Below are 72,089 nucleotides of genomic sequence, written 5' to 3'. Positions count from 1 at the left end.
CCATTACATGTTTAACGACAATATACAAAATTTTAACCTCTTGCTTGACAGATATAATACATACTCATTTAAATGAAAAAAATATGTTATCTGAACAACAAAAAGGTTGTCGCAGAAAACATATGGGATGTTAAGAACAATTAGTTATTGATTCTGTAATTCTAAAACAGATTCAAACTCGAAAACGTAATTTACATACTTGCTATATAGACTACCAAAAGGCTTTCGATCGTGTCCCGCACTCGTGGCTGATCAAATTATTAAATATATATAAAATTAACCCCATTATTATTAGCTTTTTGGAAAATATTATGTCCTTTTGAAATACCAATTTACTTATCAATTTAAAAGGTAAGAAACTAGTATAACCGGACATTTCAATTAAAAGAGGGATTTTTCAAGGAGAGTCATTGAGTCCTCTTTGGTTTTGCTTAACATTGAATCCTCTATCTAAAATGTTAATTAAAAGCAAGTTTGGAATAAAAATTAAGGGTAATACAAGGGAGAGTAGTAGAATTTGGCATTTATTATTTATGGATGATATGAAATTATTTTCGAATTCTGAACAAAATTTAGAGAAAATTATAGAAGTAGTTAAAAACTTTTCAAATGATATCAAAATGACTTTTGGTATAGATAAATGTAGAACTATCCATATAGAGAAAGGCAAAATTGTAGATGGGGACGAGAATATATTTAAAAATTTCCAAATTTCTAGTATGAAAAGTGATGAGGTTTATAAGTAATTAGGATACCCACAATCAAATCGATTAGACCATACTTCTATTAAAAACGATATAAAGATTAAATTTCAAACTAGGATCAGGAAAATTTTAAAATGCAATCTATCTGCTAAAAATTTAGTAAAAGCAATAAATACTTGGGCAATACCTCTATTAACGCACTCATTTGGCATAATTAAATGGCCCAATACAGATTTAGATAAATTACAAATATTAATTAGAAGTACGCTAACAAAGTTTAATTGCCATCATCCAAATTCAGCTATAGAACGAATTAATTTACCTAAAAATTAAGGAGGTAGAGGTATAGTCAAAATAACTTCTTTGAAAAATAATTAGGTAGAAATGCTACGAACTTTTTTCCATAGGAAAGCTCATAGCTCAGAAATGCACAAAATAATTTGCAAGGCAGATAAAAATATTACACCTTTTAATTTATACGATGAGAATGCCAACATTTTTATAAATCCCAACCAGGAATGATTAGATTCATGGTCAAATAAAATTTTACACACAAAACTTACGTTTGGTTGAGTCCCGTTGGCGTCGTGTATCTTTTATCAGGAAATTTTTCAATGTGGATGAGTGTTTCAGGCTAATAATTATTGCTTATAAAAATAATTGTTACCCTTTGTGCTATGCATAAAAAATCTTGTCTTAAACCTTAGTTTACCAAAAAATAATAATTAAAAAGAATTATATTTAATTTTACTTATTATATTTTGGTTATGTTTGGTTTGGAATTATAATATTTTGAATAAAGTGAATATCTTGATTTTTTATCCAGGCTAAGATATGTTTTTTGAGAAAGTTTGTAGATGTGTTTGTAGTCAATAATTGTTTCAAAGTAATGGGCATACTGTTAAAAAGTTTGGTTGCGTAGTATTGAAAGTGTCTTTGTCCGTATGTGGTTATTTATTAACAGTTTTTATTACATTCACTGAAATTGTTGAAGTTAAATAATAGAAAAGAAAATTGATCTTATATTTTTATGTAAAATTATAAATTATTCGTTGGAACCCTGATACATTAATGTTGATTCACTTTCATGTTCCTACCCTTAGATAAAAGTTCCCTAATATGTACTACTTTGACAATCGTACTAGGGTTTCAACCTACAATTATATTATAAATAGATTACACACCACTGATAACTCCCATGCAATGTTAGCTGATGTTTTTATATGCTTTTGTGGAAATATAAATCTGTAACGATTAGACATTTAAGCAGTGCATATATTAATGAATCACTGCACAACAGTTTTTTTTTTTTTGGTTTGTGTTTTCTTCTTCATTTCATTCAATAACTTTGTACTAATGTGTATTTTTTTTCTTGTTAACTTATTTAGTTTTCATTTTTCCTTGCTAATCATTCTACTATGACTGTCAATAACTTTCATATACTTAAATGGCACTTGTCCCTTTAATTCTAAATAAAAATAATATGTTTATGAAATATAACATCATAGGAGTGCAGTCTTTTCCCAACGCCGCCAGTTTTCTTCAGATGCAGTCTCGATCTTGGAGATTTTATTTGATCGAAAGATGGTCTATCTGCCAATACAATATTTGCTCCGAAGCCAAGTTTCTTTTTATTTAGTTCGACGCCGCGCGTTGTTCTGTTTTTTTGTTACTCTTCGATATTTCTTTTGTATTTGTGCTTTCCACTGATTTCGCCGTTCCGCGTATTGTCTTTACTTTAATCAAAACAGAACAAGAGAAAATAAAAACTCATGAGACTAAGTCATTCTTTTAAAAGACAGACCATTGAAAATAGGCCACCTTGTATAATATAGCATTTCCAAATTACCAACATATATTATGAGTAAAGATGAGAAGCAAATAATTTATTTAAATTATAATTTTGATTGCACTGTAGACACTTAAACTAAAGTTTTTTCAAGAAGAAGAGAATACTTATAAATCTAAACGACACATGAAACAGAAAAATACATAAAAAAATAAGAATCGAAGCAAAGACTCAGTCTTACCGGGACAATGCCCCTAACTACTCTTCTATTGGGACCTAATTATTTTACGTCATGATCATGTTTTATTTAAATTTATTAATATCATCTTCTTCGATGATATATCACATTGATACTACCTTCAAAAGGTATTAAAATAAGTCATTCCAATAAAGTTTAATATATTTTTCTTTGGTAGAACGTATTCTTAGATACCGAATACCAACATAGAGGAACACAAGCCACTAGTGCACAGACACAACACACGTTTTAAAGAAAAAGAAACTGGAATTCTTTATACCAATCATTTAAAAAAAAAAAAAAAAAATTTTGCTCGTGATGAAAGTGAGAAACCTAGCATTGAATTGTAAAGATATGGATGGTAAAATATAAATCAAACATCATTCATTTTTTTTTTGTATAATTACATCGTACTTAGTTAGTCTGTAACTGTTAGCTTAATTCCGCTAACAACACAGTACAAATAGTTGTTTTTTTTCTTCTGGCTTTATGTCCGGGTTAAATCTTCCCCACAGGAAAAACTAAACCCATCCACACACTTTTCTACAAATGATCATCTAGTCAGTACACATTATGCAAGTGCATTATATAAGCATAATAAATTCAAAACAATACGAGGACAACACGTCAAATCACCAGAGATAAAATGGGAAAATAAATCACCGACTCCAGATATTTTCATAACAGGGGGTTCGGCTCGGTAGAACTTCTAATTGGGCTTTTAACTTTTCTATTAATGTAATGTGTATAATTATGCTCCTTACACTGAAAAAAATGAGTTAGCTAAAGTGTTAAGCTAATTGAAGTTGTGTAACCATCGCCTAAAGTTCAGCTACTTTACCTAAAATACTTTATGTGCAGATACCGTCGTTGTTTAGTAAAATGTGCTCGAGCTATTACAACTAAACTTTAATAATAGCACACTAAAAGCATACTTACCTAAACAAAATAATCGGTTTGGTTAATCAAGCTAAAGTAATTTACTAAACCTATTTCACTTTAGTAACTTAAGTTTATGTGTTACTTCCCAAAGTATTTAGCTAAATTTAACTAAACATCTAGTTTGGTTAAATATTTTGTTCTTATAGCAAAACTGAGGTTGGAATATCTAAATTTGGTATTTTTACATAACAATTAGTTGCTTTGCACAAACTTAGGCAAAGTGCAACAAAACTTTAGTTAAAATCTCCCGAACTTTGGTAGATCTTTTTATCGTCGCTAACGGTCGACGCGCAGGTGTTCATTTACGACGCAGTTCTCAGATCGCCACAGTTCGCACCATACGTGAATTGACGTTCGTTGCGCGCGTTGCGAATTTATTTTTGAATTGAATTGAATTTATGTTAACCGCTGTTCCTAGTTCCTAGTGATAATGGCAGACAAAACGGTGGAGGATTATTTAATTTCTTGGAATCTGGAGGCTTACATAGAAACATTTAAAGGTGAGTTTTCTTTTTTCATTTTTTTATTGATTTAGAATTTAGATCATGGAACTATGATAATATATATTATGATAATATCCATTCTATTTGATTTAGAAACTGGCACCTTCATTATTCCATGACTCAAGTACCTACGCAATAGATTTAGAAGATTTGTATTTATTATGTACCTAGTTTGAAGAGTGCGTGTTGACGCTACAACCAAGATTGTGTCAGGAGTCATGACACAAGTTACAGAGAGTGGTATATAAAAAAAAATAATTAGATCACTTGTATAGCGCCGTTTTTGTGCAAAATCACCTCAAGGGCGCCTTTATTTCTTTGTTTGTTTCCGCCAGTATTATTTTGTATTGAACGAATGTTGTTTGAAACTGTAGTATTTTCTAAATTACAATTTTACCCTAGCCAGAAACTAGAACCAACCAAACTAGCTTTGAAATCGTACCGATGGATGGTCAATCATAGCAGGTTATATTTAATTTTAATAAATGTGTATTGCAAATTATTAATTCTGACATAACATTTTGAACATTGAATTCTGTTGTTTTTTTTTTGGGAGGGATATTTTTTTTAAATACAGGGTGACCACCCATTGTTAATGTTTACATTTGAAATTTTCATATAAATGAAATAATTCCATTATTAAAACTATTTTATCTCCGCTTGATTCATGATACAGGGTGTTCGGTATCTGCTGTTGTATAAATATACATTTTTTTTAATGAATAATTTTCATTCCTTTGAAAAATAAATTTTTATTTTCTTGTTTTGAAATTTTTTGTATTATCTCGTCGTTTTTTTTCTTTATTTCAGACTCAAGCCATAGAATCGAAAACACTCCTGATAATATCTCAAGATGATATTAAAGAATTGATTCCGACTGTAGGGCACCGGGCACTGCCTACAGCACACATTAATGCGCTCAAGGATGTTATTAATCTACCTGTCATAAGTGTAAGTTTTTAAAAGCAGTAATGATGACATATTGTAAACCTAGGCCTTTTTTGGCTAACCATTTGGAAATAGTTGTACCGGACGCGATTTTGATACAAAAATAATAGTATTTAAAATAATAATTCCTGTAATTAATGAATAAATCGACTGCCGGGGGGGTCAAGCAATTCCAAAGGGATAAAAACAAAGCTTGACCCCTTTACCCTTTCTTTCCCCTTTGTGTACATACCCCCTTTTTGTTTCAGATTGAAGATATACCTTCAACTTCCAAACAAAAAACGCCCATAAATTATCAACACGATGACTTCCTTGTAAATGACATTTCCTTGTTGGAAAATAAAAACAAATCACAAAGAATAACGCAAGAAGCTTTTGAAGAGCAAATTTCGAATGTAAGTTAAATAATTTTAGTAAGTTTCAGATACCTAAGTAACTTAGGTTAATTGTTTTATACATTCCGATACATGTATTTTAGTAGTGGCAGCGTAGAATAGCCATCCTGTGACTGATATTATGATGATTATAGAATTGGTTATTAGTTATGTAATCAATATGCAATTTAATTTTGTTTTTCAGGACTTACGCAATCATCTCCTATCAATCAATGAAGGGCAAGCACTTTTAATGCAGTTTGAGTCAAAGGGTCTGTTGGACAATTCTGCCAGACTGTGCAGTACTATTATAAGTAAGGAATTGCAGGGTAATCCAGATAGATCCATTACAAGCAAGAGATTTTATGAATTTGCTTTTCAAATCACCAAAGTCTTTAATAAAGAAAGCGCAGCTGTATATTTCACCCCATATGTGTGTTTTGGGCCTACCCAAAAAATTGCTGCTAAAGGTAAATTACTAGACACATACAGGCAGCGCCGAAAAGAATTTGCCAAATCAGGACACAAACATCTTTTACTATATTTAAAAAAAATATATAATAAAAAATGATAATATAAATGTGTGTATGATCAAACGTGTTTTCTTTTTTGAGGCTTTGCTGGTAGCTGGAAACAATATTTTGAGAGACGATTCTTAACAAAATAACTTTTATATGAATGAGGTTTTTAATAAGTACTTTCTAGTCTTACAAAACATAATATTTATTTATTTAGGTTTCATCTCTCAAAAGGGTTGTAATAAACTACCTGCAACTCAAAGTATTTAACCCATGATTCTGAATTATGGGTATAATCCTTCGAGTTGATGGTGGTTACATTTACACCCTGTATTGTTTTAAGCTAAACTGCAAAGCTGCACTTCCTATTTAATTTAGATAATCTAACCAAAAAGCTAAGCTACAGTACCTAAAGCTAGCTAGCAGTAGAGAGCTAAAACACCTATATCGGTAGGGCTATTCCAACCGAAGTTTAGTTAATCAACCTAACCATTTTGTAATATTAACTAAATAATAAGGTTACTTCATCAAAACAGTTAAGTTTTTCTAACCGAACACTACAAAATGGTTTAGGTATATAATTTTTAGTTTAGGTAACACAACTAAACACAAAGCTGTCTCAACCGATTAGTTTAGCTAGAATACCTGAATCGTTAAGCTGTCATAAATACAGTTTAGGTAACACAACTAAACACAAAGCTGTCTCAACCGATTAGTTTAGCTAGAATATCTGAATCGTTAAGCTGTCATAAATACAGTTTAGGTAACACAACTAAACACAAAGCTGTCGCAACCGATTAGTTTAGCTAGAATATCTGAATCGTTAAGCTGTCATAAATACAGTTTAGGTAACACAACTAAACACAGAAAGCTGTCTCAACCGATTAGTTTAGCTAGAATATCTGAATCGTTAAGCTGTCATAAATAAACTGCTGTTTAGCAAACAGTAGCTAAAAGTTCGGCAGTCACCACAGCAACTAAACTGTTTAGTAGATAATTACTGAAAATTTGGTAAATCGTACCTAAACATTTCTTTCAGTGTATTCTCTATTAATTACAAAATGTTAAGGTAGGAACTATTTTATTGTTATAATATAATTTATTATGTTTGTATTCAATTTATACATATTTATTCTTTATATCGCCATCAAATTTTGATTTTGTAATCATGATGAAATACAGATTTATGTATGGAAAAATATTTGGATCACAAAACGCTCACAAGCCACTTCTTGCGTTATTCTTTGTTCTATGATTGATTAATCGTAAATTTTACTGTGTGTCGCAGTATGCTTCATCTTAAGTATTACTGTATAACTATAATGTATGTATTATAGGTACCTATACATTATCACCTAAATTTGATTCATCTCAAGTATTACTGTATACCTTGTTGGGTTTCGAGAGCCACGCAGGGGGCCAATGTTGAGTTGCCGGCCGTCAGCTTCAGTGGTAGAATCAGGAGACTCATAGATTAGCTCAGTTGAGGTCGGCAATCATGCCTTTACACGGGGGACAGATTCAAAAATTCAACTCCACTCCCTCGTCAAATGAAACGCTTCAATGGGATGATTCATGAGTGTATTTACAGTTAAACAAGCACATACACAGTATAACAAAAAAGGGGCACATAATATACATCCAAAATAAATTCTGACTGATTGAATTTAACAAATCTATCTCTTACTTTGGTTTCGTCTGGCAGACGTCTGTGACAGGCTTTTAAATAGGCACATAATGAGCAAAGGTTTGGTGTACGCTTACATGAGATGTTCCATGAATGAGGGCCAGCGAGGAGTTACTTCCAGAACATTGTAGAGTGGAAAACAAGGTGATGCTCTTCCACACGCGCAAAATCTCGTGTTAGGCTGGGCGATGCTGTGCGCGCGCGGAGAGCGTAGTGTCAAAGCCGAGTCCAGAGTCGAAGTGAAGATGGCCGACGCGCGCTAAAATGGTGTGCTACAATAATGCATACAGGCAGCTCATGCAACTACTGAGATTCTGCAGTGCCTCCACAATGTTAACTGAAGGGAGGGTGCACTCATTCCCCGCCTTACTTCGCCACTGACTAGCCAGGTTCTGGGGTAGGACTCGGAAGTCTACCCACATCATCGTTGTGGCTGCATCCGAGTGGCTCAGTTCCCCACTCAATGAGCGATGGATGCAGATGATGCGGCGACCTCCCTGATGGACGGTTTAATTTAATTTAATCTAATTGTTTTTATTGTATTACCTATTTATATGACTACTTTAATTTTGATTTATATTTTAATTTTATGTTTAGTATCTGTCTAATATTTTTTTCTCTTTGTTTTATCTTATTTCCATTTTTATAATTTTTACTTTATTTTATTGTTTCCCCGTTTTAATGCGGTTCATGTAATATGGCAGACTGGGATGGCACTATCCTCCCAGTCCTGCTGGATTAAAACTTAAATAAATAAATAATAAAACCGTTGGGGTTCTTGGCGCGGTGCGCAGGAATGCATGCGCACCGTTCTGCGCCGCCTAGTTCTGCGTTGAATATTATTTTGGCGGGGTTTTTTAAATGTGTTTGAGAGATCTGTTAAGTAACAACCTATACTGTATGTATTGTAGGTACCTACACATTATCACCTAAATATGCTACATCTCAAGTATTACTGTATACCTATACTGTAGTATTATAGGTACCTACACATTATTACCTACATATGCTTCAACTCAAGTATTACTGTATGTATCATAGGTACCTACACATTATTACCTACATATTACTCTATACCTATACTGTAAGTACTATAGGTACCTATACATTATCACCCTTTTCCTGTGTAATTCTACAACAAACCTAGATGTCGAAAATATCCGCCACATTCAAATTTCATGAAAATATATATTCCCACCGAATCGCATTACTTGTTGGCAATCGAGGGTTTAGCCGAACTCTCAAAATCCGGATATTGATTGAGAGCTATTGTCGTCCTTTTGAGGTGGCCCTCGCACTCTTCAACTACTCACATCTCCTCATTCCTCTCGAGATCTCTACTAACTCGTGAGGGTCTGGGGAGGAACACGAAGGAAAGGTGGAGAGATGCGGAGAAAAGATCGAAGCTCACTGTTGTCAAGGAAAGATGCATATCGCATCTCGCGAGACTGGAATTTCTGCATGCAGGCAGTGGTACCGTCTGCGATGAAATGCATGTGATTTTATTTTTGTTCAATTGAGTTGAGTGAGTGGTATTGCTTCTTCGAGACTTTTTAGAAGGATATGTCTTCCTTGTTTAGGAATTCTCCGAACAGTGCTTTGTCAAGAGCACTGTTTAGCTTCACGACCTTTTTCTAACACAGTAGGTAAGGGCAAGATTTATTTATTTATATATTTTTTTAATTCTTATAATTAACTCATCAAAAATGCCAAATTTGCGGCTAAAATCCTGTAAATTTAGTTCTTTAATGGCCTCTATATCATAATTTAAAATAAAATAGCACAAATCCGTACTAAATATTTGCTAAACCTTTCGATTGAAAAAATAATTTTGCAGTTTGGTCCGGTATTTTGGCTTCAAATAAAAATTTAAGATTTGTAGGAAAAGACCGCGCAGCTGTTCCTAGTGTGTTTCATAAATAGGTATATGTTATTGAAGTATTATGTATATCCGCTGTATTACCGTAAAGATTATTGAAATTTTTATTCTGACTGAATGTTTAAAAGTAATATCAGATGGGTAAAAGATTGACAGATAAATTTTGGGATATTATGCCGTATTGTTTTTTCTCCTTCTTGCCAACGTTTCGGACTTTTTTTTTTAAATATTAACTCCACACAGGAGGTCCTGAGGAAAATAATTTCCCTCAGGGCCTATGTCATCTTTGGGGATGCTGTGTGGAGGGTCTTTTTGTGAAGAGGAAGGAGTGAACATGGGTTTTGAAGAGTCCCATGTTGTAGGAGGGAGGAAACACAGAGGCCGGCAGTTCGTTCCACAGCCGAGCTGTTGAACTTAAGAACGAATCGTAGAAGTGACCCGTTCTTATGTGACAAGTGTCAACTGTGTACAAATGTTGGGGGCGCGTTTGGCGTGTATCCCGACTACGCACCGGTGCCGAAGGGATCAATGACGCTAGTTCCTCAGAGCATCTTCCATTGTAATACCGATAGAACAAGGACAGCATACTTACCTGACGCCTGTGCTCTAAAGATTGCAGTCCGTTTGTTAAGATTGGGGAATCTATCAAACGGACCGCCCGTTTTTGCACAGAGTCTAGGGTTTTTTCAGGTATTTAGGGGCTCCGGACCAGAGATGGCTGCCAAATTCGACAGTAGGGCGCACTTGCGATTTGTACAGGGTCAGCAGTTGTGTATTATTAAAGTATCTGCGGGCCCTGTACAGTACGCCCAGCTTCTGAGAGGCCAACTTTACTCTGGCTTCGATGGAGCCCCCGTACCTGAGCTGGTCACTTATAGTTATACCAAGCATATCAATGGAAGGCCTGTTCGGAAGATTGCTTCCGTTGAAGGAGACTAGATTATCATTTGGATCCCTTTTAGACATAATCAGACAGGATTGGGTCTTTGAAACATTAAATTCGACGAGATTATTTTTACCCCAGGAGGAAATACTCTCGAGATAACCGTCCATTCTCTGCTTCAAAGCCCTCCGAGCCGTTGGAGTTTGTGTGCCCTTTGGGGGCTTGTCAAACAAAAAGCTATCATGAACTGTACTGTCATCCGCGTAACAATGAATCGGTGCACATGTCAAAAGGTCATTGATGTGCAACAAAAACAAAGTCGGAGACAGAACCGATCCCTGTGGGACGCCAGCATTTATGGAGTGCGAGGAAGAGGTGAAACCGTCAGCAACCGCCTGAATCGACCTATCCCTTAAAAAGTCAGCAATCCACGTACACAGGGATGCGGGAAGTCCGTAAGAATGCAATTTGTTGACAAGTCCTCGGTGCCAGACCCGGTCAAAGGCCTTGGATATGTCTAGTGCGACCGTTTGGGTCTCACCGTGACGTTCCAGGCACCGCTCCCAAACATGCGTCACATACGCGAGAAGATCACCGCACGAGCGGTTCCGCCGGAATCCGTATTGACGGTCGTTGATAATTTTGTTCTTCTCGAGGTATGTGAGCAGTTTGTCGTTGATCACACGTTCCATCACTTTGGACAGAACTGATGTGATCGCTATGGGGCGGTAGTTGGCCGGGTTGGAGCGGTCACCTTTCTTGGGAATAGGGTGAATGACCGCTTTTTTCCAACCAGAGGGCACAGTTCCACACTTCAGGGACATTTTGAAGAGCTTTGTCAAAACTGGAACTATTTCCGCAGCACACCTCTGCAATACCAGGGCAGGTATTCCATCAGGTCCACTAGCTTTGTTAACATCGAGCCCCCGTATGACGTGGAGTACATCCCGATGCCGGATCCTCAGCTTTTTCATATAGAAGCCGCAGTGAGGAACCGATGGCGGAATAGCACCTCCGTCGTCGAGGGTCGAGTTTTCCGCAAACATTTTCCCTAATAGGTTAGCCTTTTCGGTGGCGGTGTTTGCTAGTGAGCCGTCAGGTCTGGTAAGAGGTGGCAAATTGGGTTTGCAAAAATTTCGACCTATTGAGCCCGCAAGCTATATTACTATATTACAGTTTATATGATCTTTAAAAGTAATGCCGTGTTGCAAGGGTTAATCCTATAAAAATTAGTTCAATTAGTCTCAATTGATTGATATTGATTTTTGTGGATTTCAGCCGCCTCTGTAATATTTACTTCTTACATTATTTATATTGAAATAAATTTTTCATTACAAAAAATGTTTGTACCTTACAGGAATCGACCCCAAGACCAACGTCCAAAGGCAAAGTTTCTTTCCGGCGTTGTGTACGATATGTATGTTTTATTTATGGATATGTTTCGGGCGTTCCATATGTCTTTTGTATGAGCCCCTATCTCCTGCTTTGTGGCATTATTTATACGGACATTCTCTCGAGTGTCTTTATGCGAAACCTGAGGATGTATGCGAACAAAGGTTTATGTAACTGCGTGGATGCAGAAATACGATCAATATCAATTGTTAGGTGAAACAACATCTAAAAAGAAATATTTTTTTGAATATTGAAGATAATATTATCTATTTTAAAGAACAATTTGAAACAGAATAATCAAAAAAATCACGGTTACATCTGAGACTTGAACCCAAGTACATTTCCTTGCCGGGGCGCTGCTCTACCACTTGCGCTAATGGGACCATATATCGCGGAGTCATATTTAACTTAATCATACTTCGAATTTGAACTACCAACATTATTTTCATTTTCCTCACCGAACCTGGGTTCAAGTTCCGGTGATCGGATAAATCATCACAATGACAATTCATCACATCTTTAAAAAGTTAAATAAAGTCATGGAAAGTGATGAAACAAAAACTTTATTAGCTGTATTAAGTAGGTTAGGTGAGGTGATTTTTTTTTATTTTCATCGCTTCTAATGACTTTATATCACTTTTTAAAAGTGTGTTGAATTGTCACTGTGTTGAGTTTTCATGGAACCATAATGGATAGCAGTCAACTCAGAACTAGTTGCACAATCTAATACAACAATTGGTACATTTACAGTTTGTTTGACAAGAAGTTTATTGTTGTAAATTACACAAACAAACAATAAGTTATTATTTTAATTTTTGGAATAACTTAATTGGTAAAACCTCATACTTTTAGTATTTAAATATTGAAGATATGCAACTTGAGGTTCCATGATAACTCAACACAGTGAAAATTCAACAAAATTTTAAAAAGTGATATTAAGTCATTAGAAACGATGAAAAAAATTTTTTTTCACCTAACCTAACCTAACCTACTTAACCCAGTTAATAAAGTTTTTGTTTCATCACTTTCCATGACTTTATATACATTTTTAAAGATGTGATGAATTATCATTGTGATGATCTATCTAGTCACCATTCATTATATTTATTATTAATGAGCTGAAGTCCCCGGCGTTACCCGGGCTTTATTCTGTTTTAAGGTGTGAGAAAAAGGAATGCGAGAGGTTTTTGAAATCTCGCGTAGACAGTGACCTATTATTTTGAAAGTCAAGTGTGCGAAATTTCATCAATCTCGGAAATAAACTGTAGATTTGTATAGTTCAGTCACAAGGCTGTCTGATAGTGACAATAAATAATGCAATAATATAATAATAATAATTCCTCATCTTCGCGTTTTAGAAACCATCCTTATGTTTGTCGATTTACTCATCTTCATGTTTGTTGACCGTAGATTTTTGTGTTAGTGTTGTTACTTTATACGTTTTACGTTTCGCATTTTCATGTTTACTTAACTATGGTTCAGATAAATTTTCTTCGAAATAATGTTTCGATTACAATCAACAATGCATATAGATTTATTAAAATTAATTTTAATACTTACTTACTTTTATCGATGATTTTCAGATATATTCTGTTGCTTATTTCTGTTGCTTATATTGTTGCTTATATTTTTGTTGATTTTTCGTTGATTTTTATTGATATTCTGTTTCTATAATTATATGTAATTTTCTTATTCTACAATATTCTGTAGTATTTTACAGTATTTTTGAAAATATTCTTTTTACATTTTTGTAACTATACATATTATTATCTATATATATAAGCACATAGACTAGCTCCCCAGTTTGACCCGAGAATATTTCTCTACAAATTGGGTAAACAAAAAAAAGTGATGTCTGATATGAAATGTAATATATTTTTATCTCTAGTGAATATTTACTTTTTTTTTATAAATAAATAAATAAAAAAAAATAATAATAGTAATATGTATTTAATACTATTCATCTGAAACTCGGTAAAAAACTTAAAAAAATTATTTACACATCACGAATATTTTGTGTTTTTCAACTTAACCTATCCTCCAGAACTAATCTATCATAACGGGGAGAATAAATTTATCCAGTTTCCATACAATATAATATGCCGCGAAAGTGTTGAATACCAAATGGCTACCTGCCTGTTCGACCCATTATTATTTAAATAAAAATAAAGCACATACAAAAAGCTTCGAATGAAACGCACTGGAGTTTCTTTCGTCGTGTTTATTTAACGTTTTCAGAGAATAATATTTTTTTTTTGCTTTATGTAAACTATACACTTAATGACATCCGTAGAAGAATGGTAAAATCCCATACTTCTGGCAAGTATCGCGCTAATGACGTAAGAGATAGTTACAAAAAGGCAATGTCCGTATGTATGTGCCCTGCAGACTCAAAAACTACTAAAACGATTTTGCTAAAATTTTCATTTTTTGTTCTTATTAGTATCAGCAGTATTTAAAGAGTGGTTTGCATATTAGAAAAAGACGGTGATACCAGAGGAAGATTTAATGCATTATCTTTGTACTGGAATGAGATAAAAAAAAATAGTCTCTGAAAAATACCACGTTTCCGGAACATCAGTTCCTATTTTGAAAGGGGCAATAAAAAAATACTCTGTGAAAATACCACATTTCCAGAGCATCACTTCCTATTTTGAAAGTGGCAATAAAAGAATTCTTTTAAAAATATTTTATTATTTATTTATTTATTTTTACATTTATTACATACAAGATATACAAATATAAAAGGAAGCTTTGACTGTCCAACTAGGAAGTTTCCCGTTTTAGGACAGTCAAATTGGCAGGTTGAGTGTACATAATTCCAGGTAGGTACATGTAAAATATAAAAATAAAATTAAAATATAACATATAAATGTAAGAAAGAAAATATTTTTTTTTAGGAAAATACAATTTAGCAGTAATAAACAATAAAATCCAGATAGGTACATGTAAAATATAAAATAAAAATATAATATATCAATGTAAGAAAGAAAAATAAAAAAATATTTTTTAGGTAAATACAAAATACAAAATCGAAGAAATCAACTCAGACTACGTTTTTTAATAGATAGGTAAGTACTTTTTTTGCTTGTTTATATTCTCCAAACAAACAATTTCAAGTTCTAAAGCTCATTAAACTGGAGTTACAGTCAGAGCCACAACCGAAATTGGTATTTTAAACAATTTTATAACGGTTATAAAAACAGCAAAACTTGAGGTTTACATCAAATCTTGAAATCATCTTTAGTAAAAATCTTCTAAAGACGATTTTAGAGGTTGATTAGTTTTAGGGGGAGTAAAACGGCTTTCGTTTTAAGTTTTACTGGTAACCGTGTGGTCCGAAGCGTCGGGATCAATCGTTTGCCATCCCAGTCCTCCATCTATTGCAATTTTGAGAATTGGGAAAAAAAAAAATTATCAAGTTGTTCATAATCTAGGAATGTTTATCTTTCTTTAAAAGAACCTTATTTGAGAATCTGGTTTTCGTTTCACCGGGATAATTTTTTTCTGCAGCTTTCATTCTTAAACTAGGTACAAATTAATATACGTAATATAAAATAAATTAATTGAATGAATACCATAAAGCTACTGCGTCTCTAAAATAAGAATAATCATGTAATTTAAATTTTAATTATGTGTTGTAAATGTAAATTATTGACTTATTGGGATGATTAATTATGTTTCAAAATGTACTGTACTGTCATGTATTGTGCATAAAGAAAAAATTAAAAATACCTTCTGTGGTTATAATGGTCTGCATATGAGTACGTGGTGTCTGGGTTCAGAGCCGAAAGTTTTAACCGATACATATAGAGTCCATCACGCAAACCATGTTTTTTGATTGGCTAATACTGCAGAGTGGTTGGCCTCAGAGAGTGAGGTTGGCCTTGATTTGTTTGTTTGAGTGGGAAGTTTACTTGTCGCGATGTCGTGGAACCTAGAGAATAGTAACTTCGCTCTCCGGAGAAAGAATCCTCGGGAGTTACACGAGTCCCCTCTACACAACCCAAAAGTAACAGTATGGTGTGCAATGGGGAGAAAGGCATTATTGAATCGTCCTTTTTTAGGAATAAAATATTACTGTGAGCCCTACGGTTTCGCTAGAGAGTATAGTTTCAACAAAATGGTGCAACTGCACACACAGCTCGTAATCCAATGGCTGTCTTACGTATTCAGTTTCCAGGATCTCCAGATATGGGAATATTCACTGGCCTCCTCACTCTCCTGATCTAAGCTTATGTCACTTTTGTGGAGATATCTCAAGTCCCGAGTACATGTCGACAAGCCAGATGACGAAAATCCAAGGGGAATTGATCGAATTCAGCTTCAAATTTTAATTGACGCTACTCAAAGTTTTCGGGATCGACTTACAAATGTAAATGGCCAACATCTTAGCGACGGGGACGTGATCTTCAAAATGTAAAATGCAAAAGAACCTATTATTTTTTTTTGAAATCTTGCGATTGCCGGGGCGGACTCTGCACATCGACTATTAATTTGACTCCCAGAATCGTTATATCCTTTTTCTTAAAATAGTCTTCCCAAAAATAATAAATTAGAAATCCTCAGAACATATTTCTCTTTTGTAAGAAGATGACATTTAAAAATAACAAAAAAATCTGGTATTACTATATATGATGTCTTATCATTAATCAAATCCAGATTGAACTTTTAGCCCTAGGTTTATTTTAAGATCAAAGCCTCAAGAGAACATACAACATAAAAAAAACACCGCGGTAAAAAAGGCATGTTTATTTATCCCGGGAGTGATGGCTGTGTTTTTCCCCTCACTTAATATAAATTTACTGGCGTTTTATGTATCGCCTTAAGTGCGGAATATTCCCCATAAAATGTTAACCCAGGTCCTCACTTTTGTATCGCCCCTTGAATATTTGCTTTAGTAAGTGCGAATATCTCCAGATTGCGAGGTGCACGTAAAAATAAAGGTGTCGAGAATTATTTTTAAGACTTTGTAAGAGTTAACTGGTAAAGTTTATCTCACTACTGCGAAGAGATTGAAAATAAAACAAAATGTAGTAATTATTATTTTTTGGTAAACTAATGTTTAAGACAAGATTTTTTTTATGCATAGCACAAAGGGTAACAATTATTTTACAAGCAATAATTATTCGCCTGAAACACTCATCCACATTGAAAAATCTCCTGATAAAAGATACATGACGCTGACGAAGACATATGTCATGTATCTTTTATACATGACATGTGTCTTCGTCAGCGTCATGTATCTTTTATCAGGAGATTTTTCGATGTGGATGAGTGTTTCAGGCGAATAATTATTGCTTGTAAAATAATTGTTACCCTTTGTGCTATGCATAAAAAAAAATCATGTCTTAAACATTAGTTTACCAAAAAATAATAATTAATATTTTACAAGTTCTAGTTTTTCACCTAAAAATGTAGACAATTTGTCTCGACGCCATCTAGTGAGAGAGTTAGCACTTACAATGCCTTTCTCATATAAAATAAAGTTGGTTGTTTTCAGGTGAAAAAATGTAACAAGCAGTAATTGTTGAATGAAACACTAGTATATATTGAATTATTTCGCGGATAAGCCGCCATAGCTCAGTGGTCAGAGCTGTCGACCGGAAATCGAAGGGACACAGGTTCGAGTCCCGTTGGCGTCATGTATCTTTTATCAGGAGATTTTTCAATGTGGATGAGTGTTTCAGGCGAATAATTATTGCTTGTAAAATAAAATGTAGTAGTTGTAGCTGAATATATATATATGTATTGTTAAATGTCTCGAACGGTGAAACGAACGGTTGTCATGAAATTTACATGTATTTATCTCTCTGTTCCACGTTCCGCGTGACATCTTTCTAATCCAAGTTGTATTTTGCAATAATAAAAATGGTTGTAAATGTAATTTTTTTGTTAATACTGTAAGTTCTAACACCAACTCACACAGTGAAGTCGCAGTTTCACGATACCAATAATATCGTGACCTCCAGATTTGTTGCAAAAGATTGTAATCATTTGCATGGTATATTCTTCAGAATCGATGTTCAAAATCTTTTTTCTTTTACCAAAAGCAAAAAAAAAGTTTTTAATTGCTTTTCCAGTTTTTTTTTCATATCACACAACCGCCTTTGTTCCGTAGAAATAATATCACATGGTGAAATTCTGTAAGGACACTTGAATTATCCAAAACGAGGAGGAAACAGAGCGAATAAGGGCTGATAAAATAAAAGGAAAAAAACGCAATTAGTGTGCGGGGCGCCATCGGGGTGACCTACCCTTAAAAGTCGCTCCCTTAATACTAGGAAATTACGTTTTAACAACTCCATTCCATGCACGCCATTATTCTGCCTACAAGTATCAGCGTTTATATTTTAATATTGAAATAATAACCTTTGTTTTATTGCAGAGTTTCAACAAAAGGTAGAAATACATAAATTTAAGGGAGGAAATAATGTGGTTTGTTTCCTTTTAGTGAGCAGTTCGCCGGAACATATTAAGTCATTTGACTGAACAATTTTCTGTAAATACAAAAAATTGGTGGTGTTTTTTAAATTTAAAATTTAATACCGCACTCTGAACCGTCTGGGGCCAGTAAGACTATGGCATCCCCAATGGATTATTTAGTGAGTCTGAAGGTAGTGGGGAGGGGAAGGAGATAAGGAAGATTAAGTAAGAACGATCTTCCATTACGGTCTGGTGATAAGGATCAATAATGACGATAAATCCATTTTATAGCGTTTTTTCTTAAACGAAAATAAGAAGATGTACTTATTTTAATTAGACTGTAGAGCTTTGCCCAAATTTATTTAATGAATTCTTCTGTGTTTTTCGTTTTCATGAAAGACGCGTGGGAAGGAAGATTATTCGTCTTTGACGTACATACGACTTATCTCTAGGACTACTCACAGTTCGAAGCTTTCCATATTATTCAATGTAAAAACCGCACAAGAGTCCCAACTGTATGGCTTACATGGAGTCTATGGCATCTCCGATAGAGATATATTTTTAGGTTGGTGGGAGTGGGGAAAAGTAAACATAGAAGAGGAAGGTCGGTAAGGACCTGGCTACTCAGATCTGGTCAGTAAACACGGTTATTGTCATTTAAAACAACATTTCGATTTTGGTCTTTTTTCATTTTATCGCTTTCACCAGGGCGACACAAAACTAGCAACTTTTTACGGAAATTTCTTGTCGGTAAGAAATTTACGCATTATTCAAGATTGCGTAAGATTGTCGTGTATTGCCTATTTTTGTCGACGTATTGCCCTGTTTTGACGGTAAATTTGTTAGCTTACCGATATTACTTATTTTTTTACATCTATAAATAAAAAACTTATAAATAATGCTAATAAAATCTTATGAGAGATTTTCACATAAACATCGAATTATAACTAAAATTACTGTACCCGTGGGCTAAACTATTTACAAATATTCAAAATTGTACATGTTAGATATAAAATACAATAATATATAAGAACACAAATAAATGAGAGTATAAAAACAAATTATCCTCCCTACACTACCAACAGAAATAATCACTAATATATACCAACAACTAAACTGAACAAATCTTTATAAAATGGATGGTAAACGAGTCGTTCATATTTCGCTGTGCACAAATTTTTATTCTACCATACTATATATACTACATGGAGACGATATCGGGACGGTCCGCCGAAACGGTGACATGAGCGAGACAGATTACGCTCATAGCGGCAAATCATGTGTTGGACCAGTGTAGATATAATAACTCATCCCGTGCATAATCAGCGCATGCGTGAAGCGCCTTGAAGGCAATTGAATTGTGCACCAAGTTGGTTATGGATTCCCCGATGCGTCTGAAGGAATTCGTTGAGGAAAACTAATTGTACTAATTTACAATGTTAGCGCTATAATATTCACACAATGATATGGTAAATTTAAATGGTTTTGTGAGATTTTCGGCGATTATTTGCGCGTTCTTTACTATTGAGACATTCTTGCGAAAGCCGATCATGTTATTTATTAATTTATTTTACATATGTAACTTAGTAGAGTGAATGAATTGCAGCACCCCATTTAATAATTTGCTATTAGAGTATCTACGTACAACTTTGAGCTTTAGGTATAGTTAAAGTTCGGATATAACCTCTTCATTTCACTGCCTTCCCTAACCGTCCGGGATCCATCCTTGTTATAAAGAACCTGTTTCATTACTCAGAAAATTCTATCAATGATTTGGTTTTGCCATTTTCGGACAAAACAAAAAATATGTGGTAAACGCATTTTTAACACCTTTTGCAAGTTTGCGTTTTCACTTAAATATTGCAACTTTTCGGGTTGTCAGGCGAAAGACGAAATCGTGACACGCCTTTAAACACGCGATGCCTTAAGTGATAATGTGATATAAATATGTTTTACGGGCTTAACACATTCGCTGCCAAGAGTATTTGTTACCATTAAAATTACATATAATGATTGGTCTGCCCATGGGCGTGATTGGAACTGGACCGGTTAAGAGATGGTATATCAAATACAAATCATATCAGCTACCCTTGTCGAGTTTTGTTTCCACTTTTTGATCTTAACCTACGCATGGCTATCCTTAGAACATAGACAACAGGTAGAAATTAACCCAATAAATATAAAAGATTATGTTACGTTTTTATTCTAGATTCTGCTTTAAAATTATTCCCCTTGTAACATTTTAACAAACTTATAAAAACTTACGTACAATGTGACCTTAGAACGGGGTATCCTAGTAAGGTCACATTATTTTCGACATTTGTATAAAATTAAAAAAATTTAAATAAATATATTTTTTTATTACAACACGAAAATAACCTTATACAAATTTCATAATCACTAAACAAAGCAGACCTGTTTTCCTAAAATGCCTATCTTTACCGTAAAATTTTAGTCACTGAAAAACAATTACCAATTTTTACAAAAAATAAAATGAGGTAAGAGGGTCGCTAATGGCGCGGGCGTGGAAAAGGTTCCATTTTTTTCATTTGTTAAAAATAAACCTTCGGGGTAGGACCCTTGCATGACACATTTTACATAGCCCTACTATTATACACTGAACTAAGTGACCATGTAATTAGGGCGTGTTAAATATCACTGTCAGCTGATATCACATTAAGTATGAAAACTTCCGCCACGTTTTATTAAAAAATCATTTTCTCGTAGAATGTGATAATTAAAAAAAATGTTCATCGTTTAAAAATTAATTAAATTTCTTGTGATTATTTTTATTACAATGCTTTGTTGAGCGGTTTTTGAATGTCGCTGTGAAGATTTTATTTTTCTGTTTTTCCCACAAAGAGTGTGTATTTTTCTTGGAATTTCTTGTAATTTAATTATTTTTTGATCTGCACTAGATTAGCTTTGTGAATCAAATTGAGTTCTTGATAAAATAAGTACTCTTTTAATTTTGGGGGAGAAAATTTAAAGATCAAATACATGAAACAGCCGAAACAATTCTTAATCTTCCAGGTTTCGTTTTATGAATTTGTAAGACCTTGGGCAAGTACATTTATTATTTTATTTTTATTAATTTTGAATATTCAAATCTTCACTAGGCATTCCTGTTGCGAGGTGGACTATAGATAATTGTATAGGTGTTAAATATATTTTCTTTTTAATTTAAGCCACGAATGTACGCTTATTCGAATTGTTTATATATTTTTTTTTGTTTTTTGCTAATTGACTTCGTTTATAATGTTATGCATATTGTAAGTGCGTTACTAATAAATCTGTTTTAAATTTTGCAAAACTAATAAATAACCGTTTATCGCACTTAAATGGTTGTACAAATAAAAAGGAATCCAAAACAGACGGCCAAATTTTGCCTATAATAGATCCCTGATTATTATTTGCCGATGATTTAAAATTATATAAAAAAATTTCTGATTGCATAATTTTACAAAAAAATTTAAACAACTTGTTTAATTGGTGCATATGAAATAAACTGGCACTTAACATTAGTAAATGTCAAATAATAAGATTTTATAAAATAAAGAAACCGACAATTTATGAATACAATCTTGACAAAATTATATTAAACTCAGTAGAAACAATAAATGATCTAGGTATTATTTTTAACTCAAAACTTACATTTATTAGCCATATAACTAATATTATTAATAGAGCAATGAAGATTTTAGGATTTATTATTAGAATAACCAAACAATTTTGTAACATTGATACTATTCGCATTTTATACATAACGCTAGTGAGAAGCATTTTGGAATATAACTCTACGATTTGGGCTCCACATTACAATATCCATATTCAAGCGATTGAAAAAGTCCAGCATAGATTCCTTAGGTATATTAATTTTAAATTAGGTATTCCAAGAGAATCCGTGGACTATAATTTGTTATTAAACGGGACTAATCTCGTAAATTTATCAGATCGCAGAAAAATCTCTGATCTATTAATATTATATAAAATAATTCACTCGGGATACCCCTGATTTAATAGAACTAATACAATTTCATTGCCCTGGTCGCGCTAACAATAGACTGACTCTACCGTTCTACTATAATAACACACACACATTATCACATTATTACTCACCAATCAGTCGATTACACATTTTGGGAAATGAACATGCTAACATCGGCGACATTTATTTCTTAAAATTAGCGCAATATAAACATGCACTCAAAAATTATTTTTCCATAATGTAACTTTATATACGCAATATGGACATGTTGAAATGAAATGATGATATTTCTCATTGTTCTTTTTTTGTTATTTTTGGTTGTGATACTCAAAATAATTGTATGTTATTTTTAAGTTTAAAACTATTATCATGTAATGATATTATTTTTCTTACTTTTGTACTCTGTTATATGTTTATTTATAAAAGGCAGTATAGCCGTTTATGTATTTAAAATAAAAAATAAAATAAAATCCCTGGATAATTTTTAATAAATTTTACCCGGAAACACTTCAATTTTGGTCCTAACCGACAGGCGTTCGGTGGAGTAAGTAGATTTGTACACACACGCGGTTGTATACGCATTTCTATGAAATCGGATGACATTACAGCAGTTAATATGAGTAATCAATGTCGGTCCTATCCGATTGGAATTTGGCGTGGTTGGTAGAGTTATAAACTCCAGTTTCTGGGTACGAAGGTTCAATCCTCAGTCGAACCAAAAAAATATAATGGTAAGGACATTTAAAAATAGACCTATGACAACAAATGTGAAAGTAACGAAATCTATAAGAAGTCACAATATTATAATATATAAAATAGTTAGTAATAATACATTAAGTGGAATTTATAAAGATCATTAAATGTTGTGATTATCTTCAGAGTAGTACCATCAAAGGGGTCTCCATTCGAGCAGCATTGACAATTATAGTGTTGGTGGATTTAAATACTTCTTTTCTTCCTTCGATGAAAATTTCCGTAGCTCTGCAGTGCAGAGCGGGAAGAGTTGGCAAAAAGCATTTTTAAGGGTTTTTTTTCAGTATTTGCAATTCCGTATTATATTTTATTTATTGAAGTGAAACTTCTTTACGCGCGTCATGCAATTTCGAGGACCGGAGTAAAACCGACTCATGACCGAAACGAAAATGCGGGTACCCCCACCACCGATTAAAGTTCATTTGATCTAGTCAAAGTTTTGAAGTAACATATAAATGCTTCTTAGCTCATCCCGACAACTGGCGTTGGTGGTGTAATGGTCAGCATAGTTGCCTTCCAAGCAGTTGATCCGAGTTCGATTCTCGGCCATCGCACATTATTTTTTTGTTTTTAACGCCTTTTTCATTCAATATCTTATTTTTTAGTAGGTCAGAACATTTTTTAAAAGAAAATAATATTGCAAAATAATAAAAACACTTATCTCACTGTGATAAAACATTACTCCGCTAGAGCGCGCTTTGCGTTATTGTGTTGGATTAAAATTATTATCTAATCCGTATATTATGATAATTGTATTACATTTATTTAATTAATTTATTTATTTTGATAATATGTAATAATTTACAGAAAAAAAAATTAAAACTATCTCCCTCTGATAAAATATCCGTTCGCTAGAGCGCACTACGCGATCTTGTGTGGGATTCTATTTCTGTACATTGTACATTATTTTTAAAAATATATTATATTTTGGGTGTGATGTATGTAACATTATAAAACATAACAAGCTCTCATATTTTCAGAACCTACATAATATAATCAATTTATGCGGCTTTGCTTACAGTTGGTGCTCAGCGTGGTTGGCTTTCAATCAGTTAAGCGAGGTTCGATTCTCGGCTGTGGCATTTTTGAAGTGAAACCTTGTTGAGGTGGGGGAGCCGCTCACGAACGTTCTCTCTCTTCTCTTCTTTCCTCTCTCTCAGACACCAGCGAACTGCGCCACGCCAAGCATCAGCTGAAACTAGAAGTTTCACTTCTGTCTTGCGTAGGCTTGACACACCCACTTTTTTTTTTATTTAGGAAGCAAACAGTCGTACATTAAAAAATTATAACAATAAATATCCATATGTTCTAGACCAATTAAGTTCCATTGAGTTAAATGTTGATTTAGTATTTTTTACCTACACAACATATTAAATGGCAAAAAATAAACATAATATAGAAATACATAAAATTAAAAACAAAAAGAAAAAATACAACTTTTCACATAGCTATACTATTCACTACGGGTGATAATAATGTAATTTAAGTATTTTAATTTATTAAGCTGAATTTTATATGATATTAAGTTATGGTTGAAAATGTCTACATCTCTAGAGGCATTGTGAGTTTCACAGATACGTACTATTACAGAGTTTTGCGTATATTTGGATTTACAATGTGGTATTCTAAATAAATCGTTCGATCTGGTGTTTTGCTTGGGGCAACGAGATGCAATCCTTTCTAACAGATATGATGAATCAACAAGGCAATTCACGATTTTGTGTAAGAATAATGCATCAGAGATTTTTCTGCGTTTATATAAAGTGACAGGGGCAAATCGATGGTCACTAAAACGATACGATAGGTGTTTCATAAATTTGTTCTGAATATTTTCAATGCGATCAATTTATGTTTGATATTGAGGATTCCTATATATTTGTATATGTTTATTCCGATGCTGTAAAGATATTTATATCCGTAATTCAAAAGTACAGAGTGATGAGTGATTGTTTTAACATATGCGTTCGAGGTATCGAAAAAACGCCTCCATAGCATACCAGCTCTAACATATCTCAATATCTTCAATGTTCTTCCAGTGGGATTCCAAGTGAGCTGTATTTTCTTTACATCTTTAGTCTTCCACTTCCAGAAAGACAGGTTCTAAAATAAAGATCAGGAGAAGAAGAAGAAGAGATATGTACATGTCCTTATCCACTGCAATCCCTCATTCCTAGAAAGTTGCGAAGAACGCTGGCTGTATCTCCCAGACAAAAAGAGGACAAGCGGCAAACACCCCCTAGCCTAGCACACTCTGATACCCTGATACATGGCTTCTTCCAGTTAGTTCGGCTCCGCGGAGAAACCAAGTTTATTGAAACTTTTCTACCTCAGCCATTTATTTAATCTCGTCCCCCGCCAACTTCCCCCCCTCTAGAAACCCACCTTTGCACACCCCTATCGAGAAATACGAAATACCCTCACATACGCTTCTCCTTTTCTTCTCTTCCCCTTATGCCGCGTAGTTTTATTTCAGTTACCGAACAAGTCCAAACAAAGTTTCCTTTGCGAAATCTAAACACTCTCCTGGATACATTATTTAAGTTGTTGCAAATTAGTTTGTATCGTGCATTAAATTATTCAATCTCTCGTGCAAGATGTGTATTTTCGAAAAGGAAAAAGATGCAAACATTGGTAGCGTCTGATATGTTAATAATTACTTTTAGCAACACGTGTAAGATTAGATTTACAATCGGTTAGCAAAACTCCTATTTAATTTTTTACATATTAGTTATTTTCGTATTATAAAAAAACTTTTGATAATCGTTTAGGTCGCACGATTAAATTTGGCCCAAACAACACAACATACTAATGATTGGTGTATTGATGCATACAAATATTTACTTGTCTGAGAATCGGTGTTTTGTCCTTCTTGCTGTTATTAGTGAAAAAAAAGGACAACATACACAAAAATATGACCATTCAGCTTGACAGATGATGATAATTTCTATTGGCATTTAACGGGGATCGTTCAAAAGATGAATTCAAAATAGAACTGATGGTCGATTTGACGTTCATCAAATACACAGAAAGACCAGACATTATTATATGTCACACAATAGAGTTTTTAAATATGTATATACCTTTTTTGATATTCCCCGATTTAATTCGTATGCGTTAAATTTTTGTTGCAAAAAAATGTGTATTTTTAAACCTCGGTTGTTGATACAAAAAACAAAAAAATATTTTACCATAATAATACTCAATAATATTTACGTAAACTTCTCTTGTTTAGTTTTATTTACATAAATATTGCCAGTTCGCTCCCCGCGTAAATCGAAGCGTCGGCGTTGATTCGTTTTGCGGGTACATTTATATTGCCCGCCAGGCAAAATAAACTTTCGCCTATTTTCTCCCGTTTACAGTTGCCAGGTTCAAAGTTTGTTGGGTTAATGTTTCACATTATTATTTTTATACAGAAAAAAATACGCAACGATTGTGTTATACAGTATACATGATTACTGAGTATCGATTGAAACTGTGTTTTTAAATATTCAACATACACGACAATTGAGCGATTATTGTTGAGTACGTCATTATGAATCGATCAACACATAATATAAAAACAGAATACGAACAAGTAAAACGTCAGCAAAAAAATGATATGTATTTTTAGTGTATTGTAGTTTTTTTACCAGTTACAATGTCTTATTCTTCTACGTGACCTCCAAGATCATCGCAGGCCGCAAAAGATTAAATTTGTAACAATTATTTTAAAGCAATAATTATTAGCCTGAAACACTCATCCACATTGAAAAATCTCCTGATAAAAGATACATGACGCCAACGGGACCCGTGTCCTTTCGATTTCCGGTCGACAGCTCTGACCACTGAACTATGGCGGCTTATCTCTTATCCGCGAAATAATTCAATATATACTAAAGTTTCATTCAACAATTACTGCTTATTACATTTTTCATGTATCTTTTATCAGGAGATTTTTCAATGTGGATGAGTGTTTCCGGCTAATAATTATTGCTTGTAAAATAATTGTTACCCTTTGTGCTATGCATAAAAAATCTTGTCTTAAACATTAGTTTACCAAAAAAAATAATGATTAAATTTGTGTCAAAAATTGAATTGGATGTTGCAAGGAATGAGGTAAAGGGGAGAGGAAGGAGATTGAAAAGGTAACACGGCCTGGAACACCTGACTACCGTAGTATTTTGGCACATATGTGAAATTAACAATAGAAGTTTGTACATATTCAGCTAAATAAGTACTTTTCCTATAAATTTCAAATGCCGAACGTTTTTGTGTATTGTGATTATCACTTTGCAGTTTGATTTCAATGGTGTAATACTGTATACTTAATTCTTCCAGAATGGTAGTTACTCCAGAATGATCATGGTGAAAGATCATCACGTAGAATCTTATTTCCCATCATCCACTTTCATCATGTAATATTTGTTCATAGTGTAAAAAAAAACTTTTAATTCATAGCAGTATTATTATTTTCACCACAATTAAACCCAGTTTATTAGTATTCTCTACCACAAAACTTTACTCCTAACCATTAATAACCTCGAGCAAAGCTGAGTACACGGTACACGACAGCTAGTTGTGTAAATATAAAAAAAACTTTTGATCTTCAATATTCAGTTACATTCAAACTTTCAAAATTCTTACAACATAAAATATTCTATTCACCACTGCCAAGATCATAGTACATAATCTGATAGATTTCGTGTTCAAAATTATATTTAAATTGCCCTTTTTCATACGGGGTGACCTATTTCCCGACGCGAGTGAAGCACAATTTTCCTGGGGCAATTTTCATCCCTGTACGGCAAACGAGGCAGGGAACGGTCCCCCCTGAAATAAAATTGGTACTAAAAAGCCTGTCAACAATAAAGGTACACACTTCAGCCAGGTTATTGGTTGGGAAATTTAAGAACAGGATGGAAAAGCAGGTACTTACCACGGCGTTGACACTTTTTACTGATGGCAATATTTATGATGTTTTTTGTGTTTTTAGTCCCTCGTTGCGGTTACTGGTGTTTTTATTTTTAATGATGTATTTTTTTACGTTTTATTCTTGAACTCTTCCCGCATAATGGTATCATGGAATGCCATCGAGAAAAAATTGTTTTGTCAAATAATATGATAATTGAGAAGTTCCAAACAGGAACAATCATCTGATTGTTACTTAAAAATCCGTTAGACGTAGTTGAAATTTCCGTACTCGTCGACCGATTGGTTTAATCTCTGTCTTATTTTTTTATTAATAAAACTTTGAACGTAATGTGAAAACTCAGGTTTTACAATGGGTTATTTTGTTTCTTAAGATTTATGATACTCTTCTATAAAAAGCTGAAACGAACCGAGAATTGGCGTATTACGGAGATCGTTCAAATGACGAAAAGCCAAAATGATCATCGATTTGATGATCATCAAATCTGACGAGATACACAGAAAGACCGACTTAACAAAGTCAATAAATACGTAAACAATTCATGTATTATAATAAAAATAAATTTAAGCATTTAGTTTGCTTGTGGATGGAAGAGGAGTGTACGTATGGAAAAAAATAACAGTTTGACAGTAAAATTATGTTACATCCATAATTTTGTGAAATATTTTTCTAATTAACGATTTTTTTGATGTATTCAATTGTCATCATTATTATGAAATTACAAGATATACATATTCACATATTTAAAGAGAAAAGTAGTATACATTTATTTTTATTCATACTGGATTTTTACAGATGATCTCACTTACGTGAAACCAATCCAGTTATGAAACTCACATTAAAAGTTATTACATAAATTGTACAAAAGCTCACTCGAATGAAAAATAGTATGAAGAAAGTCAAGAGACAAAAGAGACACAAACAGAGACACAAAAAGAGATACAAATAGAGACGCAAATAATAGACAATGTAATCATCCCAACATATTTTTTTAGCAACAGAACATTTTTCTGAATCCGTATATATTGTTGATGAAAATGCCTACTTCAACACACTATATCTTATTATATAGTCAATACATTTGGGTCAGAGGGCTGAAATACGCGATATTATTTTTAAATGTATTCCGGTGAAACATGCTATGGCATCTAAAACAATACGAATTGAGAATATTTATTTCAATATTGCTTTTAAAACTGCAGTATCAAGAAGCCCGTGAAATATTTTGCTAAAACATATTAGATCAGTCAATTGCATTTAATTTTAAGTGTATTCATCTATACCACAGTAGACCACATTTGAAAGATAACAGTATTTTTAAACTGATTCTACAATGTTTACAGTACATGTTTACAGGATTCCAAATAGCGCTTCTACATTCAAGTTTACTTCTAACGCACTGTACAGACATAAAATTGTTTGAGGGTATTTGAAACTTTTGTGTACGAGACGTGTGGGCCTGTACAAGGAAAAACTGTAAGCTATAAGTACCGGCACACATCAGCCCTCGACTTGTGCAATAATTTAAGTAAAACACCCTGAGGTATTATATTTTAATCATCATAAAATTAAAGATGATTCAAATTAAAGCTCAACTTGGTGGTAGACAAAACCAAGTCGTCTCAAATTTTAATGATTAGTACCATTTGTTTTGATGCATTAAATAACTCGAGTGTCTTCGGTATTTTCAACTTTCTCAATATTATGATTTTATTTTGGAAAAAAAGAGATGAAACCCTGCAGGTGTTCGATTCAAGTCACCGATGGCAATTGCATAATATGATGTTAGATAGGGTTTACATATTCTGTGAATAAATTCAAAAATTTAAAGTGATTACTAAGGACGGGTTGTTTCGGAGAATTTGAACAATTCATCAAATTTCAAAGCTCATTTTCGGGTTCTGTGAAAGCCCTTTTCAAGTTCTGTTATTATATCATTATATGCCAGTTGCTTGAAAGAACTGAAATAATAACAGAACTTGAAAAAATCTTTCACAGAACTTGAAAATTAACTTTGAAATTTGATGAATTGTTCAAATCCTCCGAAACAACCCGTCCTTAATGTCGTTAATGTGTATTTGAATTTAAAATCAAGAATGATTCCTAGATCTCTTATAGAAGACACTTTTTTAAGAATACAATTATTGAAAACATAAGGAAAATCTTTTAATCATTGACACTTTACCAGTCATTGAGTGTTTTTGGGACAGATTTAATTTAAAATGTGTGTCAAATCAAATTCAAAAATAGAACTGTACTAAATTTGACAAAATGTTGTTACACTTTGAATGATGAAATTATTTTAAAATTATTCACTTTAGTGTATTAAAAAAATGAGACAGTATCATGCTGGGAGATATATCTCGGGTGTGTGCTGTCTGTGAAGAATATCTCTTAAAATTGCCCAAAGAGTTAAGTGCGCATTTAATAATTTGCAACTTTTGCATAACAATTTATGGATAGAATATAAACCGGTTTCTTCGAAGTTTTAATTCAATCGGAGAATGTAAACTTCAAGCATATCATAGCAATGAATTAATTATAATGAATATTCTACGTCGTCGCTGTCATTATATATTGCTCAAATCGTTGTATCCAAGTCCTGAGTATTTTTATCATCACTTTATAGTTTAAATAGTCATCGTTGAAGTGTGAGTAAATCTTCATCATATTTAAATATCCAAATTGACTTGGCTCCAAATTGTGGGATTTGAAGGTAAAGTAAAAACATATTGTATGCTACAAAAAGTTACTAGAATTATTACGTGACGTACGACCTCTCTTTAGGACTATTTAAAGCAGGTTTTGTTATAAAAAAGAGACTGCTGTGTATAATACCGTATAAATGAATAAATAACGTGTGAATTATTAGAATATTTTATTCTTATTTTACCTTAACTATACAAAGGTATGTCATCTTCGGGGATGATTTATGGGTGGCTTTTCTGACTAGAGAATGGCGGGAACATGGGTTTTGAATTAGTCAATTGAACTTCACATTTAATTTCATGCACGGAAATAAATGACTAATATTGAAAATGTCTAATTAATGTGAATTGTAGCGGTAGCTACTAGAATAATTCATAGAAAATCGAGACCTTCCAGAGCGGTCTGCAGTACATACCGTACCAATCTAAAACGAAAACGATGATATTTTTTTTGAAAACTTCAGAAGTAAGTAACAATAAATACATTTGCAAACACATTTTACTAAAACTTCACTAATGTAAACGTAAAAAACTCTTATTAAAACATCAGAACCGTCCATTCCATTAAAAATGTAAACTATTTTAAAAAAAACGTAGGTTGAATTCACGAAGCTCTATATTTTATACGAAACAAAAAAAGTACATAATGGAACGGAGTACTCGGTCATTGCGATTCCATTAAGTAACTACTAGCGATTTGTCGGTTATTCCAATCTACGTGTATTCTGTTCCGTTAGTTGCTGCCCTACTCAGTGCGCGCTAAAACCTTCTACGTTATATTATTTACGTGTAAATTTTAACTCGGCTCGATGTTATTTTTAATCAGATATAAATTTCCATATGTGTTTCAGTCGCTTTTCTGGGAAATGTCGTGATGATTATAATATGTAAATTCGTGTTATAATGTATACAAGTTTACGTAAGTAGGCTCGCAGTACGACATGTACGTTTATTTCATGGTGTATTTTTACTGGGTATATTGTGACATAACTTAATTTAGTTGGGGTTTTGTTTAATTCAATAGTTGTACTATTGGGAATATTTTGATATTCAGGCGAGGAAGGACATATAATGATGGTAATTTTAATATTGAAACAACAAATCATTAGAAAATTACAAAATGTTATTATGATGTTACACTGAGCTAACTTGGTCCCCTTTATTCCCCTGACAAACATGTTTTTCAAAACATGCAGTTTAAATTTTCTATCGCTTTGAAACATTTTTTAAAGTTGTATTTTATTTTTTTAGTTGTTTTTTTAATATTTCGAAATTTACTCGGAAATCAATGATGGCGTGGGTTATAAAAAATATTATTTTATTATCATTATAAGTACATACAGGGTGTCCGAAAGTAAAGTGGTGAACTTCGGAAGGTGATTCTACATGATGGTAGAAGTAAAAAAGTTAATTTACTTATTTCGAAATCTAATGTTTACTATCGCATACAAAATTATTTTTCTATGGAAGAATATTTATTTGCCATACAAAAAATTTAACCCTTTTACCTAATAACTACCTGAAAATGTTTGAATTTCAAAAAAGTTATTCCCCTTTTTTACTTGTACTATCGTGTAGAATCACGTCCCGAAGTTAGCGCACTGTACCCCCGGACACCATGTACGTGGAAATAATATAAATAAATCGTCTGTAACTGGCTTCATCACAGTTTGATAATAAATTGAGAGGGCGAAACATCTGTCACGTGTACTAATAATTACACAACAGAACTTGTGTATAAATAAATTGTTTTTTTTTTTGTAAATTTAATAATAATATTATTGAATATTTAAAAGAAAAATTAAAATGGAGTTCTGCATATTAAAGTTGATAGCAATAAAAATAAATGTAAAAAAATAAAATACTTTTTTGTTTTAAAACCACGATATTTATTAATTTAAGAACCGACCAGTTTCGCTTTAGTTAAGCATCATCAGGGTACAAATTAATACTAAATTTAGTATTAATAATAATATTAATATTTAATATTAATAACTTTAGTATTAATTTGTACCCTGATGATGCTTAACTAAAGCGAAACCGGTCGGTTCTTAAATTAATAAATATCGTGGTTTTTAAAACAAAAAAGTATTTTATTTTATTAAATATGTCAAACCACAAAGTGATTGCTTTCTACAATAATAAAAATAAATGTATTCTACAGATTACCTTATTGCTTTCTAATACTCATCGTTTCACCGCAAAACTGCCGCTAATATTCTCATTCAATTATTTTTTGTCTCGAGATTTTTTAATATATTTTAAAGTTCAAAATATACTATTTTAGTGTCTTGTCTGAAAAACCGAGCTTAAAATATAAAAAGTCTAGACTGTGTATAAATGTTTTTCTTCGCAATAGGCACGTAGGCCTTTATTTGTTTTAAAAGCCTACGCAGATTACAAGTCAAATTAGTTTTTTAGGTTGCCATTTAATTTTGAAAAACAATTTATTTCACTTTTTACGGCAGTTATTACAACGAAACCAAACATTTTCACAACCCCTGACATATCTTGATTTTCGCTTAATTTTTTTACGCCTTATTTTATATAAACGCCTTTGTAAGGTGAAGGTGAGGTGCGTATTATTTCAATTATTTTTATATTTTTTAGGTTTACCAATAATGAAAAAAAAAAAAAAACATTACTTTATATATTTTTTTATTGGTGCCCTTTTTTACTCATTTAAAGTACGCTCTAGCGTGTTTAAATCGCACTTTATGGAACGCGCGTTTTTTAAAGTTACTATGGCAATATCAACAAATCAACAAAATGTGAAGTCTAAATGTCAACTTTTAACTATAAATCCAACTATTAATCTTATGTGACAGATTGCAAATTAATGTTTGTGTTTTTCATTTCCATGACAACAAGATATTGTGATGTCACATCACGAATTCATTAATAGTTCTTATTTCCAAATTTTTAATAATAATATCAATATTTATGTTTTCAAAGTGTACCAATAAAAAAAATAGCGTAAAGTATTCGTGGATAGCTGGTCTTTAAAACACTTGCTTTATTTCGAGCACTCGGATACGCCGTCGTGCTCGAAAAATCGCGCGTGTTTTAAAGACCTGTTTATCCACTTATACTTTAATATACTATTAAATCACATGGATAAGGTAAATTCTATTATAAAAATATTGCATTTGAAATACATTTTTCAATTTTTTAAATTTAAATATCGCTTAAGAGTCCCAACTGCTCTCCACCATCTGTAGCCTGTGAATCTATGATATCCCCAATTGGAGTATCTTGTGAGGATGAAGTATTGGGGAGGGGAATGAGTTGGGAAAGAGGAAGGTGTGGGAGTACCTGGCTATTTAGATCTGGTCACCAAACACGGCGAAATTCACTTCAAGCAACGTTTCAATTCAGAATGGTGGTCTTACACAAGGGCGATACTGAGAGTATCTTCCATTGCGGAACGTGCCAGAAGTATGCTATATGTAGATTTGAATGAATAATTTGGGAAATAACATATTCATAAAATAAAATTTTCATGGCCTCCAGGCCACCCTAAGCACTCGTTCTTGATTATAAGAGTTTTTGGTCAAAATAAAAGACACGGTGTTTTGTTGTGAAGAAGGAATACTGTCAGTCGGTGGCTAAGTTGACATTGCGCTTGGGTCCCAGCCAGGCGTACTGTGTAGCGTCGAGAAAAATCTAGATTAACTAATTAATAATAAACCGCTCGACCTACTTAGTACCTACTCCCGAATTATGTACCTGCAGTCCGAACCGCAACGTAAACAAAGTAATCTACGTACTACAAGACCTACTTGTCTAACGACAACAATAAGTCGGTCTTACACATTACGAGAACTCGCCAGAAGGTTCGAGTCTACGGCCTATGCATAATTGCCGCGCTATCGAAGGTTCCTGAAACATACAGTCTGTGCGAGTGCCTAAGATTTAGTTGCCATCCACCTACCTATTGCCGCCGTCGGCCGTGTAGTATAAATATGCCCGACGCAGCGAGCCTGACAGTAAGTCATCATTCTGCCACCAACGATTTACTTATCTCACGAGTGACAACTGGTGCGCCCCGCGCCCCTCCGCAAAGGACATATACCCGGCTTCGCCCGTACTATCATGGACTCTATCGGGACATTATCTTAGCGCCTTGTCCAGATCGCCGTCCCTGGCAAGTGCCACTCGGATTACAAGCACCCTGGTTCTAGCGTCTCTGACCAGCGCTTCTTCCACGCCATCATGACCATCACGAGGACACGCAGCATCCTCACTGGTCACACCGTTCCCGTTCAACCGCCTACAAGGTCCGCCGCACCTTCAGCCGTCTCGTCAGCACTGGAGTGCCTGAATACCTACGTTCTTCGCCAGTGCCTGACCTTCATCGAATCCCGGTCACCAGCGCCCGGCGTCGACTCACCGACCCGCGCTTGACCTGCCATCACAGCCAGCATCCGGTGTATTCTTCTGTCCAGCGTCAACTCTCGTTACGGCTACACTGACTCACCAATAAACACAGTGAACTCCACGACACGCCTTTCATTTCGTGCCTTCACCATTGATCCCCAAAACTGTATTCAGTTCCTCGGCTGGCTAAGGCATCCAACACAAGCAACATTTTTCGCTTACTGTGGTGATAGTAGGAGATTTTCAAATATTTTCGTGTATTCATAACGCGGGAATATTTGTCTTTTTTTTATTGATAATTATTATTTAAAAAACATTCACAACACATAATATAGAGAGCTTTCTTCGTTTTCCTTCATAATATTGTATTTTAAAGCTCAAGCCGTCAGCTTTACGTCAAGAATATTATCACAATATTTTGTTATGGTGCACGCATTTTATGATAAAATATTAGGCATCGCACTAATAACGTCTCCTAAGAATATCAACTTGCCGGCTACAAAGCGCCATCCCTCTCTTCACGCAGCTTTCTGCCTAATAACATTAATGACGACGCATTGCCCCGAAAGTTCACCCGTAAAGGTGAAATCCTCGCGACCTTTCGGCGACACAATATTTCACACGGGAAATGTCAATCTGAAACTCAGCCATTGCTGTAATAATAATGTGTTCCCTGTACATTCTCATACTTGCATTAGAGAAAGTATTGCTTCTTATCTTAATAACAAATTCAGGGTCCGTCATGGAAACCGCGTGTCTTTTGCTTGGCTAGAATGGACGAGTGGTTGGCCTCAGAAAGATTTGTGTGTTAGAGTAGGAATTGTAATTGTTGCGATATCGTGGAACCTATAGCATCGTGCCGGAGAAAGAATCCCCAGGAGTTACGTGAGTCCTCTCTATACAGTATACAGCCCAAGATAGCAGTGTGGTGTGCAATTGGGGAGAAGGACATTATTGGATCGTACTTTTCTTAGGAAAACAACATTACTGTGACTATTTAAGATGTTCCAAACGTTCTTCTTCCCAGAACTTAGACTTTGTAAATGGGTAATGAGGAGGGTATGAATTCAGCAAGATGGTGAAACTGCACATACAGTTCGTAATTCAATGGTTGTCTTAGGGATTTAGTATCCGGGCAGCCTTATCTCCAGATGTCGCAATATTCAATGGCCTCATCGCTTCCCTGATCTAAGCTTATGTGATTTCCCCTTGTGGGGATATCTTAAATCTCGAGTATACGTTAACAATCCAAACTGCGTTGAAGATCCCAAGATGAAAATCCAGGAGAAAATCGTTCCGATTCAAGGTCAGAATTGACGCTACTCAAAGTTTCTGGGACCGGCTACAATCATGCATAAATATAAATGGCCAACATCTCAGCGCCATGATCTTCAAAACATAAATAAACTGCCAAAAAAAATACCAACTTATGTAATGTTTTTCTTAAATAAAAATGTTTTTTAAGCAAAACTGACCGAGTACATCTTATTTGAAAACCATGCGATTTATAAGTTTTCTAGCGTCCAGCAAGCTTATTAAAACCTTTCCTTAAATGTCTCCAGTTTTTCGACTTTTTTGCGAGCTCTAACCAAAATCTTCCCATACTAGATAATTATAATAACGCCTCTAGCATCTTGTTCAAAAGGATGTACTTCAATTTTGTTCTTTAACTAAAGGATTATTCTTTTGTATAAGTAAAACAGTTTTTTTGTTTTTGTTTTTACATAATTTAATTTATTTCCATGCATACATTACAGTGTCTACCAAATTATTTACATTTAAATATATATATTTAAAACTGTTTTTAATATGGTTTTTGTTTTATGCTGGGTGTAAGGTAAATTTGAGTAGGTGAAACTGTGGTGGGTAATGTTATATGTTTCGTGAACACCTCACTAGGAGAACCCGTGCTGAGGTGTTTACGTGGTTATGATTAAGTGGTACAAGTATTTATGTGTATTGGTTTAATTTTCTTATATAAATTTAAGTTGGGACAATATTGCTTGTTTCAGAACAACCGTTCTTTTCTCAGGGCAAAATATATACTATCATAACAATACAAAAGAATGGATGAGCGTGTATTATTAAGTGTTGAAATGGGGGTGGAGGTGTAATTAGGGATTATTCTTTTTCCGTGTTTTCTCGTTTGACTGCTAACATTCGTAAGAATACAAGAAGTCAGTAAATAAATAAACCTACAACATACCACAAATAAAGTTAGAACCTCATCGACGGCAAAGATAATAGGAAGGTTTTGATCTCACCCCCCTGAAATTGACTATTCTTTTTAAGTTACTTAATTCTCCTTTAACTTTTAAAAATTATTTATGCTGTATCGTCAACATTTTAATCATCCAACTTAATTCACCACGTTCCCTTTTTTCATCTCATTTTGCTTTCCATACCCTTAAACCTCACAATATTCCCGAATTTATGGATGCTATAGCGCCACAGGCTAAGCCTGGAAATAACATTTTTGTAACGAAAATATATTAGTTATATGTTACTGCTACTATAGAGTGGAAATTTTCAACCACTATGTAGTGTGAACACAGACATCGAATAAAGAAGAACGCAAGAAATTCTACATTAGAGTGTTCTGTGATTCAAAAGTCAGGCCAATCTAGCCTTAAATTTTAAATGCAGGGCAACTGAACTGTGAACTTTGTTTCATCATCATTATGAAATTAAAATGGGGTGGGCGTGTTTCGTGATCCAAATATCTTCCCAATCGGGGCTTTAATTTCCAACTGTGCTTACGAAATTAAAATGGGATGGGCGTGTTTCGTGATCCAAATATCTTCCCAATCGGGGCTTTAATTTCCAACTGTGCTTACGAAATTAAAATGGGATGGGCGTGTTTCGTGATCCAAATATCTTCCCAATCGGGGCTTTAATTTCCAACTGTGCTTACGAAATTAAAATGGGATGGGCGTGTTTCGTGATCCAAATATCTTCCCAATCGGGGCTTTAATTTCCAACTGTGCTTACGAAATTAAAATGGGATGGAGATCTTAAATATTTATTGGGCTAAATAGAACTTTTTTTTCCATTCAAATTTGTATCGAAGGCACTACTAGTTTTTTTTTCTTTATTCTGCTGTATAGGATCAGAAAAGTGTAAAAGAGACTGAGCGTTCGCTAAAACTGTGGTCTAGAACTGAAAGGTATTTGTCTGTGGCAGGGCCGGCCTTGTTCACAATACTACCTGGTGACGCCATTACGCATTAAAAATTAACTTACACACACATACATGCGACAACTGTACTGAAATAATATTGTTGTTCCTTGCCCTACCTTACTCTATTCCAGCATCTTTTCACTGCACAATGTGTAATCAATCGCTTACCACAACCCGCACTGTTCGTCTATAAACCTCTCCCGCGCGATGTTATAGCTTAAACCGCTCGCTGAAACATATTTATCAACTGCTTTACCTACATACATTTTACATCCGCGCACGTCTCATGCAAAACCGCTTGGTGTTCAGTGCCACCACTTTAATACCTGAGGAGGATAGACAGGAAGAAAACGAGTGCCCTTTTCCTAATGGTGAGTCCTTTCTTATCCATACATCATATTATTGTCTTACGTGCAATGGTAATTACAAAAACATCCAAGGTCCTTCGACAAACATTTTTTACACTCCTTAAAAACATAGCATAACACCTTTTACACGCCATTACTCAAAAAGTCATTTCCTCGAAAACTGAAATGTATTCCATCCAGCGTTTTCTCAGTGACATTCAGAATTCTACAAGAAATCCACATGGCGAGAACTCCATATACTATTGTGCGCCGGCATTAGTAGTTTGTAGCTTTTTGCTCGCGCCGGGAAACGAACCATACCTAATTGAGTCTGGGATTTTTTCTCGACACGTCACGGACGGGCATAGTGGACCACGGCGTCTGGCATCGACCCGATGCTGCCACTATTTCCCGCTACTCGCTGCCGACTTCACAGTGCTCGATAAGTTCATTTTTAAATCCTAACAAATACGATTCTAAATGGACTTTGCCAACTTGTAATGTTGGTATTTAGCAGCGATGAAAAAACGATTTGGGATGTGTTGTGGCAGAAATTATGTCACACATACTCTTATTTACCTGAAAACCCCAGTAGCCAACTGGACTAAGCATTTGATATTGAGTTGGATAGTTGTGGATTCGATTCCCGCCAATTTGGGAGGGGGACATGGGTACCGCCGCCCGGGAACCATTTGTTGGATAATCAACACCTCTGCCATAGGTCACCCCTAGTGGTTCGTTAAATTTTGTTACAACGAACCTTGGATAACCGTAAATTGAATTTGATCGATTAAAATCTATTCAAGTAAATATGTAGTATATTTGGGGCAAGTTCCATAGTGGTAGATACTTACAGTATCGCCTTGGTGATCGCGCTTTAAGTAACACCAGCATTCAGAATGTAAAGGTTGCTTGAAATGGATTTGGTCGTGTTTGGTGACCAAATTATTCGTATTCTATTGATGCAACAAAAATATTGAGTGTTTTTAATAATAATAACATGGCATTTATAAAGCACAGTTAAGTGTCATTATAATATAAGTGTAGGTATACTCATAAATATTTAAATTCACTATTTAACTGACTGCCTCAACACAGGCTAGCCTAGTGAGGCAGGTTATGAGAATCCTCAACTTTGTATAATTATTATGTATTATATCTGTTTAAAAGTTTATAGTTGCAAATTTATTAAATAAAGATACTATATACCTACTCTAGTCAAAAACGTGACTGCAGGCCTTAAATAAATGAATTGAGGTTTCCCAACAAACTGTTGGAAAAAACACGAATACGTTATTAGAATGCCGGAACACGTGTTCATTTGTTAGGAAAAGGACATGTCAGGCATGAAAACTTGTTCCGATATATTGTGAATGGATTATTTTTTTATCAAGAAATGTATTTCAATCACGTTTTAAAAAGGATTTCAATAAATCAGCCACACTCATTTTTCTCTGTGTGGGAGCAGTTAGTGGGTAGGTAGGTACTAACAACAACAAAAAATAATAAAAATATAAATATGCAAGAAAAATATTCCACCACATTTTTTTAATCTGTTCGTTGAATTGAATGCTTTTTTTTAGTTACCTATATATTATAACTCAAAATTTCATCACCACGCTGAATCCTCACAATCCTATACGCCCAGTGGTTGTTTATCACTAGCCGTTTAGTTTCTGATCAGAGAGAAGCAATTAATTAGGCAGTATTCCAACAAACCAACTCTTGGAATTCCTGGAATATCACAGTTTGCGGAGTTCATTAGTGACGAGAGTGGATCGAACGCCAGACAATGTACTAACTTGTTTTCGAATTTCGACAAAGTTTTCAAACTGGAAGCAACTTTGCGTAGTTGCTAAATTTATGGGAATTCCTAATACGCCAGTCGAACTATCAGATCTTATATTGAAAATTGTATTTCACCAACGATTTTTTTTTCAAAATACGTTTTAAATTGTATTAAATTACACTTGTATGTTTAGGTATCTATCTATATAAATAAAACTGTAAATGTTCGTTTGTTCAAAATCTTATATCTCTGAAAGTTCTTCCCCGATTGTTTTAAAATTATTACACAACGTTGAATTCGAGCAAGCGTGTGTTTTTATTTATTTATTTGTTTTAAGGAACATAAACAGTCTTAATAATAATTTAATATACATAGGAGGATGCAAAAGAAACAGACCAATTAAAAATGTTCACAGATGGTTGATTTGGTAATATACAACTTTATATACCTATATTATGTAGATTTCATCTTTGGCAGGTAAAACATATTTTTCTGTAAAACAGTGCCATTGTTGGAAGTAAAAGTAACAAAAGTTATAGTTTCTCGAACTGCATAGACAGAATAAGCCACAGCAACACGTGACGGGGCGCAACTAGTATACTAATAATTATATTAAGTGGCAAACTTTGCCCGAGTTTCAATACATGTAAAATATATTTTTAATGATATACTGGACCAATGGCGTGTAAAATAATAAATTGCTTTAAATTAACATAGTTTTGCAACATAAAACGTCAAATATAATATAAAAAAATTAAATTGTGGATTTTTTTCTTAGAATGACTGCCACGGTTGATCACACTGACCTAGTGGAGAGCAAGTCAAGTGCCGAATCGAGAGGGTACTTACTTAAACTGACTGCCTCGGCTGATCGCACTGACCTAGTGAAGAGCGAGTCAAGTACCGAGTTGAGAGGGTACTTACTTAAACTGACTGCCTCGGCTGATCGCACTGACTTAGTGGAGAGCGAGTCAAGTACCGAGTTGAGAGGGTACTTACTTAAACTGACTGCCTCGGCTGATCGCACTGACTTAGTGGAGAGCGAGTCAAGAGCCGAGTTGAGAGGGTACTTACTCGACCAAGTCGCTGGGTCTTGCTTCTATCGACTATCTCGCCTGAATCACTCGCCCGCTACTAAGCCTGACTGACTGTTCATATCAACCGAGCACTCGGCAGGCATTACACTTCCCTGCTTTTCGTTCGCATTAAAGTTATAGCCGTAATTAAAAAATAGTATCTTCCATCATTTAAATGAGGACCTTCGTTTATGTTCTATTTAAAAAATATATAATTTTTCGAAGAAAACTTCTTCTAACTGCTTTTCACTTTGTGATGGCATTATTTATTTTTTATTAAAACACAAATAACATTGTTTACATCACTTTATTTCGATACAAAATCTCTACATGTTTCATGAACCAAGTTCACTTCATCAGGAGCACAAGTATACTATACTTGTGCTCCTGATACTATGTATAGTATACTTGTGCTCCTGATGAAGTGAACTTGGTTCATGAAACATGTTGAGATTTTGTATCGAAATAAAGTGATGTAAACAATGTTATTTGTGTTTTAATAAAAAAAAATAAATAAAAAAAATATATATATATTTTAATAATTTATTTTATTATTTAGTTTTAAAATTACTATTTATTTTATAAACATTAATTAAATGTTTCTAAAAAGCGTCACAAATTTATTTTTTGATCCTAAATGTTCCCTCAGTGCATTTAATACGAGTATATTACAAGTCTTACAAGATCATTATATCGATTCGCAACGAGACGAATACCAAAAACCAGGGATCCTTTCCAATTCTAACTGTTAACCACAGCTACCCCAATAGTTGTATCAAATTTCGATTACACCAATTTTTACATTGGATTCGCAGACAATATTTACGACTTCAATTGGTTTACATCCACATCATTACATACTTTTAAGTCCTCCAAATAAATGGTTTTTACTCTCTCCCATAAATAATGATTTTACCATTTTTTTATAAATTTCTGACTTTATGTCTGGGTTACATCTTCCCCATAGGAAAAACTAAACCCTTCCACATACTTTTCCACAGATTATCATTTAGTCAATCAACATATATAAGTAAACTAAATACAAAACAAGTCAAGAACAACAAGTCAACTCACCAGAGATCAAATGGGAAAATAATTCACCGACTCAAGATATTTTCATATCAGAGGATTCGGCTCGGTAGAACTCCTAACAAGGCCTATAAATCCTACTGATCCCTCAGCATAAATATTTAAAAAATCTTTCGTAATCTTACATGTATTTAAAATGACTGATTTTTGCATTTTTATATATACATTTTTTGATAGCTAGGTATAATGCCAGTAGCCGAAATAATAAATGATATATACTATTAATATTAATAATAACAATTTAATTTTCGTTTTTTTTAATGTAAAAAGTTGTCTTTTGAATAAATAAAGACGAGCACATTATTTTACAATTTTTTTGAAACTCACGTAACTAATGTTGACATTCCCGCTTTCAAGATAATAGAAATTGTGAAAAAAAACATCCGAAAGTTTTCAATGCCAGTTTTGATCATGACATTGTAAGACTGATTTTTATTTAGCCTGGAGAATTTTAGTATTTCAGATATATTGTAGAAAATCCGCAAAATTATAAATATTATTTTATGCCAAAATATTTATGTGATATCGGGATAAAAAATATTCGCTGACATTCTTGATTTTTTTTCCTTCCGCAGGGTAAAAATTATTGATAAAAAATATTGCTAATTTTTGTAAATTATTCGTAATCTGATTGGAAACGGGATTGCAGTCCCTTAAAGAATGAATTGTTAGGTTTCCTGATAATATTTTAGTAAAATACAAATGTATGATCACGATGTCGAAACGCGTGTTCAGAAAAATCCTAACATTTTCGCAATTGGTCATTATATATTTTCATGACAAACGCAGGGGCATGAATACGTGTTCCAATATTATTACGAATTTACTAAAAGTTTATCAGGAAACGGCCTGCAATTCAGTTTTTAATCGGATTACTAATAATTTGAAGAGATTCGAACCATTTGGACACGTTGCAAATAAAGGGGCCACACACGACCGAGTCAAGGAGCGGAGCCAGTTAGATCTACGCCCAGTGATGCCGCAAAAATAAAAATCGGTAGGTTGTCAAATATTTATAATAATAAAAAATAATACTTGGATGACTTGTATAGCGCCGTTTTTGTGCAAAAACACCTCAAGGGCGTAGTTATAGTGTCTAGTTGTTATATTTCCAGTAGCTAGAGAACTTCGGAGAGAAAACTTTCCCCAGAATATTTTAGAAATTGCATCACTATCTACGTCACCATTGAGTGAACATGAACTTGTGAACTGAAAGATAATTGGGTACAATAATAGGTTTTGTTTCATAAATATTCAACAAAAGGTGTATTTAAATTAGTTATTACAAATAATACTGGATTATTTTTTTTAAATACTGATACGAGGGTTATTTAAAGTTAATTTGTAATAAATAATATATAGATACCTAGGTTCATGAACAATGTTTATATTTCTTTATAAAATCGAGTATAAAAACCACGTCCGAATAAATACGCCATACCATGGAGGAATCTTTCCTTCGTTAGTCATACAGTCCGACGCCATGTTGTATGAATTTATACTGAGCGGATTTTGGCTTGAATTGTATACACCTAATAGACCTGGCGAGCAATTTGCTTGAAGATATGCCGATATGCACATACGACCGAGCCGAACCACGGTTTATTGGCTCGTCTCAGTGGATTTATAGAATGAGGTGATGCGCTTGGTGCATTTATTAAGCATTTACAAATAACTCAAAAGAACATTATTAAGGTTATATACACGGTGTCCGGAAGCTCGTAGTACAAGCGGGAAACTGGAGAATCTACACCACATGGGGAACCCAAAAAAAAATAAAGTTTTTTGATTTGAGCATTTTCAAAAAAAAAAAAACCAAAAAAAAATATTTTTCGGCTATTTTAGGGTTAAAGTTTTTTCTGGTGTTTAGGGTTGAATAACAGATGTTTTGACCCTGCAGAGCAGAAATATTTTATGATTACACAGGGTTAAATGAAGGGTGATTTCAAAATAATGCTTCAAATCCGAGTTTCTTCATTTGTTTTACTTTCAAATAGTTTTAATTAGTTGGGTACTTTGATCTTCAGTAATAATTTATAAGAATTTGATTAAAAAAAAAAAAAAATCAACTTCAAACTCGATTTACTCGATAACGAAAGCTCAAATAAAAAAAAATATACTACAAAATCGACTCCAAATGTGATGTAGATTCACCAGTTTCCCGCTTGTACTACGAGTTTCCGGACACCCTGTATAATAGAATAAGAACATACTCAACTGAATTATAATTCAAAGAAACCAAATAATTTATCCTGTAAATCATGAAATTTGTATTTAAAAACAAAAATAATTTCAAAAAAAATTCAAATTAAATAAGTAAAAGGATAAATAATATATTTTACACCCATATTAACATCAAACTAATGCAAATATATTGCAGTTTAATTAGTCCGCGTTCTTTTAATTTTCTACCGAAACTAATGACTAATAAAATATCATACTTTTTAAAATAATTATAATTATGGCTGAATGAATCATAATATGTTGGATCATACACACTGTTTATGTAAATTCTTTGCAAACTTTCATGTTTCACTTCAAAATTATTATTTCTTCAAAAATTACATTATTTGTTTGTTTTGTGATTAAAAAAAATTAAAATAAAAATAAATATAAATAAACAAAATAAAAAATTTAGACACCAAACATTCGTTTCATTTCTTCACAACGTTATTACATTACTTTGTCGTTACATTAAAATTTACAACGTATTTGATATTATATTTTGTTTGAAATAATACAAAAGTAATTTTTAATTTTTAAAATGTGTAAAAAAGTTATTAGGAAAAAATGAAATTGAACTTGCCTAATGTCAAAGCACCTGAGTTTCTCCACAAACGATGAGTTTTGGCTCGGCGCGGGGCTATTCGACTCGTTGGCTCTGCCTTATATGTCCAGCTTTAATGTGGTCAAATCTGAAAACCAAGCCCAGACTTTCTGATATTTTCTGCTTCTACTCCTCAACGTCTTTCTGTCTCACTACACTCCCCATTATTGAACAAAACCCCAGCATAAACTCCCCTTTTCTCCCTTTTCCCATCCCTTTATTATCATTTACCTACCCCATCCCCTCTCTCCACAAAGTACTCCTTAGCACTAGGTTCTACTTAGTGACCTTAGAATAATAAAACACCACCAAAGCCGCAAGAATAGAGTTTAATTATTAATATTGTTTGAAGCCTTTATCATGAAATATTGTTTTTAACTATCATAATAATAAATAATACCTTTAACGGGAGTTGATGAAATTTATGCTGCTTTTACGTTTAATATGGCTAATGATGTTTGGTATTAAGTAAAACTGCGCAGGTTACATAGAAACCGTCACAGGTGGTTCCTTATTCCTTATGTTTTATTCATAGAAATTCAAAGTCGGACGGATAAGAAAAATTTAATTTCACCAAAGTATTCTAAATTAGACTAGCCACGGTGAGATATGAACTTCTTGTGTATATTTTAACTCATTTTAAGTGACTTTGGTGGTAATCAAATGCACCGCTGAGCAATTTGTAAAATAATGTATTGTTAAAGTAATAATACTAAATATAATTATCTACATAATGCTTTATAATTCTGTTAATGCTCAAATTTATGTTATTTTGAACGTTTAAAGTGATTTTCGTAGGGCTTTTAAAAGTACCGACGTAGAAACCAACAACAACTAGCCTACCTACCTACAAGTCGACTGTCAAACGCTCTACATAAAAATCTAAAAAACATCACCAAAATCACTGTAATAAAACCAAAAAAGTGTCAAACTCTACTCACAGTGTCATCACTGCGTTTCGCTTATATAAATGTGATAAACAAATTAAGTATAAAAAAAATCGAAATAGTCAAGTGATAAAATAGTGAAACTAATACTGCAATCGTGTGTAAAACGGTGAAACCTAACGGTCTAAAAATTACTCTGTGGCTACCCATATTGATAAGTGAAAAGTTAACACCTATTTAAGTTTTAAGATTGTATCTAAGTGAAATTTAGGATCATATTATCAGTGTCCATAATTACTTTGACATTAAACAAAATTCAAAACAATATACCTATCTCGCTATTGGTCAAAAGTGAGATCGCTTCGTGCTAAAATTTTGCGGAAAACTATTTTTTAGGCGTTGAGGATTATTAACCACAATGTTTAACTGTGAAGGTTGCCTCAACCCAATAAATAAAGATGAGTATATGTTCACGTGTACCAAGTGCAAAATAACATTTCACAATAATTGCCTCAATATCTCTGATTCCAAATACAAAAAAATGGCAGAAAAAAATAAAACTTCTTGGAAATGCCCAAAATGCCTAATCAGACCAGGATCACCGTCTACATCCTCGGCTGCAAATACCGACGATAATGATATGCTCTTTATTCGTCTGACCAAACATTTTGACCAAAAGGTCACTGAACTTAAAAAAATGTTCGAAGACGAAATTAAGGAACTGAAGAGAAGCAACGAATTTATAAGTAATCAATATGAAGATCTGTTATCAAATTTTAAAGTACTACAAGACCTACAAAAAGATACACAATCCTTACGTGAAATAAATATAAAGAATGACTTAAGAATTTCAAGCCTGGAAACCAGACTAGCCACTATGGAACAAAATAATCTCTGCGACTGTGTGGAAATGGCGGGTGTTGAATTGCGGCCGGGAGAACAACCAGCTGAAGCCGTTCTTCGGGTAGCCAATTCCCTTGGTATGCCATTGTTGCAGCAGGATCTACGCCTTGTGACCAGGACCCGGGACCGCAGAACTAACGCCCCCGATAAACTGCAAGTAAATTTCTACAACCAGAAAACGAGAGATATGGTCTTATCTTTCAAAAATACAGCCAAAATACTTAACCCAAAATCACCTATTTATATTAGTGAAGTGCTTACGCCTTACTATAAGGAATTGCTGTGGAAAGCAAAACAAAAGGCTAAAGAAACAAAATTCGAATTTGTGTGGTTTAAAGCCAATAAATTACTCGTTCGTAAGGGTCCGGGGGAAAAAATCATTCAAGTCAAACATGAAAGTGACATTAAAAAAATGGTATTGTAGATTTTTAATTCTAGAGAAAACCCTTACTGTAATGGATATTATTAAAAATGGAATGTATTACCAATTATAGGACGTCAAATCCTAAATTCTGTAAAAATGTACTACAAACACACTCATCCTCTCTTCAAATCTTACAGCAAAATATTAGATCAATTTCCAAGAATTTTGACGAATTCTTGCTACAACTTGATAATATTGGAACCTCTTTTCATATAATTATTCTTACTGAATGCTGGATACCAAAAAATTATGCTCCTAAAATTTTGAAAGGGTATGATCACTACAGCACTTCAATACATACTAAACAAAATGATGGAGTTGTTGTCTATACCAGAACTGACCTGATTGGTTTATCTGTCAAGGAAATCCAAGTCAGCGGTGCAAACTGTTTGCAAATAACTCTCAAAAATGACACATGTATCTTAGCAATATACCGTTCTCCATCCTCTTATAATATTTCACCATTCCTAAAATCAATTAATAACTGTTTAACTGAATTATGTAATATTAAAAATTGTATTATTGCTGGTGACCTCAACATAAATATTCTGCCCACAAACGAACATCCTCAGTGCCAAGAATACTTAAATACGCTCACTTACCATGGATTCCAAAGCACCATAAACACTCCCACACGTGCTACATTAGACTCCATTTCATGCATCGACCACATCATGGTCAAATCCAACTGCCCAGTAATATCTATTGTATATGAATCTACACTTACCGACCACTACACCACTATTCTTTCCATACAAACATGCAACAGAAAAGACAAACATAAAAACACAACAAATAAGAAAAAAATCATTCAAATCAATTATGATTGTGTTCGTCAATCTCTGATGAGTAAATCATGGTCAGAATTACTTAACATTATAAATCCAGAAGACGCCTGGACGTACTTTATCAATTACTTACAGACTACCATTAACGAACATACAAACATAATTATAAAACATATACCAAATAATATTTTACCAATTAAGCCATGGATTAACCACACTATTATTAAATCTATCCGTAAACGTAACAAACTCCACAAAAACGTTATTAACAATCCTTATGATATACAACTTCGAAACTTTTATAAAAGATATAGAAACATTTGTACCCAAATAATAAGAAAGGCTAAAGAGATATATTACAAACAGAAAATAGAAAACTGTAATAATGATCCTAAAAAACTTTGGAAAACACTTAAAGAAGCCACCCACTCTCAACCTAATCCTACGAATGACTTAAAACAACTAAAAGTAAATGATAAAATATTTAGTTTTTCTAGTAATCCCGATATTATTGTTAATCATGCAAATAAATACTTCTCAAAAATAGGTGAACAACTCGCAAAAAATATCGATGTAAACCATACCAACTCCAGTTCACTAAGCTGTAATACAAATTTTGCCCAACAACTTGCATTTTAGTCTAAAACAAATTTCAAATGAAGATACTAGATTGATCATAAACTCATTAAAAAACTCGTCTTCAACTGGCTTAGACGATATATCAAATATTGCCTTAAAAAAACTTGTATCAGAAATAACCACTCCCTTAACAAATCTTATTAACCTAAGCATCCTAAAAGGCCGATTCCCCGACAATCTAAAACACGGAATCATAATCCCAATACATAAAGGAGGCTCTAGAGCGGACATAACGAACTATCGTCCAATTACATTACTAAATTCACTATCTAAAGTCTTTGAAAAAACTATTAATAATCAACTAATTGAATACCTTGAACAAAATAACATACTATCACTCAACCAGTTTGGGTTCAGGAAAAATAAAGGCACCTCCGAAGCCCTGGCAACAGTAACCGATTTTCTAAATGAAAACTTAGACAAGGGATCAAAATGCATATCAATATTCTTAGACCTGTGCAAAGCATTCGATACTATCTCTCACTCTAAACTTTTACAAAAACTATCTAATATTGGTATAAATGGTGATGAACTTACTATTATTAGCGATTACCTGTCAAACCGAAAGCAAAGTGTGAAAATCAACAACTGCAATAGCAATCAATTACCAATTAGCTACGGCGTGCCTCAAGGAAGTGTTTTAGGTCCTACCCTGTTCTTAATATACATAAATGAATTATGTAATCTTCAAATAGATGCCAAAATTGTAAGTTTCGCTGATGATACGATTCTCCTCTTCAAATCAAGCAATTGGAATGATGTATACATAAAAGCTAACAGGGGCATAACTGTGGTTAAAAGATGGTTAAACAATAATACACTAACAATGAATGTGACCAAAACTAAATACATTGAATTTAGTATTAATCCTTCCTTAAGAAACCCAGAAAATCAAATTAAAATTTGTGCTTGCAACCTGACAAATCCGATAATATGTGATTGCCCTTATTTAGAACAGGTAACTAAAATTAAATACTTAGGTATTATTTTTGATAGCAATTTAAAGTGGAAAGAACATATAACCTCTACAGCAAACAAACTTAGAAAATTCATTTATTTTTTTAGACAAACTCGCAACTTTCTCAACCTAAGCCAGCTCAAAACAATCTACTATGCACTTTGTCAATCTTTAATAGAGTATGGTATCATAGCATGGGGAGGAGCAAACGCTGCCGCCATTGATCCAATATCTAAAGCTCAGAAACTTATAATAAAGATTATCCTCAAACTACCAATCACAAGCAGTTCGGATGAAATCTTTAGGAAAATCTGTGTTATGGACATTAGGCAACTTTATGCCAAAAACATACTAACATACCTCTTAAAACACAAAACTACTTTTGACAATATCCAAACTGCTCGTGATACTAGAACAAAAGGACATAATTTCTTACAAATCCCTTTCGCTAAAACAACTTTTGGCCAGAGAAACTTTAGATATTTTGCAACAAGGCTATATAATGCTCTCCCACTAGCCATTAGACTGAACGATTTTTTTCTGAAATATAAAACAGACATCAAATCTTGGATCATCAGCCAAGACAGATCCATGATAAATTTTTTTATAAAAATCCCTACATAAGTATGTACTCCAACTAGATGCTGATTAACAAATGTATCATTTATTATTATTATTTATTATTTTCTATCTTTTTCACAATGTCATTTAATGTAGTGAAATATTTAATGTATCAAAAAATATGTAAACATTTTTAATGTATCAAATACGTCTGTCTCGACACAGGTTTATCCTAGTGAGACAGACATCGAAAAAAAAAACCTGTAAAAGAAACTTTATATTGATAATAAAAAAAAAAAAAAAAAGAAGAAAAAGGTTCCAAAAACAATTTCGTTGTGATATTTTCACCTCTTATTTAGAACCCAGCGGTAATTAGAATGTTTTTTTAAGGCTGAAATGTTTGGGAAGGGAAATGAGATGAAGACGAGGAAGTTTGGCCTGTCAATTCTGGTCACCAAAAAAGGCTACACCAATTTCAAACAACGTTTCAATTCTGAATGGTGGTCTTTTACTAGGGAAATTCTGAATGTATCTACCACTCTGAAACGTGCAGTAAGGATATTACTTATATTTATTTTCTATCAATTAAATGTGTTGATTGGGAAAGAAAAGCAGAAGACGTATTCAAATGAGATGGGACAACTGGAGACATTTGTAGAAGGAATGTCCAATCTGGTCGCTGTAAGACTCGAGTGCAGTCATACCATATTTGATGTCTTCGAAACATTCTACCGTTACATAATAAACCGGTTAGAGGTCAAACTAATAGTCAAACGAATAATAGTCAAAAGCATTGCGTTCCCACCTTGGAATTGCGTGTTCCTCTGCTAGCTATGTCTCTCATCAGTGCACAAGAAACTTACTAGCTCTACCCGCCACGCGTTGCTATGGCTCAGTCTGTATGTGCAGATAGACAAACAATTTTGATTTTACATCCAACAGATGTCGCTATTTTTCAAAAAAGAATGTTTGTCCTACAGATGCAGCTGTTTTTCAATAAAAGCATATTTTTTCCTGTCACTGGTGACATATACAGATTTTCCAATAAGAGGTGTTATTTTGAATAGCCCGCTATTTCGGTAGATGTTACTTTTGAATCTGTAATTTTTTGACATTTGACAAGTAGAAACTACGCCAAATAGAACGATACACGCTTCAACAACGCATTGAAATTATTAAAATTCACTTGAGTGAATCAAATGCAAATCATCTTGAGTGTTGAGGCCCATTTCCACCTCGGTGGCTTCGTCAACAAGCAAAATTGTCGCATCTGGGGCTCGGAAAACCCAAGAGTTATTGTTGAAAAGCCTTTCTATTCTCAACGTGTGACTGTTTGGTGCGCTTTATGGTCCGGCGGAGTCATTGGACCTTACTTTTTCGAAAATGAGGCTGAAGCAACAGTTACGGTGAATGGATTGCGCTATCGATCATTGGATGGTATTGATCTGGACAACCTTTACTTTCAACTAGATGGCGCTACATGTCACACAAGCAACGAAATCATTGATTTTTTACGAATGAATATCAAAATAACACCTCTTATTGGAAAACCCTGTATATTTCATTCATTCATCATTTAAAAAGATATTTAAAAAAATATATACCTACTTCCCGACAAGATTTTTTTCCGGGTGATATTATTTTGCTAACTGACCCGACTTATTACTTACTTGTAATTAAAGTGTATTATTTTTATATAATTGGCAACGCTACGCGAAGAACAGTGGATTGATTGAATATGAGTTTTATTTATTAACTCCATACAGGAGACACTGTGAGGCATATGTCATCTTTTGGGATGCTGTATTAAGGATCTTTTTAAAGAAAATGATGGCGAAGAAGTTCTGGCTAGGCAAAAGGTACGAGGGTCGGGTAGGAATGTTGGGATCAGTATGTCCAGGAGTGATGGACGTATGAATATATCCATTGCGACACAAGGCGATGGGTCTAGAGACCAGTTGAAGCGGTCAATGGGTCTACCCAAACCAGCCTGTCTCGATCTGGTTCACCACGCAGTTGGTGGGCATCCTAACCACACCTCACCCCATGAACCCGGACATCCTGCTGATTCACTAAACGCAGTGAACCACTTGGGGTGATCTATGGTAGAGGTGTTGGTCATCCAATAAATGTTTTTCTGGGCGGCGGTACTCAAAACTGCCTCCAAAACCATCAAGGTATCTTACTTTTAAACTAAACCTGTTGTCAAGCAGAAAAATGTTTGGTGTGTCAACAGATGTCAAAGGGATTAATGAAACTAGCTCTTGGACCACCTTTTGTTGAAATATCAGTAAAACAAATACATTAAAGTTGTTCTACCTTGCAATGCATCCCTTAAGAAATGGAAGTTAGATAGGGAAAAAACATGACTGTTTTTGAACAAGTTTATTTGATGTTTCTATTTTTTATTATTTAATAAATATTTACACGATGATGCAGTACATTTGCTTTTGACTATCACACTAGGCTTATAATGTCCGTGTTGTGCCCGTGCTTTTAGACTAGAGTTGGCTTCCAAAATCAAGATTCGACTGCACTAAACAATCTGTACAAGGTTAGCAGTTTTGAACTGTAATGAAATCAATCAATGTTGCTCTTTTTTTTTAAGAAAGACTTACATTCCCGGATAACGAATAACCTGACAATATTTGAAAATCTCCTACTACTACCACAGTAGATGGAAAATATTACTTGTGTTGTGATGGGGGACATACATACATACACATTGATATTGAAGACATTATAGTCTGTATTAAATCACTTGAACCCAAAACGAGCTCGGGACCTGATAAGATTCCTTCCATCTTACTTAAGAATTGTGTCCAAAGTTTATCTGTTCCGCTTAATATACTGTTCAACAAGTCACTCTCCACAGGACACTTTCCACAAATATGGAAACTTAGCTACCTAACTCCTGTATTTAAAAGTGGTGATAAATCCTTTGTTGAAAATTATCGGCCTATCTGTATTCAATCGTCTATACCTAAACTTTTTGAGAAATTGATTCTTAAGAAAATCAGCTTCTTTGTAAACTCTTGTATCGCAACTTGTCAACACGGCTTTATCTCCGGCAGATCAACTTTGACTAACCTAACATTATATGAAAATTTTATTTCCAATGCACTTGCCAACAAACAACAAGTTGATTCTATATATACGGACTTCAGTAAGGCGTTTGATAAGGTCTGTCATAAAATCCTCATTAATAAACTTTTGAAACTCGGCATTAATGGAAACCTTTTATCTTGGTTTAAGAGTTACCTACTTAGGCGTCAGTTAACTGTCTGTATTAATGATCACTTATCCTACATGTTCGAAGCTACCAGTGGCGTACCCCAGGGTTCGCATCTTGGTCCTTTACTTTTTAATTTATTCATTAACGACGTAACAAACATATTCACCCGTGTTCTCATTCTAATGTTCGCTGATGATATGAAGATATATAGAATTATTGACAATATCGAGGACTGTCTAACACTTCAATCTAATATTAATAGCTTTTACGATTGGTGTCTTAAAAACAAATTAACTCTTAATGTAAAAAAATGTCAACTTATGAGATTCCACAGAAAAAAAAACCCATTTTTGTTCACCTACTTTCTCAATAATCACACCTTATTATCTGTGGATGAAATAAGAGACCTTGGTATAACATTTGACACTAAATTAACATTCATTAAACACATTAATAATATAACCAGTAAAGCAATGCAAATGTTAGGATTTGTCTTACGGATTTCAAAGGATTTTAAAAATTTAAAAACTGTCAAATTACTTTACACTTCACTTGTTAGAAGCCAACTAGAATTTAACACCACCATTTGGAGTCCTTACTACAGTGTACATGAGAATTCCCTTGAGCGAGTCCAACATAAATTTTTACGTTATATTAAATTTAAATTGGGAATATTCGTCGAAAACATTAATTACCCCTCTCTGTTACAATTATTGGGACTCGATACATTAAAAGAAAGAAGAATTTGTTTTGACCTATTTTATCTATTTAAAATCGTTACCAACCTGTTGAACTCCCCTGAACTTCTTTCGTTAATATGTTTCCATGTACCTAGTCGATCAGTTCGTTTCAAATTACCCTATCATTGCAACAATACAAGGATCTAACGCTGAACTCAATTCCATAATAAATCGCCTACATGTACTTGGTAATAAATATGTTTTGGATGAATCTATAAACATTACTAGCTTAACCTCATACAAACACTATTTAATTAAAACTGTATGTCAGCGCTTCTCAGATTGATTATAATCAAATATAGTTTTAAAGTATTAATTTATCCGGGATTTATTGTATATGAATTGTTTATATATTTATATATATATATAAATATATAAACAATTGTTGTATTGTATTTATAATAACTATTTCTATTGTTCTCTTTTATGTATTTTATATTTATATTTTTTTTTATCTATGTATATTCTGTATTAATATGTATAACAAATGTTATTTTTTTGTAAAAGCCGCTATAATTGGCGTTAATAAATAATAAATAAAAAAATAAAAAAAATAAAATAGCCAGCCAAGGAATTGAACGTGTGACGCCTGCTCACCTACTGACCGGTATTATAATAAAATTTTAATAGTTTTTGACTATGAAGCAGAAAATGTATATATATTTGTCACTTGGCATAAGTTCCCCAACAGGGGTCTCTTAATCCACCTGAAATTTACAAAGAAATTATAGTAAAATTTTTAGAATCGCGAAATAATGTTTGGAAGGACTCTGGACAAGTAAATAAATCTGGAGAAATGTTTGGCCCTGCAATATGTGTGCAATAAAAACAAATAAATGTAATGGAACTTGCCAAAACATAGTTTTGGCAAGAATGCATCTGCCAACCCTGTAGTCAAATTCAGAGTCTCCCCTAACTCCCAATTCTCTTCTCCGCAATTCGTTTCAATTATACACGGTTTTTCGGTAAACACTTCTACGCCGCCGAGCGCCATACCCGCGCTAAAACCTATAGCCATAGGCCACGATGGTCCCAAATGCAACTTAAGTTGGCCAAGATCACTACTTCTTTTTGACGACAATTATATTCTTTATTAGACTTTTTTATGTGAAACCGCACAAGAGTCTCAACTGTCTCGAGCCAGTGAGACTATGGCACCCCAATTGGAGTATGTTGTGAGTCTGACAGTAGTGGGGAGGGATAGATGAGGCAGAGGAAGGACTGAAAGTTGGCACGAATTTATGTATGAGTAGATAAAAGTTAAAGACGAAAGTAAGTATTACGTAATATAATTTACAGACAAGTAACGGTATTGAAAATATGGATACATGAATTTGTAGACACTCACCAATGTTTAATATAATGTTTCCAATATTTATATTTTCAAGATTCTTGATAATTATCTACGACACTTACCAGTGGGTTTTAGGTCGCCATTTTTTTATTATTTTCATCAGAATTCGTCTATTATACATTTTACTTCGTCGACCTGGACTGTTTTCAGCGGCCTCGGATTTTTTTTATCCCTAGGATCTTCGGGAAAATTTACATAATCCTTTCAGGAAAAATCTGGGCTGTCAGTGCACCTTGGCTTCTGGAAGAGTACGGGATGCTGGAAATTATTAGACCGCCTTGATTGGACTGCCTAGTGATGAGTGTGATACTTTCCATCCTGGATACTATTTTTTTTTCATTGACTCCATACAGAAAGTGCTAAAGATAATAATTTCCCTTGGGGTCTACGTCATCTTCAGGAAAGCTGTCCGGAGGGTCTTTCTAAGGGAAGGGAGAAAAGGATTGTCTGAGAACGAAAAGGTATAAGGGAATGAATCTGGTGATCAGTGCGTCTAGGACAGATATATGAATCCATCCCTCCCACTACGATGCAAGGCGTTGTAGTCGGGAGTCCGACTGGAAAGGTCAAAGAACCTCCCAATCTGGCCCGCCACGCATGAAAATGAACAAACCATACCCCATGAACCCGGGCACCCCTTCTAAGTCACCAAACGTAGCGAACCACTTATGGTGAACTATGGCAGAGTTGTTGGTTATCTAATTAATTGTTCCCGAGGCAGCTTTATCCATCCCTTCTCCGAAATTTCTCTTTCTCTTTTGGTTTAAGTTGGTTACTCCTTCACTTTTGATTTGTTTTCTCGAGATTGCCATCATATGATATGGGTCGCCAACCCCCGAATTGTGAAATCGTTATATTGTTTTTGTTTTTATTTATTGCATCTCACTTTGCATAAATCCCGTTTTTTCTCATAAAAATCAACCTCGCTGCGACAAAGCCCGTATCGAGGTTTTAATAATCATAAGAAGAACTAAAAGTTGTGCAATAAATAACAGTGGCCTGTCTGATTTTTTATTACATCTGTACTAAACCAACCTGAAAGCAACTGTTACTAATACTCCTTCTAAGCGATTGCAATGCTGAGACAGAAGAGGGTCTAGACTCTAGAGTCACTTAAAAAAGTAGATTCTTTCTGACAAAAAAAATAGAGTTCTAACACGTAAATAGTAATACGAGGTAAACAATATGTTTCCTTAAAACGCTTTTGGAAAGTGGTGGGGTAACTTTGACATTAACATTTTATTTTAGCGATAAAACCGATGGCTATTTTTAGGTATTTTACGTCTAAAAACCGTTTTGGAAAATACGAAAGTGCCTGAAAATCATCGATCAAATAGAACACAATTTTTTTTTCTGATGCCTTTTCCTATGAGAGGTTAACTATAGTCAAAGTAAAGTAATCCGCTCATGGACACTCATCAACAGAATATAATATTTAAAAAAAAGGTTCGACCAACAATTGTTGAAATCATATTTAAACCACTTAGTATTGCGATTTGGACCTACGTGCGGCCGTGCTATATCCTACAGCCGCGGTATAACCTCGGTATTGCCGCGCCGCTGTTTTTGTTTTTCCATTACGCCTTGGGAAGAACCCACTCCGCGTAAAACTGGGCCGTTCAGAGTCAATAAAGGTGTATTTATCTTTCACGAAACGTAACTTGATAACATTACGCTGCTTTTTGTGATGATAATACTTGCGATGAAATTTGTGCGGGATTATATACTCTCGCAGCCTGAACTGATCCCTTACGGAGGTTAAATCTTATTTTTGTTTCATGCAATACCACTTCGTGTGGAATTTATGACTCCACAGACACGAGCGATAATCATAAATAAATTTCTTCTTCCCACCTACATGTTTACCAATAATACGATGTAGGCTATCATCGCCTTACTTCACTTCGCCTTTTCTTAAATGAATCATAAGATATTGTTACCAAAAGACATGCAATAAATTTAACTCAACGTCAAAATTGAAATCTCCTGCTACCATAAAATAAACACAACATTAAGCTTAATCACATCTTCGGATCTACCGGATCTGCCCTGATGATGGACACTGCAACGCTGTCCGAAACGTCGGCTAAAGAAGGAGTTAGCGCAACACGGCATAACACCCCAAAAACAAACAAAAAAAAAACAACATTAAGCATTTAATTGTTGTATTTTAAGAAATCTACTTGTTTTTTTCAATAAAAATTTAACGAAAAAATATCACATTAATGTAAACACAAAAATGAAACAACAATTTTGAACAAAAATAATACCACGTGGCCTCCAAACCAGCATCATCCTTTTATTTATTTTATCCTTACAAAAAAAAAACAATTCGGGGTTGCCATGGTTTTGCTCACTTAGAACAATAGATTATTTATAGCCCATTATTAATAGCCCATTTAGCACGCGTTCTGTCTCTTTTACACTTATCCGACATCGTTTATCGCCATCCCATTTGAATTCCATATTTGTGATGAAATACAGTTCTGCATATGGAATTTAACCAAAGAATGGTCAGACTTTTGAATCACGAAGCACGGCCAAGAGGATTTTTTTTGTTCTTCTTTATGCTGTGTTCTGAAGTGAAGGATTCTTCCGTAGGATTATATTAAAAAATGACCTACACATAGAAATTCTGACATCCACAAACCGGTACAAATCACTTATCACTATTAAATCAGAGGGTCAACAATTCCACTATGTTCTTAACAAAACATTCCAACCAAAGGTAGCATTCAATCAAGCTAAAAAGAAATCGACGTACAGGTTTACCTTCTACAAAAATAACCCTCCTTGAACTGAATTGAAAAACTTACCCTTCACCGATTAAGTAAGGTAATAATAATACTTTGAGACAAACCCGCCCCTCGCCCGGCCATTTATGTCTATTAAATTAATTTTATTTTCCGGTCTGCTCAGTAGGGGAAGTTCATCCCCCTCGCCAAATATCCATTCGCCGGACAAATTGACCAATCAAATTTTCGTTAACGAAATAAAAGCAATCATGCAATAAAGGCTTCGATTTTACGTACGCCGTTTATAAGTGGCCGATTTCGTTTAACGGCCGATACAATTCTGACTTGGCAAGGGAATAAAGTCCTGTTTTAAAGACGTCTGTATCGTGCAAATGATTTTGAGGCAGTTAAGGAAAGGACACGCTGGGAACACGCACGCAACGTAAGCAATGCGTTGAGACATCTGGACAAATTACAATACGAAAAAGATGATTTAGAAATACACTTGGCACATGCAATGCAATCCTATGCTTCCCATGCAATGCCGATCTGCGCTATCAAGATCGGCGTGGCTCGTGTGAAAAAAATATGGAGGTAGTTAAATACCTTCCAACGAGTTGATGTTATGTTTAAGGTAATGTTTTTTTTTTTTTTTATGTCAGGCGTTTATTGACATTATCGATCTTTTTGTTCAATAAGTTTCCTCACACAGCTGTTGGGAAAGGGTGAGTCCCCTCCAATGCTCTTTTTATTGTTAAAATGGCCAAAATTGGAGTTGAAAGACGTTAGAAAGTGGTTCATAACGTAACATTCATTAAATATCGTCATACTACGCATACTCTGTCTATCGTCATACTATCTGTGTTGCGTTCGTAAGACAAGAGTATGCACTTCGGCCGGGGAACGTAGTACTGCATTCATTGCGTACGTGGGCCCAGTGTGTCCATACCTTTACTGTTTAGTGTCTTTATAGTAGGGGCTTTATGCTTTATTCTCATGTTGGTGAGATCGGAAAGCCATCAATTTGAATAAACCTCGGTTTGATGGCGTGCTTGCCGCGACATCAAAGTTATGCCAAATTTAGATGGGAAACGATGTCCTTGCATTTGCACACGGCTTCAACCAAATACTCGTCAAAATGGATCATTCATGTTTTATTTGCTAAACGTAATAGTACCATAAACTTTATTACAAATAAATATATCTTTCTCCGTAGAGGAGTGGTAATTATATTCTCACTATCACATTAGATCGACTTCCATAAGAGGCAATAGACATATCAGCACTGTATGTCTACCTTATCGTATTCGCGTAGCATAAAAATATAAAAAATATTCAAATAAATTAACCAAAATACGTGCGAATTTCCGCTGCGAATTGCGTATACGCGCGCATCCTACTGACCGCCCCACTAAAATGCAACTTACGCATTAAATGCGGGTACCCAAGTGCCGCCAACATCAGTGTAGATTATTCAATGTTGATATACTATTATGCACAGAATATCATGTGTGCTGTGAGCTGCGTGAGCATTCAAGTTATGACGCGTTTGTGTTAGTGTTTAGGCAGTGCTTGTGGAAACAATTTCAATTTACATCTGTTCTATTTTATTCCGTTTTTTGTTTATATCTATCTCCATTGATTAGTTCTTGAAAATTAGTCGATTTTATTCTATGTATTTGTCAGGTCGAAAATGTTTATCATTCTAAAGTAATCGTGATTTATCGGAAAAAAAATTTAGCCTGCGAAACTTGTGGTAGTAAAAGAAAATACGTGATTAGCTAAATTAAAAAAAAAAACAGCAACAACTTACAACTTATATAATAAAAAAACAATTTTAACCAGAAATTCCTGAGATTTTTTTAGAGTACGCCCTTTATATAAATTAATTCACTATATATTAGGCAGTTGCTACCCTGAATAAAAACTATGTGTACGCCACTGGGAGTCAGTGGTAGATAATAAAATATTCAAAAATGTGTATTTGTGAAAACATTGCCATGCTGCATCTATAATAATATACAAAATTACTAATTTCGGCTAAATGATTAATATGTGTTATTTCACAAGTCAATTCATTAAAAATAATATATCGTATACCATTCAGAATTAAAACGTTGTTCTAAATGGTTTTACCCGTGTTTTGTGACCAGATCTGAGTAGCTAAGTAATCTCCACATCTTGTTCTTCTCCGCACTACCTTCAGCTTCACAACATACCGGAATTGGGGATCCCATAGTTTTTCTGCCTCAAGACGGTTGGGAGCCGTTGGGACTCTTGAGCAATATTCGCATAAAAAATGATTTCCAGAACTCGGATAAGTTTGGTTTTCAAAATTGGTACTGTTTCTTTGGAGAATTCTTACAAGCTATAAAGTACCTACCCATAATATAATTATTTAACAGAAAATTATTTATTTATTTTTCGGAATAACTTTATTGAGTAAAACCTCAAATTGTAATAATTAATTATTGAAGACAATATTAGCGATTTCTAAACGAAAATCTGAAACAGAAAAATCAGAAAAGGATACGGTCACATCTAGGACTCGAACCCAGGACCCTTGTCTTTCCGGGACACCGCTCTACCAACTGAGCTAATGGGACCCTATCCCCCTCGGTCACTTTTAACTGTATCATACTTCGAATAAGAACTACCAACATTGTTTTCATTTTTTCACCGCACATTTTTATTGGCAACTATCTTTTATGTATGATCGCAAGATTCAACCAAAATAGTAGAAGCGAAGAAGTTATGTGGGTACATAGGTTTATTTGTGTCTAGAAGAATAAAAGTGATAGAATATACAACATTTATACTGATTAGTTTTAAGATAAAATATACTACCCAGATCAGAATATTTGTTAGACTGTGAAGTCTCGGAATCGGAGAATTTTGGTAAGCTAGTGCCCTGGTGTTATTGAAGTAAAAAGGTAAGAAATGTCGGCATGATTTTTTGGGAACATGGATATTGATAAATTGTAGTAATTCGGGTCAGTCAATTTTAAAATGTAGTATTCTTGGAAACAGTGTTAAATCTGAGCTTATTCTTCATTCTAAAAGTTTCAATAGAGACATTTTATCCAGGAGGTAATTGTAATTTATGTTTTGTATATGAATATGCAATTTATAATTTATAAACCTTAGAAACTTCCGTTGAATCTTTTCAATGTAATCTGAATGAATATTGAAAAATGGAGACCATAACGTAGAGTTATACTCAGGTTGGCATCTGACAAGGGTTGTATATAACATAATAAATGTGCCTAAATTATTGAAAAATTCTGCAGCCCTTAAAACAAAGCTAAGAGTCTTGTGTCTTTTATCTTCGGCGTAACAGGCGGCAATATATTGTAGCGATAATAACTAGAATATTCAGGAACGTTCTAAGGTTCATTTTTAATTTCACCAATATTTACAATGTCTTATTTAAAACGATTTGTATAATTTAGCTTACGTCACAATCAATAGTCACGATCTATACAACTTAATGTACCGAAAAGTATCTTCTCTTAATCGAGAAAACGTTTTAATTCAACCGTCGGTATTGTAAAACATTCAAAGTTTCCAAGAATGTACATAAATCCGTTCATGCTGTCTGAAGGCGAACAATGCAAGCATGGATAAAGAAGGGGAAACTTGACAGCTGATCTTGCCCTATCGGCTGAGGAGTTTGAAATACTTAAACGGAGGACGCACAATGAATTGATTGTTATTAAAATACTGTGCGTCAATTTTTTCTCTGTAAGTGGTTTCTGTTTAGACTCAATGCGTTCAAAAGGTTCCTAGTAAGATACCGTACGTTCGACGGCACAATACTAACAGTTTTTTTGTGGATTTTAATATTGATCCAAGTTACCTCAAAGCAGTGGCGCATCAAAAGTGGGAATTCCACCCTATTTTTTTTGGTTTACATTAGCTCCACACAGGATTTTTTTTCAGGGTCTTTGAGCTGTGTGGAGAGTATTTTAATGGAAGGAAGAAGAATAAGTTCTGGGAAGGAAAAAGGCATGAGGAGTGGGTGGGAATATGGGGGTCAGTATGTCTAGAAGTGATTGACGTATGAATCCATCCCTCCCAATGTGGGATTCTCCCTCAACCAGTATTTCGTGATCTGGCCTGCCAAGCAGCTGGAGGACAGACGTATTCGCCACCAAGTCCCGGACAAACCTCACCCGGACACCTCTGCTGCGTCACTAAACCCACGTGGGGTAACCTATGGTAGAGGTATTGGTTATCCAATACATGTTCCCGGGACCCGTGGTATACCCATTACCGCCTTCCAAATTGAAAACATATTTATTTTACAAATACATGATTTTTTCTAAGAAGAAAAAGTGCAGCATTTTCTGCACAGGTTGGTGTAGTTTTTTAACTAATTATTCTGACACTGTTCACTATGAGAGTTATTGAGTAACTTGCGAGCAATCTTTTTCGGCAGAAAAAGTAAGATTTAAATAATGTTAGCAGCGGTGACCGGATAAATCATTACAATGATAATTCATCACATCTTAAAAAAGCTATATAAAGTCATGGAAAGTGATGAAATAAAAACTTTATTAGCTGGGTTAAGTAGGTTAGGTTAGGTTAGGTTAGGTTATGTTAATTTTTTTTTCGTTTCTAATGACTTTATATCGGTGCGGTATTAAAAAAAAACGCGAAATATTCAAGACCCTAATTATGTATCTCAACTTTATGAAATTGGCTTATTCACACGTACACGTACATCCGTTGAACCTGGGTTTTAAATTTATAACTTTTATTGAATAATAAATATATTTTCATATCCCCCCCCCCCCGTAAATAATACCGTACGTGCGCCACTGCCACGAAGTATTAGCGCGCTATACGATTTATTTACACTGGCGTTTATTAAATGTATGAATTGACCGATGATTGACATAAGGCTGGTGTGTTTTGAAAACCACGAGCACGGTGAATTGTCTGATTTAGTCCTGGCTCTTGGATTTTGTACGACTCGCTGGCGAATTGATCGGGTCAAAAGTATCCGATCTTTGATCGGCTATTTTGGCGTTTGTCGTAAGAAGTAGATAGAACTGCAACTGTATACTAAGATGTATACATTGCGTAGACCGGGAGTCTCGAGTCACGTTCTCGCGTAACTTAAAGAGATCGTTAATCTGATGCAAAGATATTAGAAGAACGAGATGTGCTATGCGCAGTTCGTACTGAGTGGAATTGTTTTGCCGAGTGTCGCCGGTTTTGTTCACCAATATTACTGCACACCTTCGCTTGCGCTAAGGTATCCGCACTAATACATAGAACAGATTTCTGTGCGTACACGTCCCGATACCGTTCAAAGTACCCTAATTAGGTAGTACTCCGGCTACGGTCCGGCGGCCAACATAGCATATCTCGTTCTTCTAATATCTTTGATCTGATGTCATTGCGGTTCCGTGTTCTACTTACAGGAGACTGGTATGGCATGGATAACAAGTAACTTATTATTTCTAAAATTATCTTTGGAACCGGTTCCCGATGTCTTAATTTTTTTAATCGGCCTGCTAATTGCTAGTGTGATCCGAATTGTATACCAGGTTTAAATTTAAAATCTTTATTTCTCTCTAGAACATCTATAGTCGCTTGTCATATCCATCTTTTTTGAAGAAGTAACCCAATCGATGATTGGCGGTTCTTGATCGGGTTCAAATGATGGGTTGGTTCACGATTGACCCATAAATACCCTGATTGAATAATATCTGGATCTTACACTGTATACAAACCGTGATTATATCAATAGCAACCGTACTATTACACTCAATGTCATGTCATTAAAAGAAACTATGACTGAGCGAAGTCCATTCCACCATTCCAATCAACCGACATAAACATCGCAACTTCCTCTCGGCTGAAAGTTTCTAAGTTATTGATACTCTGAAGTTATTAAGCGATCCCGGGGGGTTGCCGGCAGCCGGGTATGGGCAGCCGGGCAGCCGGAATACGGGTGGAACGGCCGTATATTTTTACGAATCTCCCGGGCACGGCCGTCTCGTGTATCACGACTAATCCCGGTGGATTATTGGTAGTTCTGGTCTTCTGGTACTACTTGTAAACCACGGACTCTTACAGTAGTGAGATCGATTTCAAGTTCCGATTTGCTCCATTTATTGTAGTTTTCTTGATACTTACAGGATACATTAGTCATGTTTTTAGGTGAAACTTATGACAACACGTTGAATATACGATAAAAGATATTTTTATAGTGCCAAATTGCATCAATTTTGTCAAATTGTAGGGTAATGGAAACATATATTTTGTCCAGATGCCTGCACTATGGTTTACAGAGCATAGCGAAGTCCTGCCTGATCACGACCAATTTTTTTGATACATTCCTGTTCCGGATCAAGATGGCGGCCTTGTTAGATAAAACATTATTATCCCGCCAGAGTTCGCTCATCCGTAGTTCCTGCTCAGCTGCGAATAATTATTACTATGGTACCTACAAAATTCAATGTTGATATTTCTCTGGACAAATTGCATAATTCCTTTTTTGTGCGGCCGTGACTCCTGGACCAACCGACCTCCAACCTACCCCTTATACACTTTTCCTTCCCAGGACTTACTCTCATTCCTTTCCTAAAAAGACCCTCTACACAGCATCCCCAAAAATGACAAAGGCAATGACAGAAATTAAGTACTTCCTGTGTAGATCTAATGTAAAAAAATAATGCATTAAGTACCCACTTATAAGTTACACTTACAAATCGTAGAAATTTAGAGGGAACTTAGGTTTTTATTTATAGGAGCGAATTAGAAGAATACTTTTTTGGAGGCAACATCTACTGTTCACAGAACTACTAATCTAAATTTATGAAAGATATATGTTTAGACAATCGACGCATAAATGGAAGTCACATAGTCAACGCAAACTCTTAATATATTCATATGCAAAGTATAGTTGTTTGATATGACAATGTTTTTGAAGTCTTCTGTATTTCTTGTTTTTGATCCAGGTATTTTAACTGTTTTGATTATTATCTGATTAGTGTTACATTTTTATTGTCCTTTACTAAAGTTCTCATACAACGAATTATTAATTTACTTAAAAAAAAATTTGTCTTTCCTTGAACCTTAAAAATAACTGGTTATTCTAAAAACAAATAGCTACGCTACTTAATTAATTATTCAATTAATTTGATTATAATTGTAATTTATGGGTTTGTACAGATTGGCATCAATACAAAATAATTGATTATATTTCATTTATACGGCATTTTTACTTTAAATAAATTCTCTAAACTTTTGTATTTTTATATTTTCTTATACTTTATACTATAACTTTACATCTATGTTAATGGCACATGTTGTTGTTGTATGTTTTTTAATAAATAAATAAATTACGATGACGACAAAGCTTTACGAGCAGACCTTCATTCGTAAGCTAGAAATATTAACGCTGTTATATTGCTAGAATCATGTTACGAAGTATTGTTTATTTCAATTTATTAGCTGATTGTGTAATTTATTAACCTGAATCTTGTAAATCCTTAATAAAGCAAAAAGTAAGAACAATAAACTCAGAAATACCCATTACAAAGGAAACTGCTGTTGTAAAAAAACATTAGTTTTTCTCTTCAGTGGACAAAATAAATATAGGTCTGATGAACATTTAAGTAATAAGGTAGCTTTTAGGGAGACTTTTTTTTTCGAAGGAAGCAAATATATTGGGGTGTGACATTATACAGTCGATGAAAAATAACGCTTTGTAATTAATACGCCACTTTTTTATTGAATATAATACATCTGACAGCCAATCAGGTTTCGCTTATCTCAAGCTTCATAATGGCCATTATATTATCTGTTAATATAATAGCCCTGATGAAGCTTATCTTATTTGTTCACCTATCAGATAAAACATAAGAGGATGGTTAGTTTTCGCAAAAATTATTTGCAAAATACAATATTTTTTTAATGTATTAGCAATAATTTTATTTTATATACTAGCGCAGATCCGTAAAAAATGGGTGATATAGTAACTCTGAGCAAAAACATAGGTCGTTAATTTTAGAGACGATCAGAAATTTACCTCTCAAATGAACACTGTTAAGTAAACTTGAAAAAATATGACATCTGTCTAAAATTTAAACAAAAATACACATTTCAAATGTAGAATTATTATTAAAATAAAATCATTTATTCACACAATCATTTCCAAATTTGAAAATTAAAAGTTCTTAGAACGTCAATAACTTACACATTACATCACGCAAAAATGTTTCACATCACGCACATCATCACAGACAACCGAAATTAGTAAGTTTGATGATTTGATAAGCTGAAAAGTGAAAGTAATCAATTGTCAATTTTACTGTTCTCAACCGGGAATTTCATAGTTGGACAAGTTTCAATATTCTGTAAAATATTTTTTTGCCTTATATATATTTTTTTTTTCATTTTACATAGGTCACCCGCAATTTGACGTGGATATCACATTTTCTTTGTAAAAATACCGTCTTGTTTGCACGGGGCGGGCGCGGCTATAATAGGAAAGGCCGCTGGCCGGAAGGTCGTCTTCAAATTGTTAAATATTTACATTTCCATTAACTCTTTCGATGATATTTTCATTTGAGGGTATCTTTGTGGATGACAGATTTTCTTTTATTTATTTATTTGAATTCTGGGTAATATTGCTAAACGTTCCCCGCAGTACAGATTCCCTGAGCTGTGGGACTATGGCATCCGCAATTGGGATGTGTTGTATGCGAATTAGTTTATGGTTTTATTTTGGTTAACAGTTAGAATTGGAAAGAATTCTGAATTACTCTTGATCTTTTCGATCGATATTATGGTTTTCAGCAACATTGCGTGATCATCGCTGCATAACGCTTTATAATGGACTCGAATTAAACGCACTAAACTAACATGTTCACTGTACCGGTTTTCTTAACAGACTGATCATGTTTAAATAAATTGTTGCAATTTCACTGAATGTAGGTACTCCACACTGTCAGACAGGGACAAGTTATTGGGTAATAGGTTGGGTTAAATTGGATGCAAGTAGTTACGTCAACGGGAGGAGATTCATAAAAGGAAGGTTGGGGAATGTCCAGAGTGGCCGGCGATTTAACAGTCGTGAGGTTTGTCCAGATTTTGGTAGCAGATGCGTCTTCGCCTCAGGAAGAATTGATTCATACGAAACTTCTGGACACACTGCCTCCAGAGTCCTACCCAGTCCTCAAACCTTTTTCCTTCCCAGAACTTTGTTACGTTTGGTTACATAGGATGCGGACATCCTTTACTTAAAAAGACCTTCAAGACAGTCTACCTGAATATGAAATGGCCCCGAGGTATATTATTATTATTTTTGTAATTCGGTAGTAATAAGAAATTAAGTACTTAGATCAAATAAACGGGAAGGGAGCCAGAGGAACATAATCACAAGGTCGGTAAGTTGACAAAATTGTTAAGAACTGTCTTAAACTCTGATCTTCAGCAACAAACTTCCTTTGCAATATGTACGTTACAAATACAATTATTTTCGTTTTAGGTTAGTTAAAAAAAATACAGTACCTAATCAAGTTTGATTCTATGGAAAGGTGATCTTTCACCAGTCACACCAGTAGAGAGTATATACCACTCTAGTTAATTTGCTTGTATATTTAAAATGTGTTCTTCTTGATTTTTGTTAAGTTTAATATTTGCTGCGACAACTACATTTCGTCAGCAAGAACTTTTGAAAATAAAATTGCGGAAACCATTCAAACACAAGGTTTTCAACCGGAACACACATAAGTACAAAGGAATCCTCTACGTGTAATTTTGAAATGTATTTTTTGTAAACTCAGCTCACTTACTATGCAAATGTGCTGCTAAAGGCGCGACAATTCCGCAGTAATGTGGCCTTAATGCTCACGGTGACTATGTATGTAAGTATAAAGCGCTAACGTCGCAGGTTTGTTCGCTTTATTGTCATTTTCAAGGGAAAACAGGTTCATCTGGCTTACTTTTGGCCCTGGGCAGAGAGGGATCTTCTATTCGATGTCAGAGGTTACATTATTTAAAATTTATAAGTGGTAAGAAATTTTCAATGCCATATTTTGGATTGGAGGTTATGCAAAGGCAGCTTTATACTTGTACGAAGTGTACGAAGGCAAACATTTATGTTTTATTCCTGTACAAACAAGTTAACAATAATATTCAATATCCAGAGTTGCTAAAAAAGATTCTATTTAATGTGACCTGCCCGCTCCACAAGCTCTTCTGTCATATTCAAAGTAGATCAATGCAAAACAAACTTTAAGGCGATGCCATACGTAGTAATACAAAATCATGTGTTTTTGGTTTGAAAATTTGGTCGCCTAGAAATGTTTCAGATGCTTTAATTAAATACTGGGAGTAGAATACATCTTGGCCTTTGAAATAATCGAGTATTTTTTAGATATATCTTTTTATAAGCCCACAAAAAAATAGTGTAAAGGCCTATGAAAACTGCTTTAAAGTTCGAAATCTCCTACTTACGAACCCGTTTTCGGTTATGATTTTATTGTATAATGTGGCAAATTAAGTTATTTATAAAATGATCAAAAAAAAATTAAATATTTATGCCTGAACATCCACAAAATAAAATAAAAGGCACTTTTTGGCCTTGAATAAATCAAAACAGGCGGATGGTGTTAAGCGAGAATTTAAACCTTATCGCCATCTACGTAAGGGTTGTTATTGATAGCGGCTCAATTTAAAATATTAAACGACCTGGTGCATCGCCTTAAGCAAAATTCTTGTTTAAATAGACCATCTAATAATTTCAAAATTACAATAATATAATATCAAAAGTGGACATTTTCAATAACGAACTTAAAAAATGTAAAAAGTTCTTAAAAACGTATTTCTCTGATATTTCATGGGTATTTAATTTGGATATTTGGTTGTTTACTATAATTTGTATATTGTAACTGATATTTGAAATTCTATCATGTATTGAATTTGCCTTATGTACCTACATCCTAGCTTTTTATGGTTACAAATAAACGACAACCGTGACTACAGACTATAGGTAAGTACATTGTAAAAAAAAAATCTGTATCCAATACAATATTTTGTCTGAATATGGTACCTCACTAGAATAACCTTCATAAAATAAATGTTTTGCTTACCTTTCACGAGCAACATTTTGTTTCTATATAAATAACAGTATTTTTATTCTTATTGTCTTATTAGAGGTGCAGTCACAACGAGGAAAACAATAATTGCTTTAATTTTGGCTATAATACACGCGTACAAACTGATAAAATTAATCTGAAACAGAAAAATCAGAAAAGGATACGGACACATCTAGAACACGAACCCAGGACCCTTGGCTTGCCGCGGCACAGCTCTACCACTGAGATAATGGGACCCTATCTACTTGGCCATGTGTAACTGTATCATACTTCGAATAAGAACTACCAACATTGTTTTAATTTTTTATTGGCAACTATCTTTGTGAGATAGGGTCCCATTAGCTCAGTGGTAGAGCAGTTCCCGGGCAAGACAAGGGTCCTGGGTTCGTGTCCTAGATGTGATTGTATCCTTTTCTGATTTTTCTGTTTCAGATTAATTTTATCAGTTTGTACGCGTGTATTATAGCCAAAATTAAAGCAATTACTGACTGGCTGCAGGCAGTTGTGAGGTATCCACAGACATAGGAATTAATAGACGAGAAGATAAAGGCGAGGGGTAAAATCAACTGTTGAAGAACGAAGGGAGTGAAGATGACTGTGATTCGTCAATAAATCAATCTGACAGTAAATAGGCATCTCGCATTATAATATCACCATTTACTTCTTAAAATTAAAATCTGCTTTGAATGAATAGACATTTTTACATGGGAGCGCAAATTACTCGCCAGGTTATGAACAAATTTGCGAAGTCCAAATTCGGCAAAGTAAGGCAGCGTCTATATTCAGAGTCGTAGTTAGTTTCAGAGTATTTAGTTAAGACACTTTTATAAATGTTCATAATTTACTTCCCAGCAACCAACCAGCTTTGTGTTTCGCGTCCAGACGTTTCTCGATGTGATAGTAACAACTGATTCATATTATACGATGTGAATATGCTTAAAATAAAATAAAATAATGCTTATATATGGAATGTAATACGACAATTGGGTTTATTCTCTTTTTTCGCATCTATTTTTACCAGTTTTCATAGTACAAGTAAACATTTTGCCGTGTTATTTCGTAAAATGAACCGATGATGCCTCGACCATAGTTCGCACAAGAATGATGACGTCACGTTTTCAAATATCACTTGAGGCCGTACGCGAGCCCAGCCGGCTCAATGGAACCGGTATGGGGAGTGGGGATAATACGCTTTTAATCACTTAGGGCAGGTCTACTAATATTCATATGTCTATGGAGGTATCGCATAAAAGTAAAAACAGTGTAAATAAGTAAATAAAAAATAGGAAATCATTTCAGCTCGACGTTGGGTCCTCCGCCTCTGCCCGAGTATGCTGAACGGTACAGGGACAGGTCATAGAACGGAGTAATCCATATTATAACGATACTGTTAATTCCCTACATAATTCTCTTCGGTTTCTCTCACTCGCATTAACAATTACGTCTTCTTTTATGTGATAGTGCGAGGCGTTAGCAGTTAGCTGATGAAGATCGGGAACTATATTATTAAAGGATAACCGCTTAGAATATTATCTAACAAGTTTGCTTTCAATGCTGATAATTGAGTGATACTTAAGACGCTTTTAGGGGGTAAGAAAAAATAATATTCATTACAAATAGGAAGAGGTTTAACCCTTACAGCGTTTGAGGGTCATATATGACCTGGCTTCCATATTTTATAAAAGTATTTGTATCTTTTTTTCCATCATTTGCAAATACATTTGTTTGACGTTCAAAAGAGAAAAAATAATTCTTTCTAGTTTGCTTTGAATGTGTATCCTGGAATCAATTCCTAAAAATAACCAAAATTAACAATTCATATTTTGCGCCGCTATCGTAACAGTAAGTTTAAATTTTAAAAATGTTTTTTATTATATGAACGTGATGAAAATGAATGTACAGTTTTCTTATAAATTCCCCAAACAAAACGAACATGTTTTCGAAATATTGAATTCTCTAATTTTTTCTATGATTGGAATAAAAAATTAAGTAAAAATGTGGTTGCGTTTTTGACAACATTTTTCACGTGTGGTGTTAAATTTTTATTTATTTATAATTTTTAATTTTTGTTTTAAATGAATACACCGGAAAGATATTTTTGTTAATTTTCTAAAACAGTAATTATTTTTAAGTTAAATTTAAAAAAATAAGACGTATATAGCGTATATGCCATACACATTAAATATTGCAAACTGAACAAATTTAATTTATTTTTTTATTTATTGTTCTTAAGATATTCTAGTATTTTTTTGATAAATTAATGTTTTTTTAAGACAAGATTTTATTTATGCATAGCACAAAGGATAACAATTATTTTTATAAGCAATAATTGTTCGCCTGAAACACTCATCCACATTGAAAAATCTCCTGATAAAAAATACATGACGCCAACGGGACTCGAACCCGTGTCCCT

This window comes from Hesperophylax consimilis, chromosome 12 (genome assembly GCF_061612785.1).
Source record: "Hesperophylax consimilis isolate HC1 chromosome 12, BYU_Hcon_1.0, whole genome shotgun sequence".
NCBI lineage: Eukaryota > Metazoa > Arthropoda > Insecta > Trichoptera > Limnephilidae > Hesperophylax > Hesperophylax consimilis.
The sequence above is the reverse complement of the archived record's forward strand: the minus strand, read 5'-3'. Positions refer to the sequence as shown.